General features: G+C 38.6%; 4 protein-coding genes and 1 long non-coding RNA gene across 10 annotated transcripts; 2 read left to right on the top strand and 3 right to left on the bottom strand.

Moving 5' to 3' along the window:
* Nucleotides 1-28,058: 28,058 nt before the first annotated feature.
* LOC307154118 (cytochrome b-c1 complex subunit 1, mitochondrial-like) lies at nt 28,059-36,680 on the top strand. The gene is made up of 10 exons (XM_079898892.1): nt 28,059-28,386; nt 28,528-28,726; nt 31,742-31,821; nt 31,908-32,023; nt 32,108-32,251; nt 33,283-33,443; nt 33,558-33,643; nt 35,648-35,736; nt 35,823-35,898; nt 36,363-36,680. The coding sequence occupies exons 1-10, from the start codon at nt 28,074-28,076 to the stop codon at nt 36,425-36,427; spliced, it is 1,329 nt and encodes a 442-aa protein (XP_079755018.1). The 5' UTR covers nt 28,059-28,073; the 3' UTR covers nt 36,428-36,680.
* A 292-nt stretch (nt 36,681-36,972) lies between these two features.
* On the bottom strand, nt 36,973-46,197 carry LOC307154119 (GATOR1 complex protein NPRL2-like). Of its 2 annotated transcripts, XM_079898894.1 has the most exons (11): nt 46,039-46,197; nt 45,776-45,867; nt 43,405-43,573; nt 43,204-43,312; nt 42,980-43,116; nt 40,986-41,083; nt 38,521-38,557; nt 38,349-38,442; nt 38,145-38,259; nt 37,767-37,909; nt 36,973-37,682 (listed from the first exon to the last, which is right to left on the bottom strand). In XM_079898894.1, the coding sequence occupies exons 1-11, from the start codon at nt 46,114-46,116 to the stop codon at nt 37,615-37,617; spliced, it is 1,140 nt and encodes a 379-aa protein (XP_079755020.1). In that variant the 5' UTR covers nt 46,117-46,197; the 3' UTR covers nt 36,973-37,614. The 2 variants fall into 2 exon arrangements, with proteins under 2 accessions (XP_079755020.1, XP_079755019.1); XM_079898893.1 differs by lacking the exon at nt 45,776-45,867 and having other exon boundaries at nt 46,039-46,166.
* Nucleotides 46,198-50,082: 3,885 nt separating this feature from the next.
* LOC307154116 lies at nt 50,083-53,273 on the bottom strand. Its single transcript, XR_013820276.1, has 3 exons — nt 53,137-53,273; nt 52,160-52,237; nt 50,083-50,452 (listed from the first exon to the last, which is right to left on the bottom strand). It is a non-coding gene; the product is annotated as an uncharacterized lncRNA (long non-coding RNA).
* Nucleotides 52,594-61,411, top strand: LOC307154115 (uncharacterized protein). Of its 3 annotated transcripts, none has more exons than XM_079898889.1 (8): nt 52,594-52,727; nt 54,103-54,129; nt 58,012-58,398; nt 58,540-58,585; nt 58,720-58,811; nt 59,126-59,236; nt 59,689-59,962; nt 60,814-61,411. In XM_079898889.1, exons 1-8 carry the CDS (start codon nt 52,708-52,710, stop codon nt 61,012-61,014), a joined length of 1,158 nt encoding a protein of 385 aa, XP_079755015.1. In that variant the 5' UTR covers nt 52,594-52,707; the 3' UTR covers nt 61,015-61,411. The 3 variants fall into 3 exon arrangements, with proteins under 3 accessions (XP_079755015.1, XP_079755017.1, XP_079755016.1); XM_079898891.1 differs by having other exon boundaries at nt 52,611-52,727; nt 58,207-58,398; XM_079898890.1 differs by lacking the exon at nt 52,594-52,727 and adding an exon at nt 53,573-53,743 and having other exon boundaries at nt 58,061-58,398.
* Nucleotides 61,061-66,926, bottom strand: LOC307154114 (uncharacterized protein; the record flags this gene model as incomplete). 3 transcript variants are annotated; one of them, XM_079898886.1, is made up of 15 exons in its annotated part: nt 66,732-66,886; nt 66,291-66,445; nt 65,856-66,075; nt 65,697-65,772; nt 64,725-65,011; nt 64,230-64,262; nt 64,068-64,156; nt 63,800-63,862; nt 63,451-63,656; nt 63,235-63,334; nt 62,814-62,970; nt 62,629-62,726; nt 62,376-62,523; nt 62,110-62,230; nt 61,061-61,735 (listed from the first exon to the last, which is right to left on the bottom strand). In XM_079898886.1, exons 1-15 carry the CDS (start codon nt 66,798-66,800, stop codon nt 61,446-61,448), a joined length of 2,112 nt encoding a protein of 703 aa, XP_079755012.1. In that variant the 5' UTR covers nt 66,801-66,886. The 3 variants fall into 3 exon arrangements, with proteins under 3 accessions (XP_079755012.1, XP_079755014.1, XP_079755013.1); XM_079898888.1 differs by lacking the exon at nt 66,291-66,445 and having other exon boundaries at nt 66,732-66,921; XM_079898887.1 differs by lacking the exon at nt 66,291-66,445 and having other exon boundaries at nt 61,446-61,735; nt 63,782-63,862; nt 66,732-66,926.
* Nucleotides 66,927-71,644: the final 4,718 nt, after the last annotated feature.

The following is a 71,644-nucleotide window of genomic DNA, read 5'->3' as shown; positions in this document are numbered from 1 at the left end:
CGGGCTAATAAATGTGATGTGTCTGTTGAGTTTCATGCAATTTCAAGTATGTTAAGAGTCTCAAAAGCATCAAAAAATAATATTAAAGTTTGATGCGTTGCCACGGCAACAGTATCTAAGATATCAATAATCCTTTCACAGGTTTACATCTGCCGTGTGTCTACATTATACACATAAAGTTTGAAGCAAATCGGGTAAAAATAAGACCTTGATTTCAAAGCATTTTGAAAGTGATGTACTTCCTGCTGCCTGTTGGTGGCGCTATAACTTTGACTCACAATAGTCACATCCATGTGATCGGCCTCTTACAACGAACACACTGCTGAAGTTTCATCAAGATCAGTTAATGTATGCAGAAGTTATAACACACTTCCTGTTTCATTTTTTCGCCATAAATTTGTTTCCTCGCCACGGCCAAACCGTTCGAGATATCAAAAATCCGTCCGCAATTTAGCATCCTCAATGTCTTGACTTCCTGCACACCGAGTTTGGAGGCAAATCGATGAATTCCCTAGGAGGAGTACATTAAATTCCACAGCATGCGTTTCCAAACAACGCTAAATAGCCAACTTCCTGTTTGGCTGTCGTAAAACTTAGAGCACGAAAGTTGTTCGGCCCGATGAGATCTATATGTGTACCGAGTTTCATATTATTACATGCAAGCGTGTTTGATTTACGGACACGTGTTTGGATCCCGTTCCAGGGGGCGCTGTCGAGCCCCCCTGCCACGCCCGGGTACCAGCTTCAGTCCGGCCCTGATGGCCGCGGGTTCTGACGTGTGTGCAAAATTTCAAGAGTTTTCGAGCATGTTAAGGGCCCCAAAAGTGCCCGAAAGGTTGACAAAATAATAATAATAATAATAAATATAGCTGCGAGCAGCGATTACGGGCCCAAGCCGGTGGCACCGCAACCCTGTTGCCTTTAGTTACCTAAAGGCACCGGGGTGGCGGTGCCGCCGGCTTTGGCCCTTCATCGCTGCTCGCAGCTATATTTATATATATATATATATATATATATATATATATAAAAGACAGAAACCTTATTACCTTATTCTGATTTTATGATACACTCAAAATATTCCACAACAAATCTTTTAAATTTAATGTAAAAATAAAAACGAAAGTAAGCACTGTTTGGCTCACGTAACCCTCTCATTAGAATAAAAATGTTTCAGCATTTGCGATGTATTTGGATGCTAAACTATTCTTTATTGTAGGCTTTGTTCTTCACCCGTGTTCCAATATCGACGGAAAAAATGATCCTCTTCACACGCGCAAAAATGTGCTTGAAACATCACAGTGGTGCGGTGCTTACTGTGAATGTACGAATTGTACTACTGACTATTTAGAGCAGTGTAATTTTTATATGTTAGGTTAACTATTTTATTATTATATTTTATCAAGGCTATAATGAACAGGCTGCGATGTCAAGATTGCAATGCTGGAATGTGTGTTTGTGTGTGTGTGTGTGTGTGTGTGTGTGTGTGTGTGTGTGTGTGTGTATATATGTGTGTTCATGTTTTTCTATCCCGGTGGGGACTTCAACCTGAATGCACACAGACTCATGGGGACTCATGTCACAGTGGGGACCTAAATAGAGGTCCCCATGGGTAAACAAGCTTATAAATCATACAGAATGAGTTTTTTTGGAAATGTAAAAATGCAGAAAGTTTTCTGGGATAGGTAGGTTTAGGGGTAGGGTTAGTGTGAGGAGATAGAATATACAGTTTGTACAGTATAAAACCATTAAGTCTATGGAGAGTCCCCACAAAGATAGTAAACCGTGTGTGTGTGTGTGTGTGTGTGTGTGTGTGGCGTGGGCGCGATTGAACAGTGGACACATAAAAACATACTCCGTCATTATACAGGACGACATTCAAACTGCAAAGTGTTAACTTATATTTGTGTACAGTCGCAATAAAACACAACATTGTGCTTTTGTAAAATAATTTCAAGCAATCCACCCCCCGAAAGGCGCTCATTTTAAAATTAAACTAAAATGCTCATGGCTGCACGGGCATTCATAACGGTGCGCATCCACGGCGAGGAACGAGCAGAACAGAGTGAACGTTTTTCAGTTAATTCCTACTTCCATAGGAATTCATTTGAAAAGCTCGCTCAACCACTATCAGTGTCAGTGCGGACGAGCATATTTTACTTTCATTTTTAAGTTGGCGATTCAAAAGCCCCCAGCGGTGTCACACATAGATTAACCAGTGGTAAAATATTCTCACCGTCACAAACCTAGTATATTTTTATGTAGATACAATAGGCCTACCTGATTTTGAACACAAGAGGACAGTATAGCCCTATGTATGACTTGACTTTTATGGGACTAAATAGTACAATTACTATTTTTAAACTTATAAATAATTATTAAATTGAAAAAAAAAAAAAAGAATAAAATGGGTTTAGTTGTGATATTTGTATACTTTTATATAGAAATAAATGTTTTTTAATTACATTTTTAGAAGATGAGGCTTTTAGTTTCCTTTTTGTACATTACTTAAGTCCCTCACTATAGCAAAACCGTTTGAGATGTTTAATATCCGTTCACAATTTAGCATCTTTAATGTATTTTCATCATTTTGAAAAAGTTTGGTGTGAATAAAATAAACCAGTTAGGAAGAGTAGCTAAAAACTCAGAGTCTGAAATATCCAAAAAATCCACATTCAAACCAAAATATCTGACTTCCTTTTGCTCTGAGCTAATAACTGTAAATTAGAAAGTTGTCTGACTCGATGGGACCAATATATATACTGATTTTTGGAACTGTTGGTAAAACTAACCCCCCCACTTTTGTCAAAAGCATGTTGAAAGTGACACACTTCCTGCTGCCAGTTGGTGGCGCTATAACTTTGGCTCACAATAGTTACATCCATCTGATCGGCCTCTTACCACGAACACACTGGTTAAGTTTCATGAAGATCAGTTAATGTATGCAGAAGTTATACCACTTCGTGTTTCTCTTTTCTCGCCATAATTTCGTTTCCTCGCCACGGCCAAACCGTTCGAGATATCAAAAATCTGTCCAAAATTTAGAATCCTCAATGTCTTGACTTCATGCACACCGAGTTTGGTGGGGATTGGATGAATTCTCTAGGAGGAGTACTTCGCATTCCACAGCAAGCGTTTTCCAAACAACCCATAATAGCCGACTTCCTGTTGGGCTGGCGTAAAACTTGACAGGGGGAAAGTTGTTCGGCCCGATGAGATCTATATGTGTACCGAGTTTCATATTAATTCATGCAAGCGTGTTTGATCTATGGACCAAGTTTTGGGACCCCTTTCAAGGGGGCGCTGTTGAGCCCCCCTGCCACGCCCGGGTACCAGCTTCAGCCCGTCCCTGATGGCAGGGGGTTCTGACTTGTGTGCAAAGTTTCAAGAGTTTTTGAGCATGTTAAGGACCCCAAAAGCCCCTGAAACCTTGATTAACAATATAAAAGCAATAGTCAAATCCCCCCTCCCCTCACACACACAGAGACACAGAGAGAGGGAGAGAAAATTCTTCAGAAAATCCACATTCAAACCAAAATATCTCTCTTCCTGTTGGTCAGAGATAGATCATGTAAATTAGAAAGTTGTCCGTCTTGATGAGAACAATACACATACCAAGTTTTGTTGCTGTTGATAAAACTAACCCCCCCACTTATGACTAAAGGTGGCGCTACTGAGCCCCTCACCACGCCCGTTTCTGAAACTTTGCACATGTCTACGGGCTAATAAATGTGATGTGTCTGTCGAGTTTCATGCAATTTCAAGTATGTTAAGAGTCTCAAAAGCATAAAAAAAGAATATTAAAGTTTGATGCGTTGCCACGCCAACAGTATCTAAGATATCAATAATCCTTTCACAGGTTTACATCTGCCGTGTGTCTACATTGTACACATAAAGTTTGAAGCAAATCTGGTAAAAATAAGACAGTGATTTCAAAGCATTTTAATAGTGATGTACTTCCTGCTGCCTGTTGGTGGCGCTATAACTTTGACTCACAATAGTCACATCTGTGCGATCGGCCTCTTACAACGAACACACTGCTGAAGTTTCATCAAGATCAGTTAATGTATGCAGAAGTTATAACACACTTCCTGTTTCATTTTTTCACCATAAATTCGTTTCCTCGCCACGGCCAAACCGTTCGAGATATCAAAAATCCGTCCGCAATTTAGCATCCTCAATGTCTTGACTTCATGCTGACCGAGTTTGGAGGAGATTGGATGAATTCTCTAGGAGGAGTACATTAAATTCCACAGCATGCGTTTCCAAACAACCCTAAATAGCCGACTTCCTGTTGGGCTGGCGTAAAACTTAGAGCACGAAAGTTGTTCGGCCCGATGAGATCTATATGTGTACCGAGTTTCATATTATTACATGCAAGCGTGTTTGATTTATGGACACGTGTTCGGATCCCGTTCCAGGAGGCGCTGTCGAGCCCCCCTGCCACGCCCGAGTACCAGCCTCAGCCCGGCCCTGATGGCCGCGGGTTCTGACCTGTGTGCAAAGTTTCAAGAGTTTTCGAGCATGTTAAGGGCCCCAAAAGTGCCCGAAAGGTTGACAAAATAATAATAATAATAATAATAATAATAATAATAATTAAAGCTGCAAGCAGCGATGAAAGGGCCCTCGCACCCGTGCCATCAACACTCGGTGGCTTTAGGAAGGCAGAGCATGGTTGGGAAATGTACATTTAAGGAGGTATATATAGTAAGAGTATGTCAAAGTCAGTTACAAAATGTTTTGTATAATGGTGATAATAGCATGCTTCATGACTCAGCTAAGTGTTGCTAGCATGTTCAGTCTGTTTCTAGCATGCTTAGTACACAATAATTATGTGGTTAGTACTGCATTACTGTGTTAACCATGTCAGTTTCTGTTGCCAGTAGGTGGCGTTATGACTATAACTGAATATGAGCATGGATGTGTGTTCAGGACAGAACTCTTATCAAACGTGTGAAGTTTGGTGCAAATTGGACATTGCCTTCTTGAGTAACAACAAAGTCATGTTTCATTGAATTAGCATTCTTTAGAACTTAGCTAAGCATTGTTAGCATGTTTTAACATGTTGCTAGAACGGCATCAACGTGTTAAACATGTCACTTCCTGTTGCCAGTTGGTGGCGCTATTACTATAACTGAACATTCTCATGTAGATGTGTTCAGGCCATGACTCTTATCAAAAGTGTGAAGTTTGGGGCAGATTGGACATTCCATGCCTGAGTTACAGCAAATTCCTATTTAATTGCAATAATAGCATGCTTTAGCACTTGGCTAAGAGTTTGCTAGCATGTTTTAGCATGTTTCTAGTATGTTGTTAGCATGTTTAACACTTGCTGGCACTTTTTTATATGTTATTAGGAGTCCACAACAGTGTTAAACATGTCACTTCCTGTTGCCAGCAGGTGGCGCTATGACTGTAACTGAATATAAGCATGGTCATGTGTTCAGGACAGAACGCTTATCAAAAGTGTGAAGTTTGGGGCAGATTGGACATTCCATGCCTGAGTTACAGCAAATTCATATTTAATTGCAGTAATATCATTCTTTAGCACTTAGCTAAGTGTTTGCTATTATGTTTTAGCATGTCTCTAGTATGTTGGTAGGATGTTTAGCACCTACTGGCATTTTTTTATATGTTATTAGGAGTCAAGAACAGTGTTAAACGTCACTTCCTGTTGCCAGCAGGTGGCGCTATGACTATAACTAAATATGAGCATGGACATGTGTTCAAGAGATAACTCTTATCAAACGTGTGACGTTTGGGGTAGATTGTACATTGCCTTCTTGAGTAACAACAAAGTCCTGTTTCATTGAATTAGCATGCTTTAGCACTTAGCTAAGTATTGCTAGCATGTTTTAATATGTTTCTAGCATGTTTAGAACTCAATGGCATTTTTAACATGTTGCTAGAACGGCATCAACGTGTTAAACATGTCACTTCCTGTTGCCAGTAGGTGGCGCTATTACTGTAACTGAATTTGAGCATAGGCATGCGTTCAGGCCATGATTCTTATCAAACATGTGAAGTTTGGGGCAGATTGGACGTTCCATGCCTGAGTTACAGCAAATTCCTATTTAATTGCAGTAATAGCATGCTTTATCACTTAGCTAAGTGTTTGCTAGCATGTTTCTAGTATGTTGCTAACCTGTTTAGCACTTGCTGGCTCTTTTATATATGTTATTAGGAGACCACAACAGTGTTAAACATGTCACTTCCTGTTGACAGCAGGTGGCGCTATTACTATAACTGAATATTCTCATGTAGATGTGTTCAGGCCATGACTCTTATCAAACGTGTGAAGTTTGGGGCAGATTGGACATTCCATGCCTGTGTTACAGCAAATTCCTATTTAATTGCAGCAATAGCATGCTTTAGCACTTAGCTAAGTGTTTGCTAGCATGTTTCTAGTATGTTGTTAGCATGTTTAGCACTTGCTGGCACTTTTTTTATATGTTTTTATGTCCACAACAGTGTTTAACATGTCACTTCCTGTTGCCAGCAGGTGGCACTATGACTGTAACTGAATATGAGCATGGTCATGTGTTCAGGACAGAACGTTTATTAAAAGTGTGAAGTTTGGCGCATATTGGACATTGCCTTCTTGAGTAACAACAACATCCTGTTTCATTGAATTAGCATGCTTTACCACTTAGCTAAGTATTACTAGCATGTTTTAACATTAGCTAGCATGTTTTAACATGTTTCTAGCATGTTTAGACCTCAATGGCATTTTTAACATGTTGCTAGAATGGCATCAACGTGTTAAACATGACACTTCCTGTTGCCAGTAGGTGGCACTATTACTATAACTGAATATTATCATGTAGATGTGTTCAGGACAGAACGCTTATCAAAAGTGTGAAGTTTGGGGCAGATTGGACATTCCATGCCTGAGTTACAGCAAATTCCTATTTAATTGCAATAATAGCATGCTTTAGCACTTAGCTAAGAGTTTGCTAGCATGTTTTAGCATGCTTCTAGTATGTTGTTAGCATGTTTAGCACTTGCTGGCACTTTTTTATATGTTATTAGGAGTCCATAACAGTGTTAAACATGTCACTTCCTGTTGCCAGCAGGTGGCGCTATGACTATAACTGAATATGAGCATGGCCATGTGTTCAGGACAGAACTCTTATCAAACGTGTGAAGTTTGGGGCAGATTGGACATTCCATGCCTGAGTTACAGCAACTTCCTGTTTCATGGCGAAACATCGAAATTTGTAAGGCCGCCGAGGACCCGCCCTTCGACGAAAACTCAAGATCTTCGCAATTTAACGTCGCAAAGGCCTTAAGATTACACTCACCAAATTTGAAGATGATCAGATTAAAACTGTAGGAGGAGTTCGTTAAAGTACGAGGCCTGAAAATGGCAAAAACTGCACAAAAATCTGAGAGGAAGTTCAAAATGGCTGACTTCCTGTTGTGTTTAGGGCTATGCTCCAAGAGACTTTTTTGTAGGTATTAGGTCATTACACGTATGTACCGAATTTCGTGCACGTACGTTGAACGTTGCGGGAGGCGCACTCCGTTGAACTTTTATAGGTGGCGCTATCGAGCCATTTTGCCCCGTCCAATTCTGAAACCTATATCAGATGTAAATTTTCGCCAGTTCTGACGCGTGTGCAAAGTTTCGTGAGTTTTCGCGCATGTTTAGGCCCTCAAAAATGCAATTCAATGCGGAGAAGAATAATAATAATAATAATAATAATAATAAACAGAGCAATTCCAAGAGGGTCCTCACACCATCGGTGCTCGGGCCCTAATAATCCTACCGAAAACAATAGGGCCTTCGCCCTTTCAGGGCTTGGGCCCTAATAATAATCCTACCGGAAACAATAGGGCCTTCGCCCTTTCAGGGCTTGGGCCCTAATAATAATAATAATCCTACCGGAAACAATAGGGCCTTCGCCCTTTCAGGGCTTGGGCCCTAATAACCCCCCCCCCCCACACACACACACACACAGACACACACAGAGAGAGAGAAAATTCTCCAGAAAATCCACATTCAAACCAAAATATCTGACTTCCTGGTGGTCTGAGGTTATGACTGTAAATTAGAAAGTTGTCCGGCTTGATGAGAACAATACACCTACCAAGTTTTGTGATTCTAGGAAAAACTAAGCCCCCATTTTTGACTCAAGGTGGCGCTACTGAGCCATTTCACCACGGCCGTTTCTGAAACTTTGCACATGTCTACTGGATAATAAATGTGATGTGTCTGTCGAGTTTCATGCATTTTCAAGCATGTGAAGAGTCTCAAAAGCATCCGAAAAGAATATTAAAGTTTAATGTGTTGCCACGGCAACAGTATCTAAGATATCAATAATCCTTTCACAGGTCTACATCTTCCGTGTGTTTACATTATACACATAAAGTTTTAAGCAAATCGGGTAAAAATAAGAGGGTGATTTCAAAGCATTTTGAAAGTAACACACTTCCTGTTGCCAGTTGGTGGCGCTACAACTTTGACTCACAAATGTCACATCCATGTGATCGGCCTCTTACAACTAACACACTGCTGAAGTTTCATCAAGATCAGTTAATGTATGCAGAAGTTATAACACACTTCCTGTTTGAATTATTCGCCATAAATTCGTTTCCTTGCCACGGCCAAACCGCTCGAGATATCAAAAATCCGTCCGCAATTTAGCATCCTCAATGTCTTGACTTCATGCCGACCGAGTTTGGAGGCGAATGGATGAATTTCCTAGGAGGAGTACATCAAATTCCACAGCATGCGTTTCCAAACAACCCATAATAGCTGACTTCCTGTTGGTCTGGCGTAAAACTTAGAGCACGAAAGTTGTTCGGCCCGATGAGGTCTATATGTGTACCGAGTTTCATATTATTACATGCAAGCGTGTCTGATTTATGAACAAGTGTTCGGATCCCGTTCCAGGGGGCGCTGTCGAGGCCCCCTGCCACGCCCGGGTACCAGCTTCAGCCCGGCCCTGATGGCCGCGGGTTCTGACCTGTGTGCAAAATTTCAAGAGTTTTCGAGCATGTTAAGGGCCCCAAAAGTGCCCGAAAGGTTGACAAAATAATAATAATAATAATAATAATAATAAATATAGCTGCGAGCAGCGATTACGGGCCCAAGCCGGTGGCACCGCAACCCCGGTGCCTTTAGTTACCTAAAGGCACCGGGGTGGCGGTACCGCCGGCTTTGGCCCTCCATCGCTGCTCGCAGCTATATTTATATATATATATATATATATATATATACATACATACATACACACACATACATATATATATATATATATATATATATATATATATATATATATATATATATTATTGTTCAAAAGTTTGGGGTCAGTAAGATTTTTAATGTTTTTAGGAGAAGTCTCTTCTGCTCACCAAGGCTGCATTTATTGATTAAAAATACAAACAAAAACAGTAATATTGTGAAATATTATTCCAATTTAAAACAGCTGTTTTCAATTTTTAAATATTTTACATAGTAATTCATTTCTGTGATCCAAGTTGAGTTTTCAGCATCATTACTCCAGTCTTCAGTGTCACATGATCCTGTGATAAGGTAAGAGAGGACTCAAAAGCAAAAGTGACAATCACAGTTCTTTAATCGAAGCAGTAGTCTGACCACAGGTATTTTCAACAGAGAGTTCCAAACAGCAAACTGAAGATGCCAGCATCAGCTGGTAATAACGAGAACACAATCCTCCTCTGCGGCAGATGAACAGAGAGCAGGTAAAATAGCAGACCTCGTGAATGAAGCAGAACAGGATTCTGGCGACGGGCACCGAGCAGGTAACAGGCCTCAGTTCTCTGTAGGTGAATAATGACGGCAGCAGAGTAATTCCAGCAGAAACAGTAAATCCACAGGACAGTACAGGACAGGACAGGACAGGACTGCAATAATACTCAGGTCTTTACGCATCAGAGAAAACAAACAATCTGACAACAAGACTAGGAAAGAGAGGGTAGAAGAAGCCGAGATAATAAGGGAAGATAAGGAACAGGTGGAGATGAATGAGCGTGATGAAAAGTGATAACAGCTGTCAGTAATGAAAGGGAGCGTAGTGGTGAACTGTGTGTGAGCTATGTGTGTGTCCAGCAGAGGGAGACAGAGAAAGAGGCAGGATCATGACAGTACCCCCCCTTCAAAGAGCGCCACCTGGCGCTCCTGAGGGGGAGCACTGGCGAGACCGGAGGAAATCATCAATGAGCGAGGGATCCAGAATGTCCCGGGGGGAGACCCAGCTTCTCTCCTCAGGACCATACCCCTCCCAATCGACCAAATATTGGTGCCCACGACCACGACGGCGCATGTCCATAATCTTACGGACAGTGTAGACAGGAGAACCCTCAATACGAACGTCGGAGAACGAGGCACGAGAGGGTGGACGATTTACAGGTTTAAGACAAGAAACGTGAAATACTGGGTGGACACGACGAAGATTAGGCGGCAGACTAAGCTTGACAGCGACATGATTAATGATCTTGATTATACGGAATGGTTCGATGAAACGAGGCGCAAGTTTACGAGACTCGGACTGGAGAGGTAAATTTGCCGTGGAAAGCCACACTCTCTGACCAGTCATATAACGAGGACTCTTGACACGAGACCGGTTAGCAGCGATACTCATGCGTCTTCTCGAACGACAAATAGCGGATCTCACCCTCCTCCAAGTACGCTTGCAGCGACTGATGAAAGTCTGAACGGACGGGCAGTTAGAGTTAGTCTCTTGTGACGCGAATAAAGGGGGCTGATAGCCGAGACAACAATGAAAGGGAGAGAGACCCGTGGCAGAAGATGGAAGAGAGTTGTGGGCATATTCTGCCCAGGGAAGCTGCTCAGCCCAGGACGCAGGATTACGATAGGCTAGACTGCGAAGAGTACGGACGACAATCTGATTGGCCCGTTCGGCCTGACCATTAGTCTGGGGGTGAAAACCCGAGGAAAGGCTGGCAGTGGCGCCAATGAGGCGACAAAATTCTCTCCAAAACTGCGAGGCGAATTGTGGACCCCTATCGGAAACGATGTCGGTAGGTAACCCATGCAACTTGAACACATGATTAACCATAATCTGGGCTGTCTCCTTGGCAGAGGGGAGTTTGGCGAGTGGGATAAAGTGAGCGGATTTAGAAAAACGATCGACCACAGTCAGGATGACGGTATTACCAGCCGATGGAGGGAGGCCAGTAATAAAGTCGAGACCAATATGGGACCACGGACGAGTAGGAACCGGTAGCGGACGCAGCAAACCAGCAGGAGGAGAATTACTAGCCTTGGTCTGGGCACAGACAGGACAGGACGCGATAAAACGACGCGCATCACGGTCTAACGTGGGCCACCAGAAACGTTGGCGGATAGATGCGATCGTGCCCCGGTCGCCGGGATGGGCAGTTAATTTGGATGCATGACCCCACTGAAGAACAGCTAAACGCGTAGGCATCGGGACAAAAAGATAGCCCCTAGGGCAGTTTCGCGGGCTGACGACACGAGAAAGTGAACGCTTAACCTGTCTCTCGATTCCCCAAACCGTAGTACCCACTACACGACCGGGGGGAATAATCTCCTCCCTGGAGGTGACGGTGGTCGGGGAATCAAAGAGACGAGACAATGCGTCAGGCTTGGCGTTCTTAGAGCCTGGGCGGTAAGAGATGGAGAAGTCGAAGCGCGTAAAAAATAGCGCCCACCGAGCTTGACGTGCATTCAATCTCTTGGCCGAACGGATATATTCCAAATTACGATGGTCAGTCCAGACGATAAAAGGGACAGAGGAGCCCTCTAGCCAGTGTCGCCATTCACTTAAAGCCAGGCGGATGGCAAGCAGCTCGCGATTACCAACATCGTAATTTCGCTCTGCGGAAGAGAATCGACGAGAAAAAAAAGCGCACGGGTGTATCTTGCCATCTGAGACTGATCGCTGAGACAGAACAGCTCCTACTCCCAGCTCAGAAGCGTCGACTTCAACAATAAACTGTCTAGTGACATCCGGGGTTAGAAGAATGGGCGCAGAGGTAAAAAGTCTTTTTAGACGGTCAAAAGCCTCTTGAGCAGACTCGGACCATCTAAAATTGGACTTAACCGACGTCAAGGCGGTGAGCGGCGCGGCTACTTGGCTAAAATTGCGTATGAAACGCCGATAAAAATTCGAAAAACCGAGAAAGCGTTGTAACGAGACACGAGAGTCAGGGACGGGCCAGCTGGCGACAGCCTGGACCTTGGCTGTATCCATACTGATCCCCTCTGCGGAGATGACTGAGCCCAGGAACGTAACGGAGGACGCGTGAAACGTGCACTTTTCAGCCTTGACAAAGAGTCGGTTCTCGAGTAAGCGTTGGAGGACACGACGAACGTGTTGAACGTGGACTTGACAAGAGGGAGAGAAAATTAAAATGTCATCGAGATAGACGAACACGAATATGTTGAGCATGTCCCGAAGGACGTCATTGACAAGAGCCTGAAAGACGGCGGGAGCGTTGACCAATCCGAACGGAAGAACCCTATATTCAAAGTGCCCGAGAGGTGTGTTAAAGGCGGTCTTCCATTCGTCCCCTTCTCTAATCCGTACCAAATGATAGGCGTTACGGAGATCGAGTTTTGTAAAAATCTTTGCCCCCTGCAAGATCTCGAAGGCTGATGACATCAATGGCAAGGGATAGCGATTCTTGACAGTGATGTCATTCAGCCCCCGATAATCTATGCAGGGGCGCAAAGACCCATCTTTTTTCTTGACAAAAAAGAAACCAGCGCCGGCAGGCGACGAGGACGGAACTATGGTACCAGCATTTAGAGACTCGGACAGATAATTCTCTAACGCCTCCCGTTCAGGAGCAGAAAGTGAGTAGAGTCTTCCCCGCGGAGGAGTGGTTCCAGGGAGAAGATCAATACTGCAGTCGTAAGGACGGTGAGGGGGGAGAGAAGTGGCCCGGGAACGACTGAAAACCTCCCGCAAATCGAGATATTCCTCCGGAACTCCAGACAAATCCCCCGCCTCTTCCTGAAAAACAGAAACAGAAGAGACAGGGGGAACAGCAGAAACTAAACACTCAACATGACATGACAACTTCCATGAAAAAATGGATCCCTTGGACCAATCAATGTGAGGATTATGGAGCTTAAGCCAAGGATGGCCCAACACAACAGGAGTATATGGAGATCGAAAAATCAAAAAAGAAATTGTCTCTCTGTGATTACCAGAAACGGTAAGAGTCAATGGAATAGTCTCTTTCTGTACTCTAGGAAGGGAACTACCATCTAGGGCGTAAAGGGGGGTGGAGTCTCTTAAGTGAGTGATGGGAATACCTTGCTGAAGTGCCCATTCTTCATCGACAAAATTTCCTTCTGCCCCAGAGTCGACTAAGGCGGAGCAGGCGACTGACGATTCAGACCAATGAAGCAGCACCGGAAGAGTAGTACACGAACGTGAAGGGGTAACCTTGGTGACGGCGCTCGCCAGTAACCCTCCGCCTACTGACGAGCGCTTGCTTTTACTGGACATGACGAGACGAAATGATTGGCCGCCGCGCAGTACATGCAGAGACGATTCGCAATCCTCCTCTCGCGCTCCTTGTTTGCCGCCCCCCATTCACGAGCCCGACCAGCGAGAAGGGAGATAACGTAAGCGACCTTGGCTCTCTCCTTCGCGTACGTCACGGGCTGTAGGGAGAACACCACCTCACACTGGGTCAAAAAAGAGCGACATTGAGTGGGCTCACCCGAATAGACAGGAGGATTATTAACCCGGGGCTCCGGCGAGTCGTGAGGATCGTGTGAGGTGGAGGGTTGGAGGCGCATGGTATGGACCTGGCAGGAGAGTTCTGACATCTGAGCGGCTAGCGTCTCGACAGCGTGTCTAGCGGCGGAGATGTCCTCCTCATGTTTGCCCAAAAGGGCACCCTGGTGCTCGACTGCCGACTGGAAAGAACTGCCACTTGCTGAGTCCATGCTTTGGTCAGATTGTTCTGTGATAAGGTAAGAGAGGACTCAAAAGCAAAAGTGACAATCACAGTTCTTTAATCGAAGCAGTAGTCTGACCACAGGTATTTTCAACAGAGAGTTCCAAACAGCAAACTGAAGATGCCAGCATCAGCTGGTAATAACGAGAACACAATCCTCCTCTGCGGCAGATGAACAGAGAGCAGGTAAAATAGCAGACCTCGTGAATGAAGCAGAACAGGATTCTGGCGACGGGCACCGAGCAGGTAACAGGCCTCAGTTCTCTGTAGGTGAATAATGACGGCAGCAGAGTAATTCCAGCAGAAACAGTAAATCCACAGGACAGTACAGGACAGGACAGGACAGGACTGCAATAATACTCAGGTCTTTACGCATCAGAGAAAACAAACAATCTGACAACAAGACTAGGAAAGAGAGGGTAGAAGAAGCCGAGATAATAAGGGAAGATAAGGAACAGGTGGAGATGAATGAGTGTGTTGAAAAGTGATAATAGCTGTCAGTAATGAAAGGGAGCGTAGTGGTGAACTGTGTGTGAGCTATGTGTGTGTCCAGCAGAGGGAGACAGAGAAAGAGGCAGGATCATGACAGATCCTTCAGAAATCATACTAATATGATGATTGATGCTCAATAAATATTCATTATTATTTTCAATGTTGAAAACAGTTGTGTACAGATTTTTTTTTTTTTCAAAATGCTTTGATGAATGTAAAGTTCAAAAGAACAGCATATATTTCAAATATATATATTTTTAACATTATAAATGTCTTTACTGTAACTGTTGATCAGTTTAACTCATCCTTCATAAATAAAAGTACTGATTTATTTTATTTATTTCCCCAAAAAATACAATTTTAATTATTACTAACCCAAAACTTTTGAGCGGTAGTGTTTAACGTTACAAAAGCTTTAGATTTCAGATAAATGCTGTTCTTTTGAACTTTCTATTCATCAAAGACTGTACACAACTGTTTTAGACATTTAAAATAATAATGAATGTTTCTTGAGTATCAATCATCATATTAGAATAATTTCTGAAGGATCATGTGACAGTGACGACTGGAGTAATGATGCTGAAAACTCAGCTTTGATCACAGGAATAAATAACAGTTTAAAATATATTAAAATAGAAAGCAGCTGTTTTAAATTGGAATAATATTTTACAATATTACTGTTTTTGTTTGTATTTTTAATCAAATAAATGCAGCCTTGGTGAGCAGAAGAAACTTCTCTGTTATGTGCGCGCCACAGACTGCACGCACGTCCGCTTAGAGTTCCGCCTTTTGCCTTCCGTCAATATTACGTTATTAGAAAATATTTTTTTAGAGAATCGATTTTTTGACATTTGTGAATCGATTCAGAATCGTCCACGTCCGCATCGCGATGCATCTAAGAATAAATTTTTTCTCCCACCCCTAGATTTCATACAACAGGTTAATAAACAGTTACAATTAAGTCACTTACATTTTAGATGCAATGTTGACTGTTTTTGTTCTGTTTCAGCAGCGAAAATAGTTAAACAAAGATCACGGCAGAACCATCACGCATCACGTGTTTTCTCATAACTGAACGATTCAGCATTTTTAACGAATCGGTTGACTCAAAGATTGAATGATCAATCCATAAACATCTGTCTTAATCATGATCGACTCATTCGAACGAATCGTTTGAACGAATGAATCAATGACTCGCTTATTAAGATGGATGCCTGGCGACACCTAATGGCGGTTTAGTGTTGTTTAAAAGCATCATTCTTTCCCACATGTGTGTGATTTGTGTGTGCAACATTATCATTATTTTTCTTACACTATTATATTAGCGATTTAAAAGCACCCACTCGTGTCACACGTCGATTAACCGGTGGGAAAATATCCTCAGACACATACCTAATACATGTATATTTAAATACAATATTGGCCTACCTGGTAAAAAGTTTTATATACTATTTTGATGTCCTTTTGGACACAAGAGGGCAGTATAGCCCTATGTTTGCTTTTTTGTTGAACCAAATAGCACTAAATAGCCTGTTTTAACTTTTTCATTCTTCTTGAATTGCAAAAACAGAATAAAATGGGTTTAGTTGTGATATTTGTATACTTTTATATAGAAATAAATGGTATATAATTACATTTTTAGAAGATTTTTAGTGTTTCCTTTTTGGACATTATTTAATCCCTCGCCATAGCAAAACCGTTTGAGATATTTATTATCCATTCACAATTTAGCATATTTAATGTAGTTTCATCATGTTGAAAAAGTTTGGTACGAATAAAATAAATAGTTTAAGAGGAGTGGCTAAAAATTCAGAGGCTGATTTTGCAAAAAAATCCACATTCAGACCAAAATATCTGACTTCCTGATGGCCAGAGCTATTGAATGTAAATTAGAAAGTTGTCCGGCTTGATGAGAACAATATACAAACTATTTTTTCTTTACTGTAGTTAAAACTAACCCCCCCACTTTTGTCAAAAGCATGTTGAAAGTGACACACTTCCTGCTGCCAGTTGGTGGCGCTATAACTTTGACTCACAATAGCTACATCCATCTGATCGGCCTCTTACCACGAACACACTGCTGAAGTTTCATCAAGATCAGTTAATGTATGCAGAAGTTATTCCACTTCCGTGTTTCTCTTTTCTCGCCATAAATTCGATTCCTCGCCACAGCCAAACCGTTCGAGATATCAAAAATCCGTCCGCAATTTAGCATCCTCAATGTCTTGACTACATCCACACCGAGTTTGAAGGGGGCACGGTGAATTTTCTTGGAGGAGTATTTCACATTCCACAGCAAGCGTTTTCCAAACAACCCATAATAGCTGACTTCCTGTTGGGCTGGCGTAAAACTTGACCGGGGTAAAGTTGTTCGGCCCGATGAGATCTATATGTGTACCGAGTTTCATATTAATTCATGCGAGCGTGTTTGATATATGGATCAAGTTTTAGAACCCTGTTCAAGGGGGCGCTGTTGAGCCCCCCAGCCACGCCCGGGTCCCAGCTTCAGCCCGGCCCTGATGGCCGTGGGTTCTGACCTGTGTGCAAAGTTTCAAGAGTTTTTGAGCACGTTAAGGACCCCAAAAGCCCCTGAAACCTTGATTAACAATATAAAAGCAATAGTCAAATCCCCCCCTCCCCTCACACACACACAGACACAGAGAGGGAGAGAAAATTCTTCAGAAAATCCACATTCAAACCAAAATATCTCTCTTCCTGTTGGTCAGAGATGGTTCATGTAAATTAGAAAGTTGTCCGTCTTGATGAGAACAATACACATACCAAGTTTTGTTGCTGTTGATAAAACTAACACCCCCACTTATGACTAAAGGTGGCGCTACTGAGCCCCTCACCACGCCCGTTTCTGAAACTTTGCACATGTCTACTGGATAATAAATGTGATGTGTCTGTCGAGTTTCATGCAATTTCAAGTATGTTAAGAGTCTCAAAAGCATAAAAAAAGAATATTAAAGTTTGATGCGTTGCCACGGCAACAGTATCTAAGATATCAATAATCCTTTCACAGGTTTACATCTGCCGTGTGTCTACATTGTACACATAAAGTTTGAAGCAAATCTGGTAAAAATAAGACAGTGATTTCAAAGCATTTTAATAGTGATGTACTTCCTGCTGCCTGTTGGTGGCGCTATAACTTTGACTCACAATAGTCACATCTGTGCGATCGGCCTCTTACAACGAACACACTGCTGAAGTTTCATCAAGATCAGTTAATGTATGCAGAAGTTATAACACACTTCCTGTTTCATTTTTTCGCCATAAATTCGTTTCCTCGCCACGGCCAAACCGTTCGAGATATCAAAAATCCGTCCGCAATTTAGCATCCTCAATGTCTTGACTTCATGCTGACCGAGTTTGGAGGAGATTGGATGAATTCTCTAGGAGGAGTACATTAAATTCCACAGCATGCGTTTCCAAACAACCCTAAATAGCCGACTTCCTGTTGGGCTGGCGTAAAACTTAGAGCACGAAAGTTGTTCGGCCCGATGAGTTCTATATGTGTACCGAGTTTCATATTATTACATGCAAGCGTGTCTGATTTATGGACAAGTGTTCGGATCCCGTTCCAGGGGGCGCTGTCGAGCCCCCCTGCCACGCCCGGGTACCAGCTTCAGTCCGGCCCTGATGGCCGCGGGTTCTGACCTGTGTGCAAAATTTCAAGAGTTTTCGAGCATGTTAAGGGCCCCAAAAGTGGCCGAAAGGTTGACAAAATAATAATAATAATAATAATAAATATAGCTGCGAGCAGCGATTACGGGCCCAAGCCGGTGGCACCGCAACCCTGTTGCCTTTAGTTACCTAAAGGCACCGGGGTGGCGGTGCCGCCGGCTTTGGCCCTTCATCGCTGCTCGAAGCTATATTTATATATATATATATATATAAAAGACAGAAACCTTATTACCTTATTCTGATTTTATGATACACTCAAAATATTCCACAACAAATCTTTTAAATTTAATGTAAAAATAAAAACGAAAGTAAGCACTGTTGGGCTCACGTAACCCTCTCATTAGAATCAAAATGTTTCAGCATTTGCGATGTATTTGGATGCTAAACTATTCTTTATTGTAGGCTTTGTTCTTCACTCGTGTTCCAATATCGACTGAAAAAATCATCCTCTTCACACACGCAAAAATGTGCTTGAAACATCACAGTGGTGCGGTGCTTACTGTGAATGTACGAATTGTACTACTGACTATTTAGAGCAGTGTAATTTTTATATGTTAGGTTAACTATTTTATTATTATATTTTATCAAGGCTATAATGAACAGGCTGCGATGTCAAGATTGCAATGCTGGAATGTGTGTTTGTGTGTGTGTATGTGTGTGTGTGTGTGTGTGTGTGTGTGTGTGTGTGTGTGTGTGTGTATATGTGTGTTCATGTTTTTCTATCCCGGTGGGGACTTCAACCTGAATGCACACAGACTCATGGGGACTCATGTCACAGTGGGGACCTAAATAGAGGTCCCCATGGGTAAACAAGCCTATAAATCATACAGAATGAGTTTTTTTGGAAATGTAAAAATGCAGAAAGTTTTCTGGGATAGGTAGGTTTAGGGGTAGGGTTAGTGTGAGGAGATAGAATATACAGTTTGTACAGTATAAAACCATTAAGTCTATAGAGAGTCCCCACAAAGATAGTAAACCGTGTGTGTGTGTGTGTGTGTGTGTGTGTGTGTGTGTGGCGTGGGCGCGATTGAACAGTGGACACATAAAAACATACTCCGTCATTATACAGGACGACATTCAAACTGCAAAGTGTTAACTTATATTTGTGTACAGTCGCAATAAAACACAACATTGTGCTTTTGTAAAATAATTTCAAGCAATCCACCCCCCGAAAGGCGCTCATTTTAAAAATTAAACTAAAATGCTCATGGCTGCACGGGCATTCATAACGGTGCGCATCCACGGCGAGGAACGAGCAGAACAGAGTGAACGTTTTTCAGTTAATTCCTACTTCCATAGGAATTCATTTGACAAGCTCGCTCAACCACTATCAGTGTCAGTGCGGACGAGCATATTTTACTTTCATTTTTAAGTTGGCGATTCAAAAGCCCCCAGCGGTGTCACACATAGATTAACCAGTGGTAAAATATTCTCACCGTCACAAACCTAGTATATTTTTATGTAGATACAATAGGCCTACCTGATTTTGAACACAAGAGGACAGTATAGCCCTATGTATGACTTGACTTTTATGGGACTAAATAGTACAATTACTATTTTTAAACTTATAAATTATTATTAAATTGAAAAAAAAAAAAAAGAATAAAATGGGTTTAGTTGTGATATTTGTATACTTTTATATAGAAATAAATGTTTTTTAATTACATTTTTAGAAGATGAGGCTTTTAGTTTCCTTTTTGTACATTACTTAAGTCCCTCACTATAGCAAAACCGTTTGAGATGTTTAATATCCGTTCACAATTTAGCATCTTTAATGTATTTTCATCATTTTGAAAATGTTTGGTGTGAATAAAATAAACCAGTTAGGAAGAGTAGCTAAAAACTCAGAGTCTGAAATATCCAAAAAATCCACATTCAAACCAAAATATCTGACTTCCTTTTGCTCTGAGCTAATAACTGTAAATTAGAAAGTTGTTGTCTGACTCGATGAGACCAATATATATACTGATTTTTGGAACTGTTGGTAAAACTAACCCCCCCACTTTTGTCAAAAGCATGTTGAAAGTGACACACTTCCTGCTGCCAGTTGGTGGCGCTATAACTTTGGCTCACAATAGTTACATCCATCTGATTGGCCTCTTACCACGAACACACTGGTGAAGTTTCATGAAGATCAGTTAATGTATGCAGAAGTTATACCACTTTGTGTTTCTCTTTTCTCGCCATAATTTCGTTTCCTCGCCACGGCCAAACCGTTCGAGATATCAAAAATCCGTCCGCAATTTAGAATCCTCAATGTCTTGACTTCATGCACACCGAGTTTGGTGGGGATTGGATGAATTCTCTAGGAGGAGTACTTCGCATTCCACAGCAAGCGTTTTCCAAACAACCCATAATAGCCGACTTCCCGTTGGGCTGGCGTAAAACTTGACCGGGGGAAAGTTGTTCGGCCCGATGAGATCTATATGTGTACCGAGTTTCATATTAATTCATGCAAGCGTGTTTGATCTATGGACCAAGTTTTGGGACCCCTTTCAAGGGGGCGCTGTTGAGCCCCCCTGCCACGCCCGGGTACCAGCTTCAGCCCGTCCCTGATGGCAGGGGGTTCTGACTTGTGTGCAAAGTTTCAAGAGTTTTTGAGCATGTTAAGGACCCCAAAAGCCCCTGAAACCTTGATTAACAATATAAAAGCAATAGTCAAATCCCCCCTCCCCTCACACACACAGAGACACAGAGAGAGGGAGAGAAAATTCTTCAGAAAATCCACATTCAAACCAAAATATCTCTCTTCCTGTTGGTCGGAGATAGATCATGTAAATTAGAAAGTTGTCCGTCTTGATGAGAACAATACACATACCAAGTTTTGTTTTGTTGCTGTTGATAAAACTAACCCCCCCACTTATGACTAAAGGTGGCGCTACTGAGCCCCTCACCACGCCCGTTTCTGAAACTTTGCACATGTCTACGGGCTAATAAATGTGATGTGTCTGTCGAGTTTCATGCAATTTCAAGTATGTTAAGAGTCTCAAAAGCATAAAAAAAGAATATTAAAGTTTGATGCGTTGCCACGGCAACAGTATCTAAGATATCAATAATCCTTTCACAGGTTTACATCTGCCGTGTGTCTACATTGTACACATAAAGTTTGAAGCAAATCTGGTAAAAATAAGACAGTGATTTCAAAGCATTTTAATAGTGATGTACTTCCTGCTGCCTGTTGGTGGCGCTATAACTTTGACTCACAATAGTCACATCTGTGCGATCGGCCTCTTACAACGAACACACTGCTGAAGTTTCATCAAGATCAGTTAATGTATGCAGAAGTTATAACACACTTCCTGTTTAATTTTTTCGCCATAAATTCGTTTCATCGCCACGGCCAAACCGTTCGAGATATCAAAAATCTGTCCGCAATTTAGCATCCTCAATGTCTTGACTTCATGCTGACCGAGTTTGGAGGAGATTGGATGAATTCTCTAGGAGGAGTACATTAAATTCCACAGCATGCGTTTCCAAACAACCCTAAATAGCCGACTTCCTGTTGGGCTGGCGTAAAACTTAGAGCACGAAAGTTGTTCGGCCCGATGAGATCTATATGTGTACCGAGTTTCATATTATTACATGCAAGCGTGTTTGATTTATGGACACGTGTTCGGATCCCGTTCCAGGGGGCGCTGTCGAGTCCCCCTGCCACGCCCGGGTACCAGCCTCAGCCCGGCCCTGATGGCCGCGGGTTCTGACCTGTGTGCAAAGTTTCAAGAGTTTTCGAGCATGGTAAGGGCCCCAAAAGTGCCCGAAAGGTTGACAAAATAATAATAATAATAATAAATATAGCTGCGAGCAGCGATTACGGGCCCAAGCCGGTGGCACCGCAACCCCGGTGCCTTTAGTTACCTAAAGGCACCGGGGTGGCGGTACCGCCGGCTTTGGCCCTCCATCGCTGCTCGCAGCTATATTTATATATATATATATATATATATATATATATATATACATATACATATACATACATACATACATAAATACACACACATACACATATATATATATATATATATATATATATATATATATATATATATATATATATATTATTGTTCAAAAGTTTGGGGTCAGTAAGATTTTTAATGTTTTTAGAAAAAGTCTCTTCTGCTCACCAAGGCTGCATTTATTGATTAAAAATACAAACAAAAACAGTAATATTGTGAAATATTATTCCAATTTAAAACAGCTGTTTTCAATTTTTTAATATTTTACATAGTAATTCATTTCTGTGATCAAAGTTGAGTTTTCAGCATCATTACTCCAGTCTTCAGTGTCACATGATCCTTCAGAAATCATACTAATATGATGATTGATGCTCAATAAATATTCATTATTATTTTCAATGTTGAAAACAGTTGTGTACAGATTTTTTTTTTTTTCAAAATGCTTTGATGAATGTAAAGTTCAAAAGAACAGCATATATTTCAAATATATATATTTTTAACATTATAAATGTCTTTACTGTAACTGTTGATCAGTTTAACTCATCCTTCATAAATAAAAGTACTGATTTATTTTATTTATTTCCCCAAAAAATAAAATTTTAATTATTACTAACCCAAAACTTTTGAGCGGTAGTGTTTAACGTTACAAAAGCATTAGATTTCAGATAAATGCTGTTCTTTTGAACTTTCTATTCATCAAAGACTGTACACAACTGTTTTCGACATTTAAAATAATAATGAATGTTTCTTGAGTATCAATCATCATATTAGAATAATTTCTGAAGGATCATGTGACAGTGACGACTGGAGTAATGATGCTGAAAACTCAGCTTTGATCACAGGAATAAATAACAGTTTAAAATATATTAAAATAGAAAGCAGCTGTTTTAAATTGGAATAATATTTTACAATATTACTGTTTTTGTTTGTATTTTTAATCAAATAAATGCAGCCTTGGTGAGCAGAAGAAACTTCTCTGTTATGTGCGCGCCACAGACTGCACGCACGTCCGCTTAGAGTTCCGCCTTTTGCCTTCCGTCAATATTACGTTATTAGAAAATATTTTTTTAGAGAATCGATTTTTTGACATTTGTGAATCGATTCAGAATCGTCCACGTCCGCATCGCGATGCATCTAAGAATAAATTTTTTCTCCCACCCCTAGATTTCATACAACAGGTTAATAAACAGTTACAATTAAGTCACTTACATTTTAGATGCAATGTTGACTGTTTTTGTTCTGTTTCAGCAGCGAAAATAGTTAAACAAAGATCACGGCAGAACCATCACGCATCACGCACGTTTTATATACTATTTTGATGTCCTTTTGGACACAAGAGGGCAGTATAGCCCTATGTTTGCTTTTTTGTTGAACCAAATAGCACTAAATAGCCTGTTTTAACTTTTTCATTCTTCTTGAATTGCAAAAACAGAATAAAATGGGTTTAGTTGTGATATTTGTATACTTTTATATAGAAATAAATGGTATATAATTACATTTTTAGAAGATTTTTAGTGTTTCCTTTTTGGACATTATTTAATCCCTCGCCATAGCAAAACCGTTTGAGATATTTATTATCCATTCACAATTTAGCATATTTAATGTAGTTTCATCATGTTGAAAAAGTTTGGTACGAATAAAATAAATAGTTTAAGAGGAGTGGCTAAAAATTCAGAGGCTGATTTTGCAAAAAAATCCACATTCAGACCAAAATATCTGACTTCCTGATGGCCAGAGCTATTGAATGTAAATTAGAAAGTTGTCCGGCTTGATGAGAACAATATACAAACTATTTTTTCTTTACTGTAGTTAAAACTAACCCCCCCACTTTTGTCAAAAGCATGTTGAAAGTGACACACTTCCTGCTGCCAGTTGGTGGCGCTATAACTTTGACTCACAATAGCTACATCCATCTGATCGGCCTCTTACCACGAACACACTGCTGAAGTTTCATCAAGATCAGTTAATGTATGCAGAAGTTATTCCACTTCCGTGTTTCTCTTTTCTCGCCATAAATTCGATTCCTCGCCACAGCCAAACCGTTCGAGATATCAAAAATCCGTCCGCAATTTAGCATCCTCAATGTCTTGACTACATCCACACCGAGTTTGAAGGGGGCACGGTGAATTTTCTAGGAGGAGTATTTCACATTCCACAGCAAGCGTTTTCCAAACAACCCATAATAGCTGACTTCCTGTTGGGCTGGCGTAAAACTTGACCGGGGTAAAGTTGTTCGGCCCGATGAGATCTATATGTGTACTGAGTTTCATATTAATTCATGCGAGCGTGTTTGATATATGGATCAAGTTTTAGAACCCCGTTCAAGGGGGCGCTGTTGAGCCCCCCAGACACGCCCGGGTCCCAGCTTCAGCCCGGCCCTGATGGCCGTGGGTTCTGACCTGTGTGCAAAGTTTCAAGAGTTTTTGAGCACGTTAAGGACCCCAAAAGCCCCTGAAACCTTGATTAACAATATAAAAGCAATAGTCAAATCCCCCCCTCCCCTCACACACACACAGACACAGAGAGGGAGAGAAAATTCTTCAGAAAATCCACATTCAAACCAAAATATCTCTCTTCCTGTTGGTCAGAGATGGTTCATGTAAATTAGAAAGTTGTCCGTCTTGATGAGAACAATACACATACCAAGTTTTGTTGCTGTTGATAAAACTAACACCCCCACTTATGACTAAAGGTGGCGCTACTGAGCCCCTCACCACGCCCGTTTCTGAAACTTTGCACATGTCTACTGGATAATAAATGTGATGTGTCTGTCGAGTTTCATGCAATTTCAAGTATGTTAAGAGTCTCAAAAGCATAAAAAAAGAATATTAAAGTTTGATGCGTTGCCACGGCAACAGTATCTAAGATATCAATAATCCTTTCACAGGTTTACATCTGCCGTGTGTCTACATTGTACACATAAAGTTTGAAGCAAATCTGGTAAAAATAAGACAGTGATTTCAAAGCATTTTAATAGTGATGTACTTCCTGCTGCCTGTTGGTGGCGCTATAACTTTGACTCACAATAGTCACATCTGTGCGATCGGCCTCTTACAACGAACACACTGCTGAAGTTTCATCAAGATCAGTTAATGTATGCAGAAGTTATAACACACTTCCTGTTTCATTTTTTCGCCATAAATTCGTTTCCTCGCCACGGCCAAACCGTTCGAGATATCAAAAATCCGTCCGCAATTTAGCATCCTCAATGTCTTGACTTCATGCACACCGAGTTTGGAGGCGAATCGATGAATTCCCTAGGAGGAGTACATTAAATTCCACAGCATGCGTTTCCAAACAACCCTAAATAGCCGACTTCCTGTTGGGCTGGCGTAAAACTTAGAGCACGAAAGTTGTTCGGCCCGATGAGTTATATATGTGTACCGAGTTTCATATTTTTACATGCAAGCGTGTCTGATTTATGGACAAGTGTTCGGATCCCGTTCCAGGGGGCGCTGTCGAGCCCCCCTGCCACGCCCGGGTACCAGCTTCAGTCCGGCCCTGATGGCCGCGGGTTCTGACCTGTGTGCAAAATTTCAAGAGTTTTCGAGCATGTTAAGGGCCCCAAAAGTGGCCGAAAGGTTGACAAAATAATAATAATAATAATAATAATAATAATAATAATCCTACCGAAAACAATAGGGCCTTCGCCCTTTCAGGGCTTGGGCCCTAATAATAATAATAATAATCCTACCGAAAACAATAGGGCCTTCGCCCTTTCAGGGCTTGGGCCCTAATAATAATCCTACCGAAAACAATAGGGCCTTCGCCCTTTCAGGGCTTGGGCCCTAATAATAATAATCCTACCGAAAACAATAGGGCCTTCGCCCTTTCAGGGCTTGGGCCCTAATAATAATCCTTACGAAAACAATAGGGCCTCCGCCCTTTCAGGGCTTGGGCCCTAATAATAATCCTAACGAAAACAATAGGGCCTTCGCCCTTTCAGGGCTTGGGCCCTAATAATAATAATCCTACCGAAAACAATAGGGCCTTCGCCCTTTCAGGGCTTGGGCCCTAATAATAATAAAATATAGCTGCGAGCAGTGATTGCGGGCCCAAGCCGGTGGCACCGCCACCCTGGTGCCTTTAGTTACACTTAAGGCACCGGGGTGGCGGTGTCACCAGCTTGGGCCCTCCATCGCTGCTCGCAGTTATATTTATATATATATATATATATATATATATATATATATTATATTTTTTGGATGCTAAACTATTGTTTATTATAGGCTTTGTACTTCACTCACGTTCCAATATTGAAGGGATAACTTCACATGCTCTTCACATGCGCAAAAATGTGCTTGGAAACATCACAGTTGAGCAGTGATTTCTGTGAATAGTATGAATTGTACTACTGTCTATTTAAACAGAGCAGTGTAATTTTTATATGTTAGGTTGACTATTTTATTATTATATTTTATTAAGGCTATAATGAACAGGCTGCGATGTCAAGATTGCAATGCTGGAATGCACAATATGTTGTCGTTGTGTTTGTTTGTTTGTGTGTGTGTGTGTGTGTGTGTGTGTGTGTGTGTATGTGTGTGGCGCTGGCGCGATCGAACAGTGGAAACATAAAAATATAGGTTACTCCGTAATTTTGTTCATACAGGACATCATTTAAATTGCAATGTGTTTACTTATATTTATGTACACTCACAATAAAACACAACATTGTGCTTTTGTAAAAAAACATTCAAGCAATCCCACCCCTGAAATGGTGCTATTTTTAAAATGAAACTAAAATGCTCACGGCTGCATGGGCAATATGTGTCTACAGCGAGGAACGAGCAGAACAGAGTGAATGTTTTTTAGTTCATTCCTACTGGACGTCCATATTTCACTTTCGCTTTTAAGGTAGCGATTTAAAAGCCCCCGCCGCGCTGTCACACATCGATTAACCAGTGGGAAAAAATTCTCAGTCACATCGCTAATATATTTATATATAAATACAATATACAATGGGCCTACCTGATTTTGAACACAAGAGGGCAGTATAGCCCTATGCATGACTTTTTTTTTTTTACTAAATAGCGCATTCTGGTTCCTCCAAAAGTGGCAAAAAGGCAAAAAAATAATAATAATAAAAAAAATAAAACCAAAAATTCAGGGCTTGGGCCCTAATAATAATAATAATAATAATAATAATAATAAATAATCCTACCGAAAACAATAGGGCCTTCGCCCTTTCAGGGCTTGGGCCCTAATAATAATAATCCTAACGAAAACAATAGGGCCTTCGCCCCTTCAGGGCTTGGGCCCTAATAATAAATAATCCTACCGAAAACAATAGGGCCTTTGCCCTTTCAGGTCTTGGGCCCTAATAATAATCTTAACGAAAACAATAGGGCCTTCGCCCTTTCAGGGCTTGGGCCCTAATAATCTTAACGAAAACAATAGGGCCTTCGCCCTTTCAGGGCTTGGGCCCTAAAAATAAATAAATAATCCTTATGAAAACAATAGGGCCTTCGCCCTTTCAGGGCTTGGGCCCTAAAAATACAAATCTCAAGCTATTGGGACGAATCGAACAGATTTTTCAAATGAACACGCATCAGATATTTTGTATACATTTGCAATATTTACTGTAAAAAGATTTGAATGAACAAATATAGAACCATAATTGGAAAACTACTGTGAATGAAATATTCAACCAAATACAGTAAGAGTCGGTCAACATATTCTAATGCGGAATTTCTGCTCAGTTCAACGTGTATCGTATACATGGGAAAGAATATGGTCAATGAAAGAGCAGCACAGGTCTCATCAGAGGCTAATGTTCTTCTTGGCCTTCCTTCCCCTCCTTTTCCTCATTCACCTCTTCTCACTTGTATCATTGTCCAATTTGAACACTTTCTACTTGGTATTCAAAGCTAAAGAACTTATTTGTAGCCAATTTTATACATCTTATGATTCTAACATTTGCATTTTGCTTACTAGTTTTCACATGGTGATAATTGACCTGAGCTCAGGTTGTTGACATTTACAATAATTATTGAATGTAGTACTTCCTATGAGCACATGGTGTATAATTCTGAATTTCTGTTTATAGTGGGGAAAAAAAAACATGAATATTGTTTTGTGAAAATAGCCTTCCTTTTAGAATGCTTGCACACCACAACCCATTCTATTAGCCAAACAATTAAAAACTGTTTCACTAATTTGCATGATTTCCTTCGTATTCCAAACTATTCTTGGATCAAGGGCACAAAGAAGCACCCACAGTCTGCTCTTGAACAGGCAGTGGAGTCTATGGGAGCTCACCTGAGTGCATACACCTCTCGCGAACACACTGCTTATTACATGAAGACCCTTGCCAAGGACTTGCCTAAAGGTTAGAGAACAAACAACTGAACTATGAAATAGACCCATTTCTCAAACAGACACAATTTATTTATGCTAATGTATATTAAGATCTAAAATGGTATTTTAAGATCTTACTAATGATGTCTCTTTATTGTGTTGTTCCCTCTAGCGGTGGAGCTGTTGGCAGAAGTAGTGCAGAGCTCATCTTTGAGTGAGGCTGAGATGGAGCAGCAGAGGAATGTGGTGCTAAGAGAGCTGGAAGAGGTGGAAGGTAGCTTGCAGGATGTTTGCCTGGATCTGCTTCATGCTACTGCTTTCCAGGGTACTCCTCTGGGCCATAGTGTTCTTGGTCCCTCTGTCAATGCCAGGTATGCACACAGCTTTCAGGATGCAAGATATTGTATTTCATGTTTCAAATGCTTGACCCGTGTGTCATTCAGATTGAAAGACGTCATGTAAATACCTCAGTTGATCGGATTGAGCTTGATCCGAATTCATTTTTGATCGGATTGAAAGGTGTGTGTGTGTGTGTGCGTGTATGTGTGTAGACCTGAAATAATCCAATCAATAAGAAAAAAAACTGAGCATGTAAATGCTTGAATACAACTATCTTCTTAATCGGTTTAAAAAATACCTTGAGCACATGCGCAATGCTGTGATTTGTATATGTTTACAAGAGCCCTTTTATAATAAGATCTGTTTACATACGTTTGACTTTTTAAGAGCATGCATGTTTATTTATGCGTTACGAATTGGTCAGTGGAGGAGACTGATCATTTCCAAAATATTTGCAAAAAATCTCTTCTGACATATTTGTCAGCTTTCCTTTAAGGCATGTCATCAAGGGCAAAAAAAAAAAAAAACGATCATGCTCACGGTAGCTGCGGTGACATTTATCGGCTTCTCAATGCAGTGACGGGGGCACAGTGGTGAAGTTTTTTTTCCAAAATGCATAAATGGACACAAATGAAAATATGTCAAACTGCAAAGTTTAGAGTTCATATAAACAAAACTTTTAGTATCTGAAATCGGATTGGATTAATTCGGATTGATGAAAATAAGTGCATGTAAATATGGTTGTCAAATGAACCAGTACTATACCAGGTATATTCGATAGATGCTGCATTCAAATACTGTCATTCATGTTTGTTTGAGTGCTCTCTGAGCATCAAAGATTTCTATTTACAGCATGATTTAGCTTTGTAGCCAATCGCAATCATATCTGTTCAGACCGTGAACACAATGGCCTATCAGAGGAGCTAGTCAGTGTGTTAGAATCCACTTGTCACCACTGAAAACGTAAAAGTTTTTGTTCAACACGAGCCACACGCTGGCAAGTCTTTTCACTTTAACCAGCAAAGTGTAAAAACGATGTAAATGCGATATTCATTGTACAATTAAAAAAAGCTTTTTTTTATATATATATACACTGCTCAAAAAAATTAAAGGAACACTTTGAAAACACATCAGATCTCAATGGGGAAAAATATCATGCTGGATATCTATACTAATATGGACTGGGTAATGTGTTATGAACGAAAGGATGCCACATCGTTTGATGGAAATGAAAATGATCAACCTACAGAGGATTGAATTCAAAGACACCCCGGAAATCTAAGTGAAAAAATGATGCAGCAGGCTTGTCAGTTTTGCTGAAATTTCATTGCAGCAACTCAAAATGGTACTCAGTAGTTTGTATGGCCCCCACGTGCTTGTATGCATGCCTGACAACGTCGGGGCATGCTCCTAATGAGACGACGGATGGTGTCCTGGGGTATTTCCTCCCAGATCTGGACCAGCGCATCACTGAGCTCCTGGACAGTCTGAGGTGCAACCAGGTGATGTCAGATAGACTGAAACACAATGTCCCAGAGGTGTTCTATTGGATGTAGGTCAGGTGAGCGTGGTGGCCCTTCAATGGTAACATTCCTTCATCCTCCAGGAACTGCCTGCATGCTCTCGCCACATGAGGCCGGGCATTGTTGTGCACCAGGAGGAACCCAGGACCCACTGCACCAGCATAGGGTCTGACAATGGATCCAAGGATTTCATCCCGATACCTAATGGCAGTCAGGGTGCCATTGTCTAGCCTGCAGAGGTCTGTGCATCCCTCCATGGATATGCCTCCCCAGACCATCACTGACCCACCACCAAACCGGTCATGCTGAATGATGTTACAGGCAGCATAACATTCTCCACGGCTTCTCCAGACCCTTTCCTGTCTGTCACGTGCTCAGGGTGAACCTGCTCTCATTTGTGAATACCACAGGGCACCAGTGGCGGACCTGCCAATTCTGGTGTTCAATGGGAAATGCCAATCGAGCTCCCTGGTGCTGGGCAGTGAGCACAAGGCCCACTAGAGGACGTCGGGCCCTCAGGCCACCCTCATGAAGTCTGTTTCTGATTGTTTGGTCAGAGACATTCACACCAGTGGCCTGCTGGAGGTCATTTTGTAGGGCTCTGGCAGTGCTCATCATGTTCCTCCTCGCACAAAGGAGCAGATACCGGTCCTGCTGATGGGTTAAGGACCTTCTACGGCCCTGTCCAGCTCTCCTAGAGTAGCTGTCTGTCTTCCTGGAATCTCCTCCATGCTCTTGAGACTGTGCTGGGAGACACCGCAAACCTTCTGGCAATGGCATGTATTGATGAGCCATCCTGAAGGAGCTGGACTGCCTGCGCAACCTCTGTAGGGTCCAGGTATCGCCTCATGCTACCAGTAGTGACACTGACCCTAGCCAAATGCAAAACTGGTGAAAAACAGTCCGAAAAGATGAGTAGGGAAAAAATGTCAGTGGCCTCCACCTGTAAAACCATTCCTGTTTTGGGGGTTGTCTCACTGTTGCCCATCTAGTGCACCTGCTGTTAATGTCATTAACACTAAAGCAGCTGAAACTGATTACCAACCCCCTCTGTTACTTAACTGACCAGATCAATATCCCAGGAGTTTAACTGACTTGATGCTATTCTCTGATTAAAAAGCGTTCCCTTTATTTTTTTGAGCAGTGTATATAACAGGAGTTTCTGATAGTGCAGAATTCAGTGAACTTGCACTTTAGAGATTGACAGCCTTATTGATTATAAAGCTCTTCTCTTGCTTTGTTTATTACCCATTCACAATTTGAGTTTAGTTTAGTTTTCATGCTGCTTAGTACACTGCAAAGTTTCTGGATTGACAACCATATTTAAATGCGCAATTGAATCGAAAACTGCGATGAAGGACAGTGATAACCAAAGGATGACATGAAACAGGACAACATTATTAAAATTACTTAATTCAACGTTTTTGCTCTAGTACCAAGAACAACCCTACTTGTAAACATACCCAATGAAACATGTTCCTAAAGGAAATAATGTTTTTTTGTTTGTACTCTTGAATTTTCAAGGACACTAACTCGTAATGATTTGGTGGAATACATCAATAGCCATTATAAAGCTCCTCGCATGGTCCTGGCTACAGCTGGAGGTACTGCTCTTGAACTATTATCAAACTTGAAAAGCCACAGACAGCAAAGTTTATCGCTTAAATACTGTCTTTCTGTTCCGCTGTAGGAGTGAACCATGATGACCTTGTGGCTCTGGCTAAGCAGCATTTCAGTGGTGTTTCTTTTGAATACGAGGGTGATGCTGTACCTGTTCTGTCCCCATGCCGTTTCACTGGTAGTGAGGTATGAATTGCGTGTATGTGTGAGAGAGCCTCATTTTTTGCCATTACTTGACTTGCCGTTGGTCTGATCCTGTCTTGCTTTCAGATTCGTATGCGTGATGATGCAATGCCACTAGCACATGTTGCTATTGCTGTAGAGGGAGCTGGAGCTGCAAGTCCTGATATTGTGCCACTCATGGTTGCCAATTCCATTATTGGCAGCTATGACATCACATTCGGAGGTGGCAAGGTTAGTTTATTACATTGGTTAAACTTCTTTCTCCTTAACTTTTTTTTTTGCATGTATTGAGTAGAAGTATGATTCTAGGTACCTTGTGATTTGATTCTGATTAACTTAAGGGATTCTTGATTTCTCTTGCAATCTTTTGCAAGATGGCTCCTGGAAAATTCTAGTATGAGAGGCTTTCTTTCTGTTTTAATGAAATGCAGCATAGAGCAACCTTAAAACTTGGCCATTGTAAATCAGTTTGTCTCTTGATTTCTCCATGCACAGGAATGATATAACTGATGATTATTTTCATGCCGCTATACTATTTTGTCTAAATAGAAAAAAATTATAAAAATAAAAAACTTTTTATATTTTTATAGCTTTTTATATATTACGTGCTACCAGTGAATCTGGGCATCAACATTATAGTGCACAATATGAAAAAAAAATATTTCATATTTTTAAAGAATAAACTTGAGTTCGATGACAAAATTAATCTAAGGGTAAAAATAGGGAACATTAACATAATATCCAGTATTGACCAATGTATGTTCAATATCAGTACATTGTATTGTTATTGGCAACATGCAAAATAACTGATATGGTACCAATATAAAAGCCTGAGCTTTCAAATACTGTCATTGGCAACATGCAAAATAACTGATATGGTACCAATATAAAAGCCTGAGCTTTCAAATACTGTCAATTACATCATGAAATTGATGCCATTCAATGTCCATAACTTGTTAGTCTACTAGAAAAAGTAATTTGAGCGAAGCATTTTACTGAATACATTCAATATACTTTTACTTAACCTGTTAGTGATGTATTATGTTTATATTGTCATGAAAATGACATACAGACACCTTTTATAGTAGTATTTGTTATAGTTTTTATTTTACGTACCGTCTCTAGTTTAAACTCTAATGCCGGGCATAAACAATGGAAATAATTTTTAATTGTAAATTAGCTAAGCATGGTACAAATTGTAATTTATCAAGTAAAATGGTGGTTGCATTATGATCATGTCTTTATTTGTATGCTGTATACAGAACTTAAGCAGTCGTCTTGCTCGCCTGGCTGCAGAGCTGAACCTGTGTCACAGTTTCCAGGCTTTCCACTCTTCATACAGTGACACTGGACTGCTGGGTATTTATTTTGTTACAGACAAACATAAAATAGAGGACATGATGCATTGGGCTCAGAATGCCTGGTAAGTCACTGGCATGCCTTCAGCTATTCCTGACAGTATATACAATTGTCATCTGATGTGTTATAGTCCTATTTGAGGTGATTAATACGTGCTGTTGATGTTTCTGTATTACAGGATGAATTTGTGCACCACAGTGACTGAGAGTGATGTGGCTCGAGCCAAAAATGCTTTGAAAGCTAGCTTAGTGGGACAACTCAATGGTAATAAACTCAAACATACTCATTACCCATGCACATTCTATACATTCTCTCTCTTTGCATCAAATCTATGTATTTAGCACAGATTCAGTTGTATTTTAGTACAAGTGTGGGTATCTGCAGGTTGGAGTAATGAGCGTGATGATGTGGAGAATTTTTATCATTGGTCTTAAAAGCTGTCTGTCAGGGTGTGGGGTAGGGTTAGGTTTTTTTTTCTGTAGCAGTTCACTTTTTGGCACGACCTTTAAGGTCCTTGCACACTGAGTCCGAAATTTTCGCACGTTAAAAAATAAATATGACCTCACGTTGTTTCAATCATGTTTGCACACTGCCTCCGAAACTTTCGCCAAAAAATAATTCGGATCGGGTTCGTTTTTTACATTTTTATTTTTTATTTCGTTTTTCGCATCCGTAGCAAGCATTTAGAGAGGTGTTTTGACAATTCAGAGCCACCGAATGACGAATATGAAAAAACGCATACCAAAATTTTGGACTCCGACCTGCAGCTATCCCTTGTCTCTTTTAGTACGGTGATCATTTTGTGTTTTTTTAAAGGTACACTATGTAACTTTTTTCCATCTAGCGGTTAAAAAACAAAACTGCATGCATTTTGCGGAAAAAACATTTTGGTTGTGCTTCAGCTCTGCGTGACTGCAGATGATTATGGTTATCCTACTGTTCATTAAAACATTAACTACTAGGCCTTTAGAGATATAACCAGTTTAGATGGAAAGGATCTCAAGCTGACTCGCTCAAGACATTACTTTAGCCTACACCCATTAATAGACAGTGCATCCTTGAAAATAAATTCCAGCACAGCGCTACAACCATCAAAATGAAATGACTTCACAATAGATAATGCTTTACAATCAACTCTGTTAGAGAGCTACATATGGTAATGTAGAATATAATCTGTGAAATAAAATACCTTACTTGCAAAACAGCATCTCCGTTTCACAACGTGTACAACATTTTAAATTCCTCAGTTCTTGCCATCTCTGAAAAGCCAAACCAATGTTGATTCATGTTTTATTATAAAATCTGTCATGTTCTCTTCTGTCCTGCAGACTAACCTATGCCACTCCCACATCACATAACTATCAAAGTACCTGTTTGGCATCTCAGAGTCAAGACAGCTGCCTTCTAAAAATCAGCATCCTTAGAGACAATTTGTACAACTTGTAATGTCAGTGGAGAAAGTCATAGTTCATCGTAATATAAATAATTTACATAATTCACCCGCTATATTGATACATTTAGCAATATTGTAACACATAGTAATTTGTAATTGTACCTTAACTGGTCAAGAACAAAACAAAAAAATAAAACAGAAATGGCATTGTTATTGGCAGATAACAGATTACTGTATCTATCTATATTGGAAATAAAAAATGGTATCGAGCCATCCTTACTACTAATATGACAAGCACATTAGTTTTACTCAAGCTATAGCAAGTATTTGTGTGAAAAAATACCTTTTTATTTTTTTTTATTTTTTTTTTAACCAAGTTAGTCTCATGTCACTCTGAGGATTATTTCAAAATCTAATCTGCATTGTAGTTGGGCTTGTTTCATTGTGATTGTCTGATATTATAACATGTAATCGCTTACTACTACTTGACACATAATCCGAATATTTAAAACTGAATATCTTTACTTATTATCGCTGTTGAAACAAGCCCAAAGACAACGTAACACGTTGCCTCACAGTGTGACGTAACCTAACGTAATCTTTGCAAAACACACGCTTTTCTTTTTGGTCAAATACTGTACACGCAAGTAATTTCTGGTGCTCACATGTATTCTATAACTAATTTTCAGTTAAGGTATTGGAGAAAATTTTTTTTTTTATCCATTGTCCAATAATATATTATGTGCACCAACAGTAGGGCTAGTAATACAGATTCTTCACTTTTTTTTTTTTTAAACTAATAATAATTATAATATATACATTTCCCCTTTCTATCAGACTACTTCTATCTATAATATCCTTCTTTCTGTTCTCAGGAACTACACCTGTTTGTGATGACATTGGCAGGCACATATTAAATTATGGTCGCCGCATCCCATTGGCAGAGTGGGATGCCAGAATTGAGGTAAATTGTCCACGTTAACAATCCCACAGTGGATGAGTGACTGCACTGTTTGAGGTTAATTTGCCATTTTGTTTTTGTCTTGCTAGGCTGTGACTCCCAGGATTGTCCGTGATGTCTGCTCTAAATACATCTATGACAAATGCCCAGCTGTGTCTGCAGTCGGTGAGTCCATTTATTTTTATATTTAATATAAATTTTTATATTTTTTGCAATTCTACATTGAAATGAATAAATGTGTGCTGCTTTTTTATATTAGCATGTCATATAACTGATGTCATATAAATGTCTGCATATATATGTTTTTTATTTTACCATCTGCTCTCATGATTCCTGAACTTTTTGTTCTAAACTTAATCAATAGATACCATTTAGCTTACCATTTCGATGATCAGATTAATCAATTTCTAATCATTAACATCCCTAATATGGTTATTTTCTGGATCTAGCTGCAGCTTATTTATGGACAGTTGGTCCAATGATTAATTCTGCTATCATAATTTAATAGATAGAAATTGCTACACATCCAACCCAAATGCTGTGGTATTGAAATTAGTATTAAGAGTCATGAAAATTCACTTGTATTTTTTTTGTTTTGTAACCTTTCATACTTTTCTTTCTCTATGCAGGTCCAGTAGAGCAGCTGCCAGATTATAACAGAATGAGAAGTGCTATGTACTGGCTCCGATTTTAAATGTTCCTTGGGCTGTCAGCTCTGCAATTTTTGTCCTCTCGTCGTATCCATACCCTTATCTTGTATGAATTTGATGGGTAGCATAGTTGTCATCTCTTTCCAAAGCTCAGATGAAGAGGAATAATTTGGTACATATACATCTGGAATGTCCGACATGGGGCAGAGCTATTTATGAATTTGTGGTTTTATTTGTCCTTTTTGTATATAGCAATAGCTCTCAAACCAACTTCAAATAAAACCCTGTCACATCTAGTGTTTGATTTGTTTCAGTTGCTTCATGAAAAAGTAACTCATTCAGCTTCTAAATGGGTTGTAAACTTATTTGTGGGTTAAGGAGAGAAGGGAAGGTGTATTTGTTAAAGAAATAGTTAAAGAATATAGGACGTTTACATGACAGCTTTTAAAATATTTTAAGGATGATTGATTATTTTTGCTACTATCAACATACACAAGCACACATACCATTTAAGTTTTGCATTGGGGAGCATTCTGTCAATCTAGTGATTGTTAAAGGAGCTACAGTTCAAAAAATCAGATACATTAAGCAAACTTGTCCACACATATTTTATTGTACAGGGACTGCAATATTTGATGTGACAGAAATGGAGTGACGTAATCAAATATTTGTGCAACCGCAGATTACACAATCTGTAAAGCAAACACTTTGACTTTATCAATTTATTTAAATAGTTCATTCTAAACTTAGCCCAATTTAACAGCGAATCCACAAGGTAACGCTTTAAAAACAATGGATTTAAGATCAACAGTTGACTTGGTCTCAGGAGGTCTGGTCCATGTTTACTACTTTTTTCCTCAGAGTAAGGAAAGTTAAACATGTATAACTTTGAAAAAAATTAGAACTGCTTCTCTATCATCAACCACACTATAGCCTGCCACATACGAAATTGAGTCAAAACCAGTGACTGCTTTTTATATAGAACTAGTTTATGACTCAATTTTGCATTTATGCATCATAAAACATTCTAATATTTTTAAAACCAAAATCTAATCAATTCAGCAAGCTTGGGTGTAAGGATTACACACAAATACATGTGAAGGGCAGTTGATTTACAATAAATAAAGGTACAGAATGTCTGGGACAGCAAAAGCACCAGGATCTGTCTCTCACGTTCAAAATTTACTAATACTATAAAACTCTCTGTAATCATAATTCTGTCACAGCAGCATTATTTCCAGCAAACAACGATGTTCGGATCATTCTCCAAACGCTCATCTAACTCCCTGTAACTCATCCCTGAAAATGCATGAAAGGAATAATGTCACTGGTTTAAAGGAAATTTCATGTGAAAAGCAATAACATAGCCAACTTAATACTTGCCTGTTTTGCAACAGATTTCATCATAACTATGGCAACCAGTGTAAAGTCTCGGTGGACGACTCCTATCATCTCTAACAACCTTGACTGGATACTTCTGCAGGCGCCGAATCAGACCTTTCATCAAGCCAAACTGAATCAACTTCCTGCAACAACAACATGAATAAAAGAAAAAAAAAGTAGAATATTTTATATAGCAAATTTACTTACAGCTCAAACTGGTACTTAACCAACAGCTAAATGAGCCAAAAACATTCTTAATATATAATCTTTATATATTGTTCTTCTGTAGTACAGAAAACAATACTAGCATGCCTTATTAGTTGCATGTTAATTTGGGGAATTTAAGCGTGAACCACAATCAAATTCAAATGGCCTTGCCTTTCATCCACCCTCTGTAGCTGGTGAGAATAGCGGGAACAGAGGTCACGCACAGTTGTACCTGGGGTCAAACCACAATACAACTGGAACACATCCCTGAGACTTGTCCTCTGGCCTGGTAACATAGTAAAATGTCTACTGTGAACTAAAACATTTCAATCTCATACACATACATGTATATTTACAATCTCTGTACTTGCTCACCTAGCTTACTGACGTAATGTAGACACTCTTCCTGAAGGCACTTCTTATCTATCAAGTTTTGTACTTTAGGTGTTGTGCAGTAAACATTTGAGTACTGTAGAATATGGAAACCAAAAACCAAAGTAAGAAAAATAATTTAGAATAAAATTTAGAATAAACAACAAAAACTTACCTGAAATATGGATACCAGAGTTACCACTTCATAATACCTGTGAAACAGTACCATTGTTCAGTCCATTACTCTTTAGCTGCTATTACATGTAAGAAATGTGTAGTTTTTGCAACACAACTATTGTAATGATCTATTAATGGTTTTAGTGCATTTCATTTTTACAACTTCATCAGGTGCTAGATTTTCATGCATTCATCATTGTATCATTCATCAGTGATGTCGAGGTATTTCCAAATTTCAAGAATAATCTGGGTTAAATACAACATGAACTCTGTCAGCAGCATCTATGGCATGCATTTGTACCAGAGTTTAAAAGCAGAAATGGCAAAATGCAAAGCAAAACCAAAGGTGCCAGAAATGTTTTGTATTTTTTTGATTTCCTTATCTACACTCCACTCCACATTTTACACTTTCTCCTCCGCGTTCACTGGAGAGAAATTTTGCACCAGGCTCGAGCCATGAATGTGTTGTCCCAATATCAATGATTATCAAAAAACATGTTAAACTTTGAATTTAGCATAGCTACGCTGGGCCAAATTGAAAGTGGCTGTGCCATGGTGATTTAAATGGTAATAAAAATTTAGAATCATAAAGATGGCCCTATGAGGGGAGATTTATATCTGATAACATATAGCCACTTAAGGGGTGAGCAATTTTAATTAAACTTAATGTTAATGAAACTAATATGAGAAAAATAACCCTGCTAGTTATTATTAATAATGCATTAGTGTTTTTGGAAAAGAAACATCTTTCGTAATTTTACATGTAAATGGGAACTGCCATTTAAGCTGCGCGAGATGAACAGTCAAACACTAGTAAACTGAAGCGCTTTGGAAGAGGATTCACTAACTCAACCAATCACATCTTATAAGAGATTAATCAGAGTTCTACTACTGGGCTGTTGAATGCTTGAATCTGACTGGTTGACAAACGTTCTAAGGTGTGCAATTATTTTCAGGGAAATGTACGGTTTTAAAAGTAGTTCCAGGCAGGTCTTGATCGCATTACAGTTCCGTATCACTTCTCCAAATGATTTCAGTTATTTCAAAGGTCCTTACAGCTTGCAAAAGAACAAAAACCCACAACAACACTGACCAAGCAAATAAATGTTTTTTTTGCCACAAAATTACATTTTATTATGTGCGGAAAGCACATACTCAATTTCTCCCACTTGGACGATTTTATCAGTAAAATAGTTTAACAATTTAAAAGCTTCATGAATTTCTCATTAGCGAGGTAATAACGGCTATGTTCTTGGAGCAGATAAATTTACAGTTTTGCTATTAGTAGAGATGCTGCTTCCGTTGAGAGTAAAAATGGAAAAGTTTTATGTACAGATGACAACTTTATCAAAACGATCCCCATTCACATGGATCCGCAAAATAAACAAGGATATCTGGGTGCATCTATTTTTTGATTTTACAGCAAAAAGTTGCTGCTTTATAAGAGAAATCAGAGAACAAATTCAGTCTATGGCACTTCTCATTCATTTCTATGGTTTCTGCAAACAGTGAAGGTTCTGCCCCCTGGAAGTCACATTTGTGGAATTTATTAACGAGACAATCTTGACATATGTGGCAGATAAATGCAAGTGCTCCTCCAAACATGAATCAGCACTGTGTATGCGCACATATTTCATGTCCTCTTCAAATGAATTATTTATGTGCAAATAAGGAGACTGACACAACGCTATGACTGACTGATCATGAATGGAATGACATGAATTATTCTGATATACAGAAGACAATGATGCAAACCGAAAATTCAAAGAAGATTGGAGGAAAAAACTATGCCTTTATTCTTTCTGTTAAACTGATGTGTTATTTGTTCAGAGTGCTTGTAAACATAATGAAAATATTATTAAAATGTGCTTCCTCATTTTTCATATAGACCAATAGCTCTGGATAGTTATAATGCTTATTTGTTGATATTTCTAAGAATAATTTATCAAAATGTATTTGATTTGTTAATGATAGTTTTTAGTAGTCTAATGATTTTTTTTTTTGTGATTTTGTTGTTATAGGATTATATTTTTTTTAATTTATCAAAGTGCACCTAGCTATGTTGTTTGTTTGTCTCTGCTCATATTAATATTCACATTAATATTCATTTGTTTGTATAATGAGTGTGTATGTTTACTATGTTTAATTGGTTGTTGTCTCCTCTCTTCCCACTCCCTATACTCCCACTTTTCCACAGCTTTACACACCCATTTCTGGAGTCTTTTTTCAAATCTGAGGTGTGAATGACAAATGATAAAACGGGGGTTTTATGACACTTTAAAGATATTTTTGTTTACTTATGTACTTTTATTATACTTTTTCCTAAATAAAAACTGCACTGAGCCAAAGCCATCAGAAAACAAATGGAGTAGAGAGTTAATCTGTATTTAACACAGAATATTCTTCTTAAGTTATTATTGAGATAATGACCGCAGCTCAAAACAGGAATAATATCATACTTACAATAAATTCTGAACAGCAATCCGCACCAAATTAAGCTCAACATCGGCCTCAGCAGAGATCTTTTGAATGTGTCGATACCCATCTACAAAGGGTAGGATCTGCAAACAAAGTAATCAAAATAATTATAAAAAATTATATAAATGAAATATTTCTGGCAACAAATTATATTTGAAGACAGTATGCCAAATAAAATAATATTATACCTGTATCACACTGCAAGTGAGTGGCACACAAAACAATGGCTATGGTCAGTATTACTAACTAAATTTTTGTGAAATCTTATTTGTAATATATCTAAATTGTAAAATCAAACCTTGTTGTATAACCAAACCTTAAGTGTTATAAACTGCTCAGATTAGTCTTGTTTCAGTCACACTGTGATAAAAAGTACAGTGTAATGTGACAGTGTGTTACTTTCTCCAAGCCGGACAATAGAACTATTTCAAACAATGGATACATTTTTCTTCTTTTTTTGTTTTCAGACATACTCCATAACAAAACACACTACAATACAAAATGCAGATTTTATGAAATTTATCATTTCTCCTGCTTCCAATGTGAACACTCTTGTATGGAAGTTTGTTTACGCCACAGAATAAAACATTTTAAAAGATAATTGCAACTTTTTCTCTCACAATTGCGAGTTTAAATCTCGCAATTCTGACAATTCTGACAGAATTGCGAGATATAAAGTCAGAATTGCATGATATAAACTCGCAATTGCATGTTATAAAGTCAGAATTGCAAGATATAAAGTCGCAATTGCGAGAAATAAACTCGCAATTCTGACTTTTTATCTCGCAATTGCGAGTTTATATTTCGCAATTCTTACTTTATAACATGCAATTGCGAGTTTATATCATGAAATTCTGAGAAATAAAGTCAGAATTGCGAGATTTAAACTCGCAATTGTGAGATAAAAAGTCGCAATTATCTTTTAAAATGTTTTATTCTGTGGCATAAACAAGCTTCCATAGCTTGTTTCCATAATAAAAATTGTTTTCCGCAATTCTGAGGGAAAAAAAGCCAGAATTGCGAGTTCATTTCTCGCAATTGTGACTTTATATTGCGCAATTCTGACTTTATAACTCACAATTCTGACTTTATATCACGCAATTCTGAGATAAAAAGTCAGAATTGTAAGATAAAAAGTCGCAATTACCTTTTTTATTTTTTATTCTGTGGCGGAAACAAGCTCTTGTTTGTTAACATGGGTGGCAAAAACAACAACAAAAACACCACGCTGCTCATGCATCACTAAAGGGCCCTACACACCCGGACGAATATCGGCGCGCGTTATTCGCCAGCGTTTTTCAACGCGTTTTTTGTGTTCACACCCAAGCGATTTTCACTGACGATGAGCCGAGTGAACATGCAAATTCATTCCCTGACATTAGATGGCGCTTAATGTAAAACAGAAACCACTCCAAAACAGTTCTCTTTTATCAAGATTTTTGTAGTCGCTGTCGCGTTTGTCATATAGTTCTTTATGTTCCGACACCAACGAGACCAGCAGCTCTACATTCATATTGCCTTGCATCTTCCTCGTCTTATTTCTTCCCGGCAGTGTAGGCGCTACTTGGCGTATATCTTCTTCGCCGTTACGTATGTGTGCTCGGCAAGACCGTTTTGTGTTTGAGCGCCCCCAAGTTGTGTTTTACTGTAACTTCAGAAGCTCCAGACACGTGAGCAAAAGCGCCAATCTCATTGGTCGGATAGTTTTTGACGCGGCGCGTCAAACCAAAAAAACGAACCCGAGGCGTTTTTTAAAAAATGACGCTTTTACGCGTGCCGTTTTTCGCGCCGGTGTGCACACTCACATTAGCGCCCTTTGTTTAGTCACGAGGCGTTAAACGTCGGCGAATATCGCGCGCAAAATTCGTCCCGGTGTGAACAGGCCTTAACACGTGCAATAAATCATAAGTCTGATTTACTTTTTTTTTTTTTTTAAGTCAAATAAAGACAGTAAACAGTGGGGAAGATTTTTTGTAGACCTGTTGTGTGGTGAGATCCCATTGTGACTTTATAAAGTGTTCTTTATTCTTGGTAAATACTGGTACATCATACTCCTGAACAACCTGAGGATCTTTCCTCTGTTCAATTAGCTTCAAGTGGATGGTGTTAGAGTCATCTGTTATGAGAGAGGGAGATAGGGTGATTATAAAAATGGCGAGAATCACTGACAGGGAAACAGAGAGATAGAAAATACATATATAACCAATAGGTAGGGTGCAGGCTCCTGTAACATTAAGTTCCTCAAGAAGTGTGGACAGGATAGGCAACAGCTTCTGTTTACTCTCCTCGTTTGAAATGAATCCACTCTCAAGCTAATCAAAACATTTTATGAAATGGTTAAGTGTTAGACCAACTTTTGAAGTACAGAAACTATAACAGAAATGCATATTAAATGATTTTTTACCTCCAGAGTTGTGAGGTAGCCGGACAGTTTTTTGACAATAGGTTCTAAAGCACATGTTTTTGTCCTGGCATCACAGACTAAACCCAAATTGAAGAGCAAGGCATTCCGGCTGTACTTCTTATGCTCAATGCACACTGGACAGCCAATCAGTTTCTTCTCCATGGCAGTCCTTAATCAGTTACACATATAAAACACAACCAGGTCTTTATCATTAACTCTAAAAGTCAATTTACACCAAATGTAAAAATCACAGATGTAAGGTGTATTTAAACCAATAGAGAAACCAGGAAAACACACACACACACACACGTCAGGTTCAATGGTTGCAGCTAAATACATTTAAAGCAAATCAGTTTACTTGTCAGTCAGTTTAATTCATAATTCATAATGTCCCCAAGTGGGGACAATTTTTAACCATGGAAGTAAAGCTCCAATATACATGAATGAGGAAAGACTGAAATCTGAAAACAATGGATTCAGAATTTATTGCTAAGCTTGAAAGATTAATGTACAGTAGTTTGAGTAACTTGAGATGACTTCTGCTGTTGAACCTTAAACATGCAAATTATCCCTTATGTTTTTGCCATACTAGGATAATTGTCTTATTGAAATGTGGATGTTGCCACCTAAGTAGTTTTTGTAAACATTTAGTAATTTACAAAATATTTTTGTAAATGGTCTGTGTGTGTGTATATACACTGACCTAAAGGATTATTAGGAACACCATACTAATACTGTGTTTGACCCCCTTTCGCCTTCAGAACTGCCTTAATTCTATGTGGCATTGATTCAACAAGGTGCTGAAAGCATTCTTTAGAAATGTTGGCCCATATTGATAGGATAGCATCTTGCAGTTGATGGAGATTTGTGGGATGCACATCCAGGGCACGAAGCTCCAGTTCCACCACATCCCAAAGATGCTCTATTGGGTTGAGATCTGGTGACTGTGGGGGCCATTTTAGTACAGTGAACTCATTGTCATGTTCAAGAAACCAATTTGAAATGATTCGAGCTTTGTGACATGGTGCATTATCCTGCTGGAAGTAGCCATCAGAGGATGGGTACATGGTGGTCATAAAGGGATGGACATGGTCAGAAACAATGCTCAGGTAGGCCGTGGCATTTAAACGATGCCCAATTGGCACTAAGGGGCCTAAAGTGTGCCAAGAAAACATCCCCCATATCATTACACCACCACCACCAGCCTGCACAGTGGTAACAAGGCATGATGGATCCATGTTCTCATTCTGTTTACGCCAAATTCTGACTCTACCATCTTAATGTCTCAACAGAAATCGAGACTCATCAGACCAGGCAACATTTTTCCAGTCTTCAACTGTCCAATTTTGGTGAGCTCGTGCAAATTGTAGCCTCTTTTTCCTATTTGTAGTGGAGATGAGTGGTACCCGGTGGGGTCTTCTGCTGTTGTAGCCCATCCGCCTCAAGGTTGTGCGTGTTGTGGCTTCACAAATGTTTTGCTGCATACCTCGGTTGTAACGACTGGTTATTTCAGTCAAAGTTGCTCTTCTATCAGCTTGAATCAGTCGGCCCATTCTCCTCTGACCTCTAGCATCAACAAGGCATTTTCGCCCACTGGACTGCCGCATACTGGATGTTTTTCCCTTTTCACACCATTCTTTGTAAACCCTAGAAATGTTTGTGCGTGAAAATCCCAGTAACTGAGCAGATTGTGAAATACTCAGACCGGCCCGTCTGGCACCAACAACCATGCCACGCTCAAAATTGCTTAAATCACCTTTCTTTCCCATTCTGACATTCAGTTTGGAGTTCAGGAGATTGTCTTGACCAGGACCACACCCCTAAATGCATTGAAGCAACTGCCATGTGATTGGTTGATTAGATAATTGCATTAATGAGAAATTGAACAGGTGTTCCTAATAATCTTTTAGGTGAGTGTGTGTATATATATATACCATTTATACAAATATTTATTATTGAACATTTGCTTGTGGATTTTCTCTTTTTGAGTATGCACTTTTTCGTTGCTTAACGCAATAAAAAATATATATATATATTTTTTTAAATTAAACTTACTAATTAAATTTTAGATCCACTGAAGCAAATAAAAAAAAATCAAAAGCCTCTACTTCTTGTTTTTTGACAAGAAAACAAGCAGTACGTTCAAACTATTTTAACGTTTTATTTTTTAATGTGGAGCATGTTCGATGAAGACAAGTCATAACGGAGTCTGGTCTAGTTTAAGAAATTATTTTTAAAACGCACAAGCATATAGCGGATAGTTTTTAGTTTATTGATGTTTGTGCTCTAAAACAGTCTAAAACAACAATGCAAATACAAATAAAATTGCAAGTGCAGCAATGAGATGACTTAAGTAAAGTTTAGTACGTACACGGTTATGAGCTTGTTCTGCAGTTCAGGTTTGGTGATGATGTACACCTGCACAGTATCAAAAAGTTCCCTCGAAATATATTCTTCCGGAACCTTCGATCAAACACAAATTGTATATAATTTGTTCCAATATAACCGGATAAACATTAATTTGCTTGTATGCATAATGGCAGTCTCGTTTGCAAACACAAAACCAGGCTGTAAAACATGCTGTAACGTTACTTATTCTGTTTCGCTCAAAAATATTTATTTCTATGATGTTACCTGATATGTGATCTTTGGTCCTAACGTTGGATGAAATTCACTGAAAAATATACAATCTATTCGTCTGTATGTACCCATGTTCAGTAATGTTGATGTACTCTTCTTCAGTGTGTTCACGGAAGGGTAACAAAATAACAAAATAGGTGCATACCGCCACCTACTGTGCTCCTCCGCCACTGATTTCTGTTTATATACTGTCAGAGCCTGTCTACGGAGAGCCTGCCCACTCAAGTCCTATTGTACCGAATTTTGGTTGTAGTTCCACCAGAGTTCCACTGGGGGCGATCGCCATGAGTGCAAAATGAATGGGAGTCAATGGGGCTAGACGGCTAAATTTGTCTCTTTCACCCGATTGCCGTTGAGAAATCTCAGATCTGATTGTAGATTTTGCAAATTCAACATGGGTTTTAGGTCGAAAGTTGAATGAACAAGTACTTATGTTGTTTTGATTTCTTACAGGTTGAGTTGTTGTTGCCCATAACACGCTAGCATTCTGCTAATGACGTCAGCATTCTGACGTCATTGACATTTTGAAAGACTTTTTTAAGCAAATAAGTGACTCTAAAAAACCTAACACCCAGCAATGTGTAATTTCTTTGCATCTCCTTTCGAATACAACATTCAAATTACTAGACAAAAAATTATATCCTGAGAAAAGTGGATTTTCAGAGGTATACCGCCATTGACCTCCATTCATTCTGCACTCTCCTGTGAGCGCCCTCATGTGGAATCAGAGTGCAACTGCAACCAGTTCACAAGCCGGAAGTGTAGTGAGAGTGAAACTTCTCGCCTTATTAGACATTCTCTGATACTGTCTAATTTCTACTTGCACAACTACTTCTTCTTCTTGCTTTTTTACGGCGGATCGCAGACATATATGCATTACCGCCACCTATCTTAGAAATTGACCATTGACACTTTCCTTACCGACATAAATTCCCCTTATTTACCCGCATAGAGGCTTCATAGAATTTCATCCGGCGCTGCGTGTTCAGCTCCTCCGTCCACTCTCAGCCCCCATGACATGAAAAAAAAAAAATAATCTCATTTAAATACGCTTATTTAACCCAGTATTTCCCAAATATTCTACCATTAAATTTATTATACTCCTATCTGACTTTAATACATTTTGAATTGTAAACTTAACTCATATAGGCCTATTATTTAATTCCTCCTTCAACTCTTTCCTTTCAACATTTTATCTCCTACAGTGCATTAATACATGCTCAACTGTTTCACTAACTTCACATACCTCACATAAACCTGTTGGATGCTTACTTATTAAGTGCAATGTACTATTCAATCTTGTATGCCCCAATCTTAATCTTGTAATCATATTCTCTTCATACCTACTCCTACCTGATATTCTTCCCTTACCCACTGTTGACTGTATTTGATGCATATGTCTACCTTTTATTTCATTATCCCAATATTGCTGCCATATTTTCAAAATATTCTTTTTAATAATTTACTTAATTTCTGACCTACTAAATAAAATCTGTATATCTACTATTTCTCGTTCTATTGCCTTTTTTGCTAATGCATCAGCCTCCTCATTACCTCTCAACCCAATATGTGCTGGAACCCACAAAAACTGTACCTCTAAACTAGCTTGTTTGATTGAATATAATTCTTGAATTATCTCTATTACCATATCCTGTCTTGTTTCTGACTTCATCTCCTTCAAACTTATTAGAGCTGAACTACAATCTGAACATATTACTGCCTTAGATATTTTAACTTCCCTAATCCACCTTATTGCCATAATTATTGCAAACATCTCTCCAGTATACACCGATAAACAATCTGATATCCTTTTATTCTTATACACGTTAACCTTTGGAATAATGAATGCAGAACCCACATGACCAGTTTTTGAATCTTTTGAAGCATCTGTAAAAATGTGCATATATTCCCCATATCTCGACCCAATATACTCCCTTACATTATATACTTCTGTTTGATATGAACCCTCCCTTTGTCTTTTTTCTAATACTTCTGGTTGGGGCATAACCCATAATGGTACTGGAGATAAAGGAATTATTGGAGCATATCCAACCTCCTCAACTAATTTCCCCACACTCCATCCAAAACTATTACACTCTCTCTTCTCATGTTCCCAACTAGGACTCATTAAGTGTGCTTGCTGAAAGCAGCACACTTCCCAGTAAACACAGAACGTTCCCCTAACGTTCCCATATGGTTCCCATTTGGTTATTTTTTTGGGAACCAAATACGAACGTTCTAGGAACGTTCTCTGTAGGTTTTCTTTTTATAACCTGTAGAGAACCTTCCCAGAACGTTCCCTGGAGGTTATTTTTAGGTTCTATTTTTATAACCTAAAGAGAACGTTCTGGGAACGTTCCCTGCAGGTTGTTATTTTATAACCTAAAGAGAACCTTCCCAGAACGTTCCCTGCAGGTTATTTTTAGGTTTTATTTTTATAACCTAAAGAGAACGTTCTGGGAACGTTCCCTGCAGGTTGTTATTTTATAACCTAAAGAGAACCTTCCCAGAACATTCACTGCAGGTTATTTTTAGGTTATATTTTTATAACCTAAAGAGAACGTTCTGGGAACGTTCTCTGCAGGTTATTATTTTAATATCATACGTTCGCAAGCATATACATGATTTGTCATAAATTTTGAATAAGAACCTTTTGAATAAGAAACAATATCAAGACTGTAAAACTCCTCAAAAAACGCGCACACACTCAAACCTGACTGCACATCACATTTTTGACTTAATTGATTCTGCTTTTATTCCGGAGTCCCTTTTATTTTATTGCTCCGGAGTCGCATATCAGTTAAAAAATGCGCGGCGCCAGGGAGGAGCTAGGTGGTGCTGTAGCTCCCCCTATAATAGCCATAGCACCTGCCCAGCACCCCCAAGAAATGTCTGTATTTTTTTTTATATTTATATTTTAATATCATGTTTAAATAGTCTTTTTCATGTTGTTAAAAATAGGAATTAAATAATAATTTAAAAATCGCGAGCGGGCGGGCGCGGTCGCCGTGAGCGCTGAGCGAGCAGGAACGAGTAACGTAGTGAGTTGTCGTCGAAAAAGATGGATAAAGCAAAAAAACTGTCGGGGACTAAAAATAGAAAGAGAAAGAGGGAAAAGGAGATGGCATGTCAATTCATGCGACAGCAGCTACTGTAAGTAAGTGGATGGTGAAAGGCAACAGGTAGGATTTAAAGTGTGACGTCCAGGCATGTAGGTTACTGGCCATCGGGACTACCGGGAGATTCCCGGTGGGCCGACGTGCTTTTTGGGCCGATACATCTCATACTTTTTTTTTGTCTTAACGGCCCACAAAACTCGTACATCGGCGGCCCATTCGTTTTGTTTTGCTTAATTGGCGGCGCTGGGTTTGTGCCGGTGTAATGCATTGGTTAAAAAAAGTCAGCATTAGTTTTTTTTTTCTGACGCCCCATGAAACACGTAGATCAGCGGCCCATTGGTTCTTTTCTTGATTGACACTGGGCTGGCCCAATCACAACTGCACTCAAAAAAATACCTCATCAGTTGAATGTATATTAATCATGTGGCAAATTTCCACATAAAATTACTACATTAATAAAGCTGTTTGTAATCATGTCTGTCGGATGTAATCAAACTGTTTCTATCTGAATTATCACAATTACATTGACCTAATGTAAATTTTTTGAAAATCAAACTTAACAGTATTACATTGACCTAATGTAATTTTTTTGAAAATTAAACTTAACAGTATTACATTGACCTAATGTAATTTTTTTTTAAATTAAACTTACTGTATTACATTGAACTAATGTAATTTTCCTTGAAAGTCAAACTTACTGTATTACATTGAACTAATGTAATTTTTCCAGAGTAAAATATAACTTATGTATTACACTGACCAATGTGTTTTTCTATAGGTCTAACAGAATGGCAAATATTCAAAATTGACTATATTGTGCTGATCATAGAATTGCTTCCATGCATGTCTTTCACATTGTTGCATACATTAAAAATATGCCATTACAGTATGCACACCAAAGAAGCAAACAAATCAAATAGCAAGTCAAACAGTTTATTCATTTCATAATGCTATAAACAGTTATAACAGAAATGCAGACAAAACACATCATGTAAAAAAAGAAAAAAACTGATCTACTCAAACATCTTCAGCTAGCCTTTGTCCATCCAGATTCAGTTTTTGAAAGACCTCGAAAGTATGCTGCAGGTTGGATGGGTACCTCAGATCCAGAGAATAAATTATGTCCATAAGCAAAGTGATGGCACACAGCACAGTCTGAATTTCCTCGAGTACATCTACTCCCTGAATTACAATTGACACTTCTTTTGGTGGTTGTTGTGCACCCTCCGCATGGACCACACAGATCCCATAGGACCATCTCAGCTTGCTTTCTCAGCCTTCTCACAATCCTTGAAATTAGAGAACACAAGAAACACAAACAGTGTGTGTGTAATGGTCAAAACAACAAAACATCCCACTAAACTTGCATTACAAACAGAAATAAATAAATAAATATATATATATATATATATATATATATATATTAATGTTTTAAAAGAAGTCTCTTCTGCTCACCAAGGCTTCATTTATTTAATCCAAAAACAGCAATATTGTGAGATATTTTTACAATTTAAAATAACTTTTCTTTTTGAATATATTTTAAAATGCAATTTATTTCTGTGTTGATAACGATGAATTTTCAGCATCATTACTGCAGTCTTCAGTGCCACATAAAAGCTTTTATAACATTATCTTCTACCGTTTGGAAAGAAATTAATAATTTTATTCCGAAAGGATCCATTAATCAAAAGTGACAGTATAGACATTTATTATGTTATGTTATTAATATTATGTTTATTCTATTTCAGATAAATGCTATTCTTTAACTTTCTATTCATCAAAGAATCGTGAAAAGAAATTGTACACAACTGCTTTCAACATTTGATAATAATAAATGTTTGAGCAGCAAATCGGCATATTAGAATGATTTCTGAAGGATCATGTGACACTGAAGACTGGAGTAATGATGCTGAAAATTCAGTTTTGATCACAAGAATAAATTACAATTTAAAGTATGTGGATCCTGGATATGTGGATTACTGTTTTTGTGGTATTTTGGATCAAAAGATAGCCTTGGTTCTACGTCAGAGCATCGGAGCGTCCCCGAATCTTTCTCCAGCTTCCTTGGCAGGGCGGCGGGAGCGAATTTTGCCGCTCTCGCCGGCGGCGATGTAAACGTACAGTAACTCACCCTCATGTTGTTCCAACCCCGTAAGACTTTCGTTCATCTTCGGAACACAAATTAAGATATTTTTGATGAAATCTGAGGGCTGTCTCACTCCTTTATACGCTTCTTTGTAATTGAAACTTGCCAGCCCAGAAAGTTAGTAAAAACAATGTTTAAAATAGTCCAAGTGACTACAGTGGCTCAACTTTAAGTTTATCAAGCGACACAAATACTTTTAGTGCGCAAAAAAACAAACAAAAATAACAACTTTATTTAACTATTCCTTTTCTTCTAAGTGGGCCTCTGAGTGAGTTCATGTAGTGTAACAGCGCAGCGCTTCTGGGTTGTACGTCAGAACGTAGGCTCACTATTGGCTGACGCTGGTCATGTGTGTGATGCATGTGACATACAACACATAAGCGCTGCGTTGTTGCACTATGTGAACTCACTCAGAGGCACACATAGAAGAAAATGAATAGTTGAATAAAGTCGTTATTTTGGAGTAATGACTGAAGTCGTATATTGTTTGCGCACTAAAAGATGCTAAAAATTTGCGTCGCTTGATAAACTTAAAGTTGAGCCACTGTAATCACTTGGACTATTTAAAACATTGTCTTAAATAACATAGAAGCTTATGAAGGAGTGAGTCAGCTCTCAGATTTCCTCAAAAATATCTTAATTTGTGTTCCAAAGATGAACGAAAGTCTTATGAGGGCTGGAACAACATGAGGGAGAGTAATGGGAGAGTAACTACTGACAGAATTTTAATTTTTGGGTGAACTAACACTTTAATATTAGAAAAAAATACACAAAAGTTAAGAAATAGCTGTTCATGTGTAGAAATTGGATATATTTACATGTGTTTAAGCATAGCTTAAATATTACATACCTCATCCAACACAGCCAAAATGTTGTGTATCTTTATTTGAACAACTCCTTGGGCACTGCGGAAGAGACTTTGATGAGCCTGCAAGCAATATGAAAATGAATGTTGATTTAGTTAATCATTAGTTAATCATGTGAATGTGTTCTTAATCCATGGTCATAATAATTGCATTGTAGCTGCCTCATAATACATTCCTGAGGTAAATAAGGAAAAAAAAATAAATAAAAAAATGACAGTCTCAGCTGCTTCTCGACACTTTTACTTTGTTATACCCATTCATAATCATATGAAAGAGGTCCAGTCGACCATCGTAAGTGTTGACTGATGGTGACACGGTGCGCATTTACCTCTCTATGGGTGTTCCATTATTCCCTATGCCTATGCCGTCCGCAGCATGGTTCGCAGTGCCCTTCGAACTAAATATGTTTGCTCCCTTTGGATTCGAATCTCACTCAGATGGCGGAATGCTAATATTACGTCCACTACGGTCGATTTGGAACGCACTTCGAATCACTCCGGCGACTCATTACTGAGTAAAAGATTCGTTCAAAATGAACGACCCATCACTGGGGTAGATTGTATATTTTTACATTTAGATATATCATTATTTGTTATATATTACTGAATTTATGCTTTTAAAAAAATATGCCGCAGAATGTGACGTCATATCACGACCGTTGCAAAGTGCGGAGAACTGTCAGTAATGCGATCGCTTCCTTACTGTATCACCAGAAAATGAGATTCTTATAGTTTAAACAATACACAAAACACCTCAGAATACAGACAATTGTAACATCTCACAGACTTAAAGCTAATGGTAAAACTACTGATTTCAATGTCAACGGAAATGTTTTTTCCACCATAGAATACAGCTTCGCCTAACAAAGTGTACAAAGAGGGGGTAAAATACTTATTTTAACTGTGACTGGGTAAGAAATTGCATTATTATTGTTAGAAATGTCTTGAATAACGTTACTCACCCAACTTTAGCAGGATCCGGCGAAAGTTCTCGACTCCAATGGCGGCACAAAAAGTTTCTCGAACAGTATGGAGCTATTCTTGTGCCAATAAAAATGAACGTACATTTTCAAGAAACTAATGAAAATATAAATTGAAACTGAATAAAATATCTTTGAAACTGAAAAAGAATAACTCGCTGGCAAATTTATTGACTTCGTTTTTAATACACTGCATGTTTTGCTAACTATTTCTCATATTTCTTTCGCAGATCTAAACTTACAAATGCGCTTCCAGAGTTTTCATTTACGCTTCTGGTTTTTTCGTTTACGCTTCTGAAGTTTTCGTTCGCAGTTCTGACACAGACCTACCGTGTGGGCGGGCTTAACAGCGGTTTGCTCTCATTGGCTAGTGAGATTTAGATTGACGGCTCCTTGAACCGGAAGGAGAGACTTCAGCGGCGCGAATTTTGGGTTCTGTGTGACAGTCTAACAACAACAGTAGAGTAAAACACTAACGTTATATTAAAGCACATCAACAGTATTTAGAAAACCGAGATGAGTAATCAGGAGCGGCACGGAGCGTCATCAACATCCTCAACTGCAGGGCATTCGAGGCAGCCCGAGGGAAGTTTAATATCAAATCAATAGACAAATCTAGAAACAAGTTTTTTTCTGCTCTCTATCCAAGTTATGTCTTTATTTAACGTTAGATCGTTCATTAATGATCTGGGCTGCGTTTCTGAAGCATTGCGAGGTAACGATTGTAAAGTACATTGATGGCTGGTTGTAAGTTATGTTTAACTGTTACCGTGCTTTTGTGAAATGCAGCCCTGGTAACTTACTTCTTAAAATATTTTTTCTTGAATCATCTAAATCATCTTCTTTTGTATTTAATAACAGTGTTGTTAACCGTTAAGTAAATTATTCTATCTTTGTGATTGTCCATACAAAAATAAAATCTTATTTTCTTTTGATATTACTTTTTAGGGCCAAAGAGAAATGTCACTTCTCCAGGTAGGCTTACATCCATTCATGTTATTCTATAGAATGCATAATATAACGAACTTGGGTAACTTTTTAGCTGTTTTTTAATACGCAAGGGATTTTATTAGATTTTATATGTCTAACGTTACCCTGTTAAACTTGGCAACATCAGCATGGAATTATGTAGTTACCCTGATATGTAAGCTAACCAGGCATTGTTTATACCTGCAGGAACAAGTGCAAGAAGATATCTTACAGCGTATGCTAACCAAGTTTAACTTGATTTGTCGGAATGAAGCTATAGATTTGGATTACCTCCTGGATGTTGCTCAGCAAGAACTTGCTTTGGCTATTAATGCATCAAATCATGTTAACATACCAGATAATTTAATTAGGGGTCTACAGGAGTTAATCAACGTCGTTAATATATCTCTGAATTTGGAAGAGACTTCAGGAAATGCATCAGAAATTGTAACTTACACCTGGGGAAACATGGGACGCCCACGTTTGGAAATCAGCAGGGATGACCTTAACCCTTAAAGAGTTTCTGTATCTTGGGGGATACAGTCATTTAACAGGCTGTAGGGGGAGGGCTATGGGGGGAGGGGCATTATGTGGTTGTAGTTGATGAGAAACACTGATGGGGTGATGGGTCATGTAATCAGGTCATGTGACTTTATGCCAACATTCCAAACATTTGTATCAAAATCCAAAATGGCAGCATACATGGACAAAGACACTGGCCATGAGGAAAGTGTTTTTATATTTTTTACGATTATGATATTTTAGAGTGATTTTGTTTTAGAAAATAGTTTTTTAAGGATAGTTTTACATGTTCTTGTGGATATTTGTAAAATAATCTTCTCACAACTTTGATTATCAGGCATTGAATGTCTGTATCCTGGGGGATACATCGCCCATATAAGGGTATTTAACAGGGCTGATCACTCACAGATAATCTTATGTTTTGAGGCCTGTTCTCTACAGATATTGAATAGGATAAAGTTTTTTCTTTAACTTGTAGTGTAGTGTAGTGTAATGTAGTGTAGTATAGTGTAATGTAGTGTGGTGTAATGTGGTGTAGTGTAGTGTAATGTAGTGTGGTGTAGTGTAATGTAGTGTGGTGTAGTGTAATGTAGTGTAGTGTAGTGTAATGTAGTGTAGTGTAATGTAGTGTAGTGTAGTGTAATGTAGTGTGGTGTAGTGTAATGTAGTGTGGTGTAGTGTAATGTAGTGTGGTGTAGTGTAGTGTAGTGTAGTGTAATGTAGTGTAGTGTAGTGTAATGTGGTGTAATGTAGTGTAGTATAGTGTAATGTAGTGTGGTGTAATGTGGTGTAGTGTAGTGTAATGTAGTGTGGTGTAGTGTAATGTAGTGTGGTGTAGTGTAATGTAGTGTAGTGTAGTGTAATGTAGTGTAATGTAGTGTAGTGTAGTGTAATGTAGTGTAGTGTAGTGTAGTGTAATGTAGTGTGGTGTAGTGTAGTGTAGTGTAGAGTAGTGTAGTGTAATGTAGTGTAGTGTAATGTAGTGTAGTGTAATGTAGTGTAGTGTAGTGTAATGTAGTGTAGTGTAGTGTAGTGTAGTGTAGTGTAGAGTAGTGTAATGTAGTGTAGTGTAATGTAGTGTAGTGTAATGTAGTGTAGTGTAATGTAGTGTAGTGTAGTGTAGTGTAGTGTAGTGTAATGTAGTGTAGTGTAGTGTAGTGTAATGTAGTGTAATGTAGAGTAGTGTAGTGTAATGTAGTGTAGTGTAATGTAGTGTAATGTAGTGTAGTGTAATGTAGTGTAATGTAGTGTAGTGTAGTGTAGTGTAATGTAGTGTGGTGTAGTGTGTAGTGTAGTGTAGTGTGGTGTAGTGTGTAGTGTAGTGTAGTGTAGTGTAGTGTAGTGTAATGTAGTGTAGTGTAATGTAGTGTAGTGTAGTGTAGTGTAGTGTAATGTAGTGTGGTGTAGTGTGTAGTGTAGTGTAGTGTGGTGTAGTGTGTAGTGTAATGTAGTGTAGTGTAATGTAGTGTGGTGTAGTGTGTAGTGTAGTGTAGTGTGGTGTAGTGTGTAGTGTAATGTAGTGTGGTGTAATGTAGTGTAATGTAGTGTAGTGTAATGTAGTGTAATGTAGTGTGGTGTAGTGTGTAATGTAGTGTGGTGTAATGTAGTGTGGTGTAATGTAGTGTGGTGTAATGTAGTGTGGTGTAATGTAGTGTAGTGTAGTGTAGTGTAATGTAGTGTGGTGTAGTGTGTAGTGTAATGTAGTGTAGTGTAGTGTAGTGTGTAGTGTGTAGTGTAATGTAGTGTAGTGTAGTGTAGTGTAATGTAGTGTGGTGTAATGTAGTGTAGTGTGGTGTAATGTAGTGTAGTGTGGTGTAGTGTAGTGTAGTGTAGGGTTGTGTAGTGTAATGTAGTGTAGTGTAGTGTGATGTAGTGTAGTGTAGTGTAGTGTAGTGTGGTGTAGTGTGTAGTGTAATGTAGTGTAGTGTAGTGTAGTGTAATGTAGTGTAGTGTAGTGTAGTGTAATGTGGTGTAGTGTAGTGTGGTGTAGTGTAGTGTGGTGTAATGTAGTGTGGTGTAATGTAGTGTAGTGTAGTGTAGTGTAGGGTAGTGTAGTGTGTAGTGTGTAGTGTAATGTAGTGTAGTGTAGTGTAGTGTAATGTAGTGTGGTGTAATGTAGTGTAGTGTGGTGTAGTGTAGTGTAGTGTAATGTAGTGTAGTGTAGTGTAGTGTAGTGTAGGGTTGTGTAGTGTAATGTAGTGTAGTGTAGTGTGGTGTAATGTAGTGTAGTGTAGTGTAGTGTGGTGTAGTGTGTAGTGTAATGTAGTGTAGTGTAGTGTAGTGTAATGTAGTGTAGTGTAGTGTAATGTAGTGTAGTGTAATGTGGTGTAGTGTAGTGTGGTGTAGTGTAGTGTGGTGTAATGTAGTGTGGTGTAATGTGGTGTAGTGTAGTGTGGTGTAATGTAGTGTAATGTAATGTAGTGTAGTGTAATGTAGTGTAGTGTAGTGCAATGTAGTGTAGTGTAGTGCAGTGTAGTGTAGTGCAATGTAGTGTAGTGTAGTGTAGTGCAGTGTAGTGTAATGTGGTGTAGTGTAGTGTAGTGCAGTGTAGTGTGGTGTAGTGTAGTGTAGTGCAGTGTAGTGTAATGTAGTGTAGTGTAGTGTAGTGTAGTGTAATGTGGTGTAGTGTAGTGTAGTGCAATGTAGTGTAGTGTAGTGTAGTGCAGTGTAGTGTAGTGTAATGTAATGTAGTGTAATGTAGTGTAGTGTAATGTAGTGTAGTGTAATGTAGTGTAGTGTAGTGCAATGTAGTGTAGTGTAGTGCAGTGTAGTGTAGTGTAGTGTAGTGTAGTGTAATGTAATGTAGTGTAGTGTAATGTAGTGTAGTGTAATGTAGTGTAGTGTAATGTAGTGTAGTGTAGTGCAATGTAGTGTAGTGTAGTGCAGTGTAGTGTAGTGTAGTGTAGTGTAATGTAGTGTAATGTGGTGTAGTGTAGTGTAGTGTAGTGCAGTGTAGTGTAATGTGGTGTAGTGTAGTGTAGTGTAGTGTAGTGTAGTGTAATGTAGTGTAATGTAGTGTAGTGTAGTGTAGTGTAGTGTAGTGTAGTGTAGTGTAGTGTAGTGTAATGCAGTGTAGTGTAGTGTAGTGTAGTGTAGTGTAATGTAGTGTAGTGTAGTGTAGTGTAGTGTAGTGTAGTGTAGTGTAGTGTAGTGTAAAAGTTGTCATATGAACTATAATAAAAAAGAATACATTGCAAAATGTTACCCTAAATGGGCAACGTATCTCGGGAGATACAGAGTGTAACTTAGAAAATAAAGGTCATATTTTGGAAAAAATGCATGAACTGTGTCATTTTAGTCTAGATACATACAAAAATAACAATGAATAATTTTTCCATCAAATTTATTTATGCTTGCCCCTTTAAGGGTTAAAGAACTTCTCACTACTGCTCTTCCTGTTGAAACTCTTGCACAGCTCTGTGGTGTTTCAAGAAGAACAATGAACAGAAGACTGAAGGAGCAGTCCCTCTCTGTCAGAGGCTGCTATTCCAGCATATCAGATAATGAACTTGATCGTGTGGTGAGATCAATAAAAATAAGAATGCCCCATGCTGGTTACAGGCTAGTGAAAGGAGAACTTTTGGCTAGAGGACACCGCATACAATGGCACAGGGTGAAGGCCAGTATGCAACGGGTGGATGGAGCTGGAATTTTGGCCAGAATGTTCCAGCTTGGTTTTGTAGCTCGTAGAAGTTATTCCGTTCCTGCTCCATTGTCCCTAGTTCATGTGGATACCAACCATAAACTAATCACGTGAGTATTTGCACTCTAAATTTCACTTGCATGCACACACATACAAAAAATATTGCTGTCTTCACACAGTGATGCGTCCATATGTACACAAAACAAATAACTTAAAATAAACAGCATAGTTGGATCTGTATTTGTCTTTAGATTCAACATTGTGATATTTGGTGGGATTGATGGATTCTCAAGGAAGGTACTGTTTGTCAAACTTTGTATATGGTCTGTTTTTAAACTCAAAAGGTTATAATAGTTGCCAGATTTGTCACTACAAATTGGTATCAAAAGTAAATGTTCTGTTATAAAATATAAAAATCTTTTTAATTTTAGATCCTGTATCTTGATGCTGCTGCAAACAACAAAGCATCGACTGCTTTCTCATTTTTTTTGGAGGGTGTCCACAAACATGGGTGGCCGTCGAGGTAAAAATTATCTTTACTACATGACATGTTAGTCATGATGATTTATCAGTGTTTGAACCTATGAATGAGACCTCTTCAAATATTTTGTCAGATCGCCTCTTTGATAATTCGCACTTAGTGATTATCGCTCACATGGGCGGGCACTGATTTGCTTCAGATTTCAGGCTTTTGTCAGCAGTCTCCACAAAACTGAAAGTGATAATCAGGGCTAAAAACATCTGTGTGCTTGACAATAAACATACAATTACAGGAACTTGTAAAAAAGTTTGTAAATCAATAACGCCATGCATGCATGTTGTCTAAATCTTTTCCAGAGTACGTGGTGACCAGGGAGTTGAAAATGTGGACATCGCTCGTTGCATGTTTTCAGTACGAGGAACGGGCAGAGGCAGTTTCATTTCTGGAAAAAGTGTGCATAATCAAAGGTACAAATCAAATCATTAAAAGTTGCATCACATGCTCTTATTTCTTGTGGGTCACAGTCACTTGCCTTACAAATGATGCCACAAACAAACATCTCTAATTTAATCTCAGCAGAAACCACTCGAGTCTAATGTTGAAACTCACTAACAATGAGCAAATTTATTTTTCAAATCTCCCCTGATTCAAGGGGTGGTCACACTACACCGTTTGTTATATTGACTTCCATTTATATACATTCAGTTGTGGGAGACTGAAAATGTAAGCACATGCAAAGAATTTTCTCAAATTGCTGCATGTGCAGCTTTAAAATTGGTGATCTTTCAATTCAGTTTAGAGGTCAGACCATGACATATCTTCGAAACCTGAACTTTGTAATGCAGCAATATGAGAATTATTTGCTTTTTCTTTACTATTTTGTAAGCTATGATTTGTGCATACTTGTGTCTTATTTTAGAATCGAGCGTCTGTGGTGTGATGTTTGGTCAGCCGTCTCTTGTAAATATTATGAAGTCCTGCATACAATGGAAGAAGAGAGAGTGCTTGATCTATCCGATGAGCTGCACCTTTTTTGTGTGCACTATGCAATTCTTCCACGGTTAAAATCGGACCTGAAGGGCTTCACGGGGAGCTGGAACAACCATCCGATCAGAACAGAGGGAAATCTTTCACCAGAACAGCTTTGGTACATCGGAATGTTACAGACACCAGTGGATGAGCCAGATATAGAGGTATGCTTTAAGCATCTATGCAAAGTTAGAAATTCTGTTTTCATTTGCTCAACCTTAAAAGGTATTTCAACTGAAAAAATAAATGCTCATGTCGTTTCATACCCGTAACTTTCATCCATCTTCAGAACACAAATGATCTTTTTAATGAAATCTGAGATATTTCTGTCCCTCTATTGACAGCTAAAAATAACTACCACTTTCAAGCCCTGGAAATCATGTCAATTAAGTAATACATGTGACTCCAGTGGTTTAACCTTAATTTAATGAAGCGACTTGACTGCTTAGTTTTTCAGTTCTTTACTCTTCATTTGACTAATGTAAAAGTATTCAGTTGAAGACCTGATTTAATTTTAGAGCTATCAAAGATAAATGTATTGTAAATTGTAATGTAAATGTTATAAATGTTTTTATAATTTACACATGCTTTTATTTTTTCAGATAGCTGAATAATTCATGCTTTTCCACTTTTTTGGCACTGCTATCTTGACATAACAAGAGGGCTCTCAACTCTGGTCCTCAAGATCTACTTTCCTGCAGAGTTTAGCCACAACCTTGTGTATTTGATTAAGGTTAGAGCTAAACTCTGCAGGAAAGTGGATCTTGAGGACCAGAGTTGAGAGCCCCTGCAATTGAGACTCATTTCAATGCCTGGTATAAATAGGGCCTAAAATACATTTAGGCTAATAACTATCAGAATTTTCATTCTGGGTGAACTAATAATTTACTTAAATATAGCTTCTTTGGGATAAGATCATTTACCAGTTTATCAAACTAAATAATTTAGGTCAGCCTTAAGTTTTTATAATTAAAAGCAGTTAACATTGTAAAATAACACTGGTTTCTTTTTTCAGGTGGTGGAGCAACTTTTTCGAGAGGAAACTGCTGATACTGACCCAGAGGATGGTGTGGTGGTGCCAGAGATCCATTGCCCTTTTTCTGACCAAAAACTTGCCGTTCTGCGTGGATTGATTAATCCCTTGACATCACCATTGAATGACAGGGAGCTCTATGTCCAGACACTTGCTATCATCAAAAGATTGTGCTCTATTTAACATTTAAATGTTTAAGTAAAACACTCACAAGTACACATGCAGTTTTGTCAGAATTTTAATTAAAAAAGAAAATCAGTTAATTTTATACAATGCTGTAAAACATTTAAACATTCAGAAGCATGTAAAGTTATTAACATGTTGAACATTGTCTCTTTGAATTTAAAGATTAAATTAAAACTATTGAGAGAAATTCTATGTGGGCTATTCTATGTGGACTCACAAGTACACATGCAGTTCTGTCAGAATTTGAATTAAAGAAAATCAGTTAATTGCCAATAAAACATTTAATTTTATACAATGCAGTAAAACATTTAACTATTCAGAAGCATGTAAAGTTATTAACACGTTGAACATAGTCTCTTTGAATTTTAAAGATGAAATTAAAACTATTGAGAGGAATTCTATGTGGACATTTGAGTTCATTTTAAAATCTACACCCTATAAAAGCAACCTCCGTGTTGCACTGCTGTTTTCATTATTTCTTTAAATTCATTACTATTTGACAGATGTGCAGTGGGAAATGTAATGGTTTGGGTGCATGCACTGATGATTGGATAGCAAAGTGTGTGGCTTGGCAGTCGTTGCATACAAGTGTGGTCAAACTGAACAGTAATTTTAAAGGCCTCTCTCTCTGACAGAAGCAGGTGCCTATGCGCTTGACCAGTCAGCCACTGCATCACCTGTGGGACAGAGAGTGCTGCCTCATCCTGAGCATCTCCATCTAGGGCAGTAAAATATACAATGTTTTTAATAACCATTTATAACATCACAACATTTTGTAAATTGTACCATTTGTAATTTATTTCTGTGATCAAAGCGGAATGTTCAGCATCATTACTTCAGTCTTCGGTGTCACATGATCCTTCACAAATCATTCATAATCATAATGTTAAGCTATGTTAACTTTTTCCAACAATAATAATCTGAAATGTTTCTTAAGCATCAAATCTGCATATTAGAATGATTTCTAAAGAGTCATGTGACACTGGAGTAATGATCTGATCAATCAGTTATCAGCCATATTTTGACAATGTTTTACCAGTGTAGAAATATAATAAACACCTGCATTAACACCTGAAATGAATACAAACTTACCTTCGAGCTCCATCAGAAAATCCTGGAAATGATTCAGTATTTGGACCTCTTTGGTATGTTTTAGAGTGCCACTCTCACTCATTTGTGGAGCAAGATGGGATACAATGTAATGAGAGTCCACCTGAAACACAACAAAAATGACAAACATTATATAAACAGCATCATGCAATACAAAGAAACAATAATTTAAGGATTACTGCTGTAACATCTTTTAAAACAGCTATGCAAAATAGAACTGGTACTTTTTTGAAACCCTATCACTTCACCTTATCATTACCACCTTGCACAACAAAGAGGCTGCGGCACACTTCCCTGTTCTTTTCCATAGTGTCAATTAAACGGTAAAGCTGTAAACCTTCACGGAGCTGCTGAAGCATGAGTGTTCTCCGAGCAGCAGCATGCATTGCAATCGCTCTTTAAAGAAGTAAAACAAAAATTTCAGTGTTAATGTTTAAACATTGTATTTTCTGTGGAAGATACATAAAATAAATTCATTTGAAAAATATTGCAGAGTAAAACCTTGTTATATTCTCCTTGTTGTCCTCATTTATAGGCCCCGTGTAGCCACAGTTGACAATCTGTTCACTGTAAGATGACAAGTCTGAGGCCTCCTCGATCTATAAGTAGAGGAAAATCTTTAAGTGTACACTTAAAAAAAGAATACATGCAATAGAAAGAAACTAAGATAATTTGTTTTCTGATACCATTTTAATCAGTGGTGAAAACTCAGCATCGTAAACGTTATCCTTGGTAGCGTTTTCAAGGGTTCCACTCAACAGAAAATCATAACACCAGTCCTGAAGAAATCTTGGAGCTGGGCCACCCTGTGCAAGGCTAACAGCAAAGACCTCCCCAGCAACTCTGTTGCAATGACAAGTAAACAAGAAACACAGTATAGTAGAATTTTACAATTTACCAGTTAGTGTATATTTGAAATTTACATGTTTAAATTACATTTGCTTTTGAAAGGATTGTTCAGCCTAAAACAAATGTTTCCTATTTAGATCCAGAAATGTACAGACAACAACAGCTGAGATTTTCTTTTTCCACAGAAAAAGGTGAGAGTGTGAAAAAATGACAACATTAATTTCTGGGTGACCTATTGCTTTGAGGAGAAACACTTACCGAAACAGGCCATTGTCAAGATCATTCAATGAATATTTTGGCATTTTGCCTTTGCCCTCCTCTCCTTCGAAGAGTCTGGTCTCTATGCCACCAATAAGTTCTATATATACAAAAAAATTATATATCTAACCATAACAAATTAACAAGAAATCAAATCAGTTTTTTGGTGCAGCATTTAAGATATGTTACAAAGTAAAATAATATAAAAATTCTGACCTGTCAGGAATTCTTTTCGTAGAGCACCTGTGTCAACTCCAGCCTCTCCTAAGAAAGTAATCTTTAAAGTGTTGACCGGGGAGCTGATCTTTTGTCGCCTCCAAAGTAACAGACCTCGTTCTACAAGGTTCATTCTGGACACACAGATGCTGAAATCCTTGGAGGTGTCAACTTGAGCAGCTAGCCATCGTAGGACATCCTCCTCACTGTAAATTGTTTTTATATTTAACTGTTAAATCTTTTAAATATTCAGCACGGAATGGTTTAGACAGCATGATACATAAGTTATACATTTTACAAGTAAATTATTACTTAACAATATTAATGTTACTTTTTTAAATGAAAGTACCATGACATCTCTTCATTTTGTGGCTTCATTATATCAGGGCTCCTTGTCTGAAGGGACTCTGAACTAGGAAGAAAAGCAACTTTGATAATATAATACTATTTATGTGAAGTAAAAATATTTAATTCAGTGCATTTATATGTAGCTAATTTCCATTAAAGTCTAATTGTCCATATAAACATGCTTTTGATTCAACAAGAAATGTCAAAATATACATCACGCATCATAAAATTAGACTGCAGTTTCTACACTGCTATGTGTATTGCATTACCTTTCCAAGTCACCACAAAAACTTGCATGGAACTCCAATTCCAGAAGAGGAAATGTTTTCATGCACACAGGACACTCTGCATCTGTCGACTAAAAAGCAAGTAATTATGTCAAATACTAAAAGCAGTCTGAAGGATGTTATCCCATGCCAGAAGTAAATTACCTTTTCCTCTATGGCTGGTGGTGAATTAGTTACCTGGTTATAGACAAAAAAATATATATACATGTAAAAAAACATTCCCATATGCAATAGGGGTGTCGCAATAAAAAAATCCAACAATATGTATCGTGGATAGTGACAATATGTATTGTGTATAGTTAGTCAGTGAAAGAGTGCAAGCATATTCGTTTAATTTAATTCTGTATTTTCAGATGCAGAATCATGAATACTTTTATTCTGGTGTCACTTTTGTCCTGTTCATTGGGTTTCTAGCACCAAGTCCAAGATATTCATTCACACACAATGTAATACCAAATTAAGCATTTTAATCAACAGTTAATTTATTGTTAACCTTTTACCATACATTTTGGAGTATCGCAATAATATCGTATTGTGATATGCATCGAGTCGTAACATGAGGGTATCGTTACAGCCCTAATGTGCAGCCTACATAAGTTACTTAAAAGGTAACCTAAAAAAACAACAAACAGATTTTACCTCTGGTTCCGAATCTGAGAGTGTCTCATATTCCAAAGTATCGCATTCCCTCACATGCAAGGCAAGAATTTGAAGTGGCATCATTTTAAAACATTTCTTGCACTCTGCTTTTGGCATTAGCGAAAATTCCTGTGCATCGGAGGGAAGAGGAGAAAGATCGAACTCATCCTGTAACGGTACAATATACAGCATAGTTTTCCCCCCTCCAGTTGCAGATCTGATGTTACTGCCACTGTATCCTTCCGACTCCGGGGGAACAAGATTCAGACGCCGCCTTCCCTGTCCACCTGAATAAAAATAACATATACATACATAGTGTATATATATATATATATATATATATATATATATATATATATATATATATATATATTATTATAAATCTTTTATACATCATCATATATATATCATCCTTTAAAAGTCTAACAAACTGCTTTATGGAAAAAAAAAATAATATACCCTCACAAACAGAAAATAAACTGTAAAAGAAATAAATTAATCAAATGAATTAACCTGATAATCATACTAGTAATGCACTGATATTAGTCAATAATAAAGGTATTTTGATGATACTGGAGGTTAAAAACACGTATTTACTCCCTCGTAGCATTCTTAACCAGACTTTTTGATAGTCAAATGCAAAAATTTTTGTCCAAATAGCAAAAGTGTGAGAGGAGTAATGTGTGTTTTTTTTTTTTAACAAAAAAAGTCTCATTATATGGACATGATCAGCATTTTTGTAATATTTAATTATTTCGCTGTTCATTCTCAGGTATTCACTTTGAATTATGATGTTTAATTGCTGAAAAAATTATGATGTTTAATTGCTGAAAAAAAATTGCTGAATAGTTGCCGACTATACCAACCTATTTAAACGTACATAAACAAATATATACATGAAACTAGTTGCATTGTGATTCTCTGAATCTCTGTAACTTGCACTTAGAACTTGTAGTGGTGTCCAAATAGTACCAGATGCCTTGTAGAGGAGCCATCCTCCAGATGCTGACTTCATTTTGGGGTAGGTATCACAAAACAAGCTGGAAACCTAAAATCCACAATTACAAAAAATTATTATTACAAATAAAGTTATTCTATGCATCACCTATGAATGGATATTTTATGCATTACCTCTGAATGAGTCAAATCATCAGTCATTGACAGATGTCGTTTCCCCAGTCCAGCCTGCATGTGTTGCAGCTCCTCCGCTGATGAAGGGGTCATTTCTACATTTTTATTTAAAAGGAATGCTGAAAACACAAATGGTTTCCAAGCTTTTATGAACTTGGCTGGTTTACTACAGCTGGGTAAACGCCTTTTGGACCCCCGCTTAAAAAATCCTGGGAAAGACCTTCAAGAGACGATTAAATCAAAAGTTAGTAACTCAAAATATGTACAGTAGAACAAATATATACATTCTGTGACAGATTGCTTATGCTACTCTATGTAGGCTTATGTAAGTTGCTTTGGATAAAAGCATCTGATAAATGCATAGGCTACATGTGAGCAAAACTGCATTGCAAATAGTAACTGTCACTGTTCTCAGTCATGACCGCAAGCTGAAACCTGGCCATCTCTTGGTCCACAGTCTGGCACTGTCCTGAGCGCTGCCCCTGATTCTGACTCTGCCTCGTGCTGGTTTTACCCAGCGACTGGTTGAGCACCTCTATGATGTTATGTATAGCTGATGCAGCATCTGCTGCACCAACATTTGAGCCTTGCTGCAGAATAAAGATCAGTCTGAGATCTTTGCTTAAATTACATCATGTAACATCATAGAATGCATCACATATGTTGGGGTATAATAAAAAATGTTGGGGGTAGCAATCAAAGTACTCAAACTACAAAAATTGCACTGCAGATATGTGAATAATAAGAATAAACACGTCAAGATCGATCTACTAGACATAAAGACATAGCACGCAGCTAACTTGGATAACGTTAGCTGCTAGAGAGCAGAAAAAAACTTGTTTCTAGATTTGTCTATTGATTTGATATTAAACTTACCTCGGGCTGCCTCGAATGCCCTGCAGTTGAGGATGTTGATGACGCTCCGTGCCGCTCCTGATTACTCATCTCGGTTTTCTAAATACTGTTGATGTGCTTTAATATAACGTTAGTGTTTTACTCTACTGTTGTTGTTAGACTGTCACACAGAACCCAAAATTCGCGCCGCTGAAGTCTCTCCTTCCGGTTCAAGGAGCCGTCAATCTAAATCTCACTAGCCAATGAGAGCAAACCGCTGTTAAGCCCGCCCACACGGTAGGTCTGTGTCAGAACTGCGAACGAAAACTTCAGAAGCGTAAATGAAAACTCTGGAAGCGCATTTGTAAGTTTAGATCTGCGAAAGAAATATGAGAAATAGTTAGCAAAACATGCAGTGTATTAAAAACGAAGTCAATAAATTTGCCAGCGAGTTATTCTTTTTCAGTTTCAAAGATATTTTATTCAGTTTCAATTTATATTTTCATTAGTTTCTTGAGTGAACAGCTCAGCTCTCAGTGACAGCTCTCAGTGACACGCGCAGTAGGCGGGGTCAGGCCACAAACGTAAATTTCAGTCATTGATCCAAGTAAATTCACTCTCATTACATGTACTACCTAGGTAATTTACATTTCTTCAAAAAAACAAAAATACATCTCCTTATAAATGTATAATATTTGAATTGATCTAAATAAGTGATTTATGTTCATCCAATGAATGCCCATGAGCACTTTTTTGAGTGTGTAAAGTATAGAAATATACTCTTTCAAGTATAGAAATTAGTACAAAATTAATTATGAAAGTTTCCTTTATTTTTCAGTGCATTTGTTTTACAATATATGGCTATTATCATGGGATTAATTAACTATTATTATGTAGTAGTGTAATGTAGACTGACACCAACTAAAAGAGGTTTGAAATTTTCTTTGTTTAATTTGCACACTGAATATGGGTTGGCGCTTTTAATTTTTAACTCTCAAAGTGCACCAGATTGATGATTGCCAAAATTGTTGCTGCATACCCCTCTGACACTGGGTAGTTGCGTCCCTGTCTATAGCCCTTGCGTTGAATACTTTTACATATATATACAGTAAATATATATACTTAGTCGCAGAACGAGTATAGTTAATGTGGGCATGTACGCATAATGAAACGCCCCAAAATTCAAAGCACCTTCTCTTAAGTGTTGAGCATCCCCATAGCACCTGCAACAGAAAATCTCTGGAGCCGCCACTGTATAGGCCTATAGCCTAAGTCGCTCTGGACTAAGTCGCATTTTTTTTAGAAATTTATTTCAAACAGACTGCGCTGCTTATGTAATTCGTATGAAATGTGCATTTCTCTCTGGCGCTGCGAAGATCGCGAGTCGTCAACTTCATTTGTCTAGCCGACACTGGCATAAAAAATAACTGTTTTATTAGTAAACAATTAAAATGTCTCTTGCTATATTTTACATATTTGCCTGTTCCTTACAAAACACTGACAGTGGGGTTTTTGACTTTTTTTTTTTTTTTTTTTTTTTTTTTTTTGAGCAGCTGCGACAAATTCTTTCGACACACACACACACACACAATATTATGTAACACTCGGCGCTTATGTTTTAAAAAGATAATTTAACTTATAAATAACAATTTTTAAATAGTCCACTTAAAGTGTTTATTACAAATAAATGACTAAATGCTAACAATTAATACATTTTAATGAACAAACATATGGGTTGCATATTTACAATTCTGTGAAAACGGGGTGCTGCAGCACCCCCAGCACCCCCACTTCCCGCGGCCCTGTTCTATGGGTTTTTTTATCTCGTTGAATGAAAACGCTTGTGCTGAATATTATTACACCTATTTCTAAACATTTTGTTAACAATCACTATATTAAATATGCCTATAATGCATCCATAAAAACATTAAACATCACAGTAGTTTAAACACCGAAACAACATCACTTAAATAGCCTATTAACCCTCTGGAGTCTGAGCTGTTTTCTGGGCCCTGGAGGTGTTCTGACATGCTCTGACATTTGTGCTTTTTTCATTTATTTATAAACATGTTAATGGCAAAGGTGTAAATTCACTCTATATAGCACAAACAGGGCTACCAAAATATCTGATCAACATGCATGTATATGTTTGAATTTTTAAGAGAATAATGTTTATGCGTGGTTATTGGAAAAAATTAAAATGAAAGTTGCAGAAATAAGGCCACAAAACACATAGTAAATATGTGTCAATAAGACTTTTGACTAATGGATGTGGTCGCCTATAGTTTTTTCTTCAAAATTATGTGAAAATAGTCTTGCTTTATCGTTCACATAAAACCATACATTGATTTAAATTGATGTAAAACAGGTTTTGCTTGGAAAGCCAATATGCGAGGGGGGCGTGAACGAGGAGTGGTTTTCACCTTAGATTACATTGTCCCACCCACTCTGCATAATGACTCTGCATAATTAGCCATTCATTCAGGTGTGAAACTGACTGAGCCACAATGCAAGGACAAAAGATATATTTAGAAGAAGACTTATATTGACCATTTAAGATTTTGCTTACATCTTGTAAATATGTTTTGCTATTTTATTAAAAAGGTTACAATTACAACAATAATTACAATTTTAACAATATTTCAAGTGTACTCTTTCTTTGTAAAAAAAAAAAGATTATAGGCCTACATTTTATCTATGTATTCATATTTCAGTCAAATTTTTACTCATCTCAGTAGCAATACAGTTTGCTAAAACATCATTCACACACGCGATTTAAATTTAACTTCTGGTAAAAAGGTAGTTGATGATAGGCTTTTGACTCGCGATCTTCGCAGTAGGCTAGTGAACGCACCAGAGAAATGCACATTTATTAGGCTACATAGTTTTTTTGTTTTGGATGGTTTTGTTTAGAACCAGCTTTCTGTAAATATATTTCAATTTTTTTTAGACATGTGAGGCGAGTAGGCTACGGGTTCATGATGATCTCCAGTTCAGACCTTATGTTGTGATTGCTAGCATATATACATTTAAAATCCAGGAAATTTGTTAATGAAAAAATTATTAAAATTAAAGCTACACTGTGTGATTTTTACCCCCATCTAGCGGTGAAATTGTATATGACTACCCAGTGAATATTTGTTTCTGTTCCTCTCAATTCCGAGGGCGTTTTAACTCCTATGGTGGCCGTATTATTCCAAGATTAACATGGCTTCCAGTTATCGACTTCGTCCATGACAATAATAAACAATACGTCTAAAATGAATAAAACTACAGGACAGATGTCAGGAGGTAAACGTCACCCTTGGAATCGGCTATCCCAGCATAATCAGATTAGGCTAACGTTACAATGTGTACAAAGTAAAAGCAATTAAAAATAACTAAAATTTACCTTGTCCTTTTTTTTATATAGCTTAAAAAATTGCGCCTTTAAAACTATTCATCACTGTGATCCGTCGCAGCCATAGACTGTAAAAAAATTATTTTTTATGCAGCACAGATTTATGTTACAAGGTAAACAATACTTTTTCACCATTGACGCGAGGATGAAGTTATAACGTTACTAGAGGTCGTTCTGGCGTTATGCACAACCATGCTAAGGTTAGACAAGCAACTAAAACTTCGAATTTACACAAATGAATTACAACAGGCTGAATTACCTGTCGAGAAGAAAGCAGGCAACCTCGGCGTCCGTTTTTAAATATTTTCTCCTCATGAGCTCTTTCCATCGGGGAAAAGTTACTCCAATATTGACTATGGTCTTGCTGATTTGTCTGTCGCGTTGACGTTTTAATTCTCTCTTTCAAGTGTGAGTACGCACACACACACACACACACACACACACACACACACACACACACACACCACACTATCTTTCAAATCTGCCGGCACTCGCGAGCTCGCGAGTAATCTCCCCCTCGCATTCGTCACGGTGTCACTGAGTGAAAAACGCAAAAGGCGAAGCTTGAATTTACAGGTATGTCCCTCTTTGGCTAATGTAGTTTCAAGATGGAGGGGCAACATGGCGACCGGCATTCGAACCCCTTACCCGTATCAGAGCCCGTCTGCCCGTATGTACTTTAGGAAAAAAAGCCAAGATGGCGTCTGCTTAACATCTTCAGGTCGGAGCTCTGCTGACAAACTTTCTTTTTGCTGACTTCGGTGGTTTAAGAGAGCCTCAAACTGCCCCCATAGTGACTGGAACGTCTTTTTCCATTAGTCTTTGGCATTTTTATGAAAGGATATCTTTCCTCTTCTTTTTTTTTTTTTTTACTCTTGCATACTTTTGCTCCCACGTGGAAGGGAAACATGGAGCACAGCGATGGTGTTCGCGACACCATACACTCCTACGTTAGAAGGTCGCTTGATCCCATTTTTACGGATAAAGATTCGGGATTCACACCACTCCCCGAAACTCCTGATAATCGCCCAGCAAAGAAACCCAAGCCGAACGTGAAGACCCCTGAAGCTCCGCCGGCTATGCTAGCAGTGATGCTACGCATAGAAAAAATGCAAGAGGAGTGCCTAGCTAGGATGGGACACGTGGAGTCTGCCGTTAAAGCTAATAGTGCCTCTATTAAAGATGTTGCCGACTCTTTGCAGTCTCTGGCTAAGCATATGGACGATGTATCGGAGAAAATGGAGAATGTTGATTCGAGGGTTTCTTCACTGCAGAAGGAGAATGCTGCTCTTCGGGATAAGGTGGAAGAAATGGACTCATATAAGAGGAGATGGAATCTAAGAGTGGCCGGAGTAGAGGAGAGCTCCGGCGAAAATGTAAAACAGCTAGTGATTGACCTCTTCAGTGCAGTCTCCCCAGACATCGCAGACCAGCTTCCCCTCTCGGTGGACATCGCTCACAGGCTGGGTCCGCGCTCGGATAAGCTGAAGTCTTCTCGGCGCATCATAGTGCAGTTCATCTCTCGATCTCACCGAGACAAAATCTGGAGGGATGC

The sequence above is a fragment of the Squalius cephalus genome (genome assembly GCF_949319135.1).
Source record: "Squalius cephalus genome assembly, contig: scaffold_70, whole genome shotgun sequence".
NCBI lineage: Eukaryota > Metazoa > Chordata > Actinopteri > Cypriniformes > Leuciscidae > Squalius > Squalius cephalus.
This window is presented reverse-complemented; position numbering and strand designations above follow the sequence as displayed.

Bases quoted from the DNA above. Each gene is read 5' to 3' on its own strand.
- LOC307154118 (XM_079898892.1), top strand. From the start codon at position 28,074: ATGGTGTATAATTCTGAATTTCTGTTTATAGTGGGGAAAAAAAAACAT. The intron at 32,252-33,282 runs GTTAGTTTATTA...TGCTGTATACAG, and splicing joins TCACATTCGGAGGTGGCAAG to AACTTAAGCAGTCGTCTTGC. The intron at 35,737-35,822 runs GTAAATTGTCCA...TTGTCTTGCTAG, and splicing joins AGTGGGATGCCAGAATTGAG to GCTGTGACTCCCAGGATTGT.
- LOC307154119 (XM_079898894.1), bottom strand. From the start codon at position 46,116: ATGGGTACATACAGACGAATAGATTGTATATTTTTCAGTGAATTTCAT. The intron at 38,443-38,520 runs GTAAGTTTTTGT...CATATTCTACAG, and splicing joins CTCTGGTATCCATATTTCAG to TACTCAAATGTTTACTGCAC. The intron at 37,910-38,144 runs GCAAGGCCATTT...TTGTTGTTGCAG, and splicing joins CTACAGAGGGTGGATGAAAG to GAAGTTGATTCAGTTTGGCT.
- LOC307154115 (XM_079898889.1), top strand. From the start codon at position 52,708: ATGAACGACCCATCACTGGG. The intron at 52,728-54,102 runs GTAGATTGTATA...ATTACTTTTTAG, and splicing joins ATGAACGACCCATCACTGGG to GGCCAAAGAGAAATGTCACT. The intron at 54,130-58,011 runs GTAGGCTTACAT...TGCCCCTTTAAG, and splicing joins GAGAAATGTCACTTCTCCAG to GGTTAAAGAACTTCTCACTA.